General features: G+C 40.4%; 4 protein-coding genes across 9 annotated transcripts; 3 read left to right on the top strand and 1 right to left on the bottom strand.

The window, feature by feature from the left end:
- The first annotated feature begins 17,785 nt into the window (after window positions 1–17,785).
- LOC149921350 (gamma-tubulin complex component 4-like) lies at window positions 17,786–22,250 on the top strand. 4 transcript variants are annotated; one of them, XR_016477363.1, is made up of 17 exons: window positions 17,786–18,065; window positions 18,126–18,258; window positions 18,313–18,461; window positions 18,514–18,564; window positions 18,627–18,700; window positions 18,761–18,905; window positions 18,961–19,111; window positions 19,179–19,300; window positions 19,365–19,521; window positions 19,592–19,693; window positions 20,379–20,487; window positions 20,551–20,725; window positions 20,784–20,918; window positions 20,972–21,085; window positions 21,472–21,559; window positions 21,741–21,821; window positions 21,919–21,999. XR_016477363.1 is itself a non-coding variant. In XM_090163738.1 (15 exons), exons 1-15 carry the CDS (start codon window positions 17,991–17,993, stop codon window positions 22,057–22,059), a joined length of 1,827 nt encoding a protein of 608 aa, XP_090019864.1. In that variant the 5' UTR covers window positions 17,786–17,990; the 3' UTR covers window positions 22,060–22,250. The 4 variants fall into 4 exon arrangements, 2 of the variants coding, with proteins under 2 accessions (XP_090019864.1, XP_090019863.1); XR_016477362.1 differs by having other exon boundaries at window positions 21,472–21,821; XM_090163738.1 differs by lacking the exons at window positions 21,472–21,559; window positions 21,741–21,821 and having other exon boundaries at window positions 18,319–18,461; window positions 21,919–22,250.
- On the bottom strand, window positions 22,058–23,404 carry LOC149921349 (HCLS1-associated protein X-1-like). Of its 2 annotated transcripts, none has more exons than XM_090163739.1 (7): window positions 23,213–23,404; window positions 23,039–23,154; window positions 22,864–22,961; window positions 22,731–22,788; window positions 22,547–22,668; window positions 22,336–22,489; window positions 22,058–22,275 (listed from the first exon to the last, which is right to left on the bottom strand). In XM_090163739.1, exons 2-7 carry the CDS (start codon window positions 23,133–23,135, stop codon window positions 22,130–22,132), a joined length of 675 nt encoding a protein of 224 aa, XP_090019865.1. In that variant the 5' UTR covers window positions 23,136–23,154; window positions 23,213–23,404; the 3' UTR covers window positions 22,058–22,129. The 2 variants fall into 2 exon arrangements, with proteins under 2 accessions (XP_090019865.1, XP_090019866.1); XM_090163740.1 differs by having other exon boundaries at window positions 22,068–22,275; window positions 22,864–22,978; window positions 23,213–23,401.
- A 25,616-nt stretch (window positions 23,405–49,020) lies between these two features.
- On the top strand, window positions 49,021–50,717 carry LOC149921348 (ankyrin repeat and MYND domain-containing protein 2-like). The gene is made up of 2 exons (XM_090164127.1): window positions 49,021–49,173; window positions 49,247–50,717. The coding sequence occupies exons 1-2, from the start codon at window positions 49,097–49,099 to the stop codon at window positions 50,400–50,402; spliced, it is 1,233 nt and encodes a 410-aa protein (XP_090020253.1). The 5' UTR covers window positions 49,021–49,096; the 3' UTR covers window positions 50,403–50,717.
- Window positions 50,718–51,258: 541 nt separating this feature from the next.
- rl (Mitogen-activated protein kinase rl) lies at window positions 51,259–62,032 on the top strand. 2 transcript variants are annotated; one of them, XM_090164128.1, is made up of 13 exons: window positions 51,259–51,687; window positions 52,063–52,201; window positions 52,277–52,332; window positions 52,402–52,591; window positions 52,655–52,787; window positions 53,023–53,094; window positions 53,156–53,314; window positions 53,385–53,494; window positions 54,067–54,323; window positions 60,811–61,110; window positions 61,165–61,330; window positions 61,425–61,596; window positions 61,656–62,032. In XM_090164128.1, the coding sequence occupies exons 1-9, from the start codon at window positions 51,563–51,565 to the stop codon at window positions 54,232–54,234; spliced, it is 1,152 nt and encodes a 383-aa protein (XP_090020254.1). In that variant the 5' UTR covers window positions 51,259–51,562; the 3' UTR covers window positions 54,235–54,323; window positions 60,811–61,110; window positions 61,165–61,330; window positions 61,425–61,596; window positions 61,656–62,032. The 2 variants fall into 2 exon arrangements, with proteins under 2 accessions (XP_090020254.1, XP_090020255.1); XM_090164129.1 differs by lacking the exons at window positions 60,811–61,110; window positions 61,165–61,330; window positions 61,425–61,596; window positions 61,656–62,032 and adding an exon at window positions 54,536–55,761.
- Window positions 62,033–62,487: the final 455 nt, after the last annotated feature.

Here is a 62,487-nt window from a genome sequence, read left to right as displayed (position 1 = left end):
GGACCGTAGTCGAGTTTGGCTTATCGGTGTTGACATCTCGTCCGGCGTCACCAATGTGATAGACGTCGACCTCGTACTCGTAGTAGCACGATTGGTTTTGTTTTGTCTCATCAATGTTGTTCGATTGAGTATACCGCTTTGGTGGTGCCTGTTTTCGGTCTTTTTCCCTGTCAGGAGGGTTGAGGCACGCCTTCGCAATGTGACCTTTACGGTCACATTTATTGCATTTGGAGTCCTTGAATGGACATGCATGAGCTTTATGTTGATCGCTTTTGCATCGCAGACATCGACTGTAATCGGGAATGATTTTCCCATCCTCTTTTCCTCTGGAGTTGTTAGGGTGTGATGACCCATTACCAGATCTACTTGAGGCGTTGTTGTTACTTTGGCGATGTGGTTTTCTGCCGTTGGTTTGTGGACGTATGCGATTTATTTGTGCCTGTCGTTCTTCTTTATTCTTAATTTCGCCAAGACTACGTTTCGAGTTTTCCATCGCTAGGAGGATTGTCGTAGCCCTATCCAACGTCACTGCCGTTTTTTCATCCTCTTCAGCTATCAACTTCTGCTGCATTGCCGGGTCGTTGATTCCAAAGATGATTTTATCCACTATCATCTCGTCCCTGTTAGTGAATTTGCAGTTCATCGATAGAGCCTGGAAATCGGCTATGTATGCCTCCACCATAGATATAAGAAATGTATATAAAGGTCTAGATAAATTTCGGGGCGTCTAAGCCTAACATAAAATACGGAATTGACACCTAGCAGACACCGAGAAAGGCACGTGACCAAGAGCGCGAGCTCTCTTAGCATTTTAGTACTAAGTGCTTGACCTTTCCGCAGGCCGAAGTCTTTACACCATCTGTTGGTGACTTTTAGTATCATTTTTAAGCAGGAGACAATGGCTCTCGCGACGATAGCACGAGCTTTCTTACCGATAGATAGCGCCTTTTAGGGATAGCCTGCAGAAATTACGCGTTTCTGCTAGCTGTCACCTCCGTATTAACTCCCTTTGAAATATTTTATCTAGACCTTTATATACGTTTCCTATATCTATGGCCTCCACCGATTCCCCGTCGTTTCGGTTTCGGCGATAAAACCTGGCAGAGTCGGGCGACGCAACGTGGAGGTACCGGGTTAAAATGTGTGGATAGCGCCGTCACGAGTTTGGCGTACGTTTTTGAATCCATCGTCGCGGGACGCAAGCGATTACGTAATAACGTGTCCCCGGACTGAGCGCGGTTTGTAAGATTGCCTTCTTTTGGGCGGCAGCCGTGATATCGTTCGCCGTGAAATAGGCGTCGAGGCGTTCCGCGTACTGGTCCCACGATTCAGTTTTATTATCGAAGACATTTAAGTGTCCAAATAATGCCATTACCGATTGTTTCTGCGTCGACAGTGTGATCGCCGTAAAAATCATTCAAATGTTAATCACGTTTTGTTTATTTTTCTTCGTTTTCTTACGCGACTGTTAACTCGATAATATTAAGCGAATATTTCCGTATAATTGTTTATTTATTTACCCGATGGATGCGGATGTGTGTATCCGGATTCTTGTTCCATGTGGTTGCAGACAAAAGGTGATGTAGCCGCGTTAAACCTCGTCCGTGCCTTCTATATGCCGTTCGTTCGCTGGATATCTACTAAAAGCAGATTCAGATGTTCTCTGAATTTTGTTTTAGTGTTGACATCCCATCTCCGTCGCCATTTGTTATGTTCGTTAATAATAATGCTTTTATACGAAAGATACTATTTAATACTGGAACAATGTTTACATGGAAAATGATAAGGGGAAAGTTTAGATGCTAAGCTCCGGTTGGAGTCAGGAACAAGAATGCCGGAGGCCGGCCTGGTTGGAAGCTGGATAGCCCCAACTCATGGTTAGGTGGCGCCCTCTACAGTTAGTTAGGTTTGGAATATCTTATACAAAGTCATGTGGGTGTAACAAAAACTTAAATGGTCATTATGACCAGTAGACCCCCAGATTTGATTTAATTAACTGGTCATCGCCCAAACTAAACTGGTCTTTGACCGACGCCACTGCCTTATTTCCAACACTGGCTAGAACGCTGCCATAAGGGTGGAATCGAGCTATCCGCGCCATCTGACAAGCGAATTAAACATTCTCGCTATGGTTACGGTGGATATTTTTAAGGGTGACGAGCCACGGCGCATTTAAAGTGAAGTAAAAAGTTAAACCTAAAACATTTTATTTCTTTAAATTCTTTGTAACAGGGATATTTTCCGTCATTGTTTTTACCAAACCCTCTCACCACCCCTCTATAAATTAATTCAGGGTGCGCCACTGTTACCGAGTATAAATCGTTAGGTTAGTTGTAACAAAGATAATTTAAAGTCGTACCCTAGATTCGAATACTGAGAGCCTTCCTATTGACGGTATTGTTACGAAGCGTTTACTCTTTTCCGGCACGTAACCTCAGAAAAATCGGGCTCCATCGGTTGCGATCAGCCTTGGTGGTCAGGTGGTCAAAGACCAGTTAATTAATTGCTCAGACCAGTTTATTTATTCAAAATTTGGGGGGTCACTGGTCACCGTGTCCAATTTATTAATTCGAAATAATAACAAAAAACAGAAGGTGACCAGTTTAATAATTCCAAATAATGGGAGATGACCTATTAATCCAAGGTTTATATCAATTTCTATGTACAGCGACTGCGCTTACTACCGCCGCGGCCACACGTCGAGGTTTTATGTAGAGTCCATTCGCTCGCATCCCTCGAACGAGTTGAACTGTCTAACCCCCCTCTGGCCTCAAACCCTCAATCATGGACTCTAAATTAAATGCCTCAATCCTCTAGTCTCACTTTCCCCCGAGTACGCTAGGCTACCTGGCTACGCGGTAACGGACCGGGGACTCTGGAGTGACGGGGCCTAGAGAAAGAGAGATAATAGAGTGTTGTCGTCTTATACAATTTTGAAAACTTGTAACGTCACAGCTGTAGTGTTAATAGTGGCCGCCATGACAGTTACCGTTTTTTATCATAGGCAAATTACAACGGTGACGTCGCAGGATTTCAGACGACAACACTCTATACGGTAAATTACGAGGGTCTTCTAGGCTATGGTAGTAGTCTTAGGTGAGATAGTACTATATTGTACTATTCATGTGGTACAGCTAGCAGAAACGCGTAATTTCTGCATACTATCCTTATAAGACGCTATCTATCGGTAAGAAAGCTCGTGCTATCGTCTCCTGCTTAAAAATTATACTAATAGTCACCTCGGTTTACGTAAGATGCCCAACACTTCACAGAACGGGACGTCTTTGGGGCGGCTTGTTCACACGTTTTCTTTATTCACACTTTCTCTTTATTTACTCGTCTTCGGTTTGGCGGCCGGATTGCGGGTTTCTTCTTATATTCTTTTACTTCACAAGCTGACGGGGGCGTAGGTACTTCGGGTTTCGGTCTGAAATGTCCGGCTAGGCTAGGGAATCGGTCTCGGTCATCTGGTTTTCTTCTCTCGGAACGTCTAGATTTTGGGTGATCAACAGGTGACTCGAGGGTGTTGAGGGCATTACGCTTCCCGGATTCATTAGTGCTCGGCTTATACTCTTTCGGTCGGAATGTCCTGGATGTAGGTCATCTAGGCAGTTGGTGAGAGTTGTTTCGGTCATGAGGGCTGCTTTGAGGGTTAATTAATATCTAAGCGCGACTTCATCGCGCATTATTCTATCTTTATCTCGACATGGTCTTTCTCTCGAGTTCTGTCCAGTTCTCCTCAGTTCTTTCCAGAATCAGAATTCTCTCTTTTTGGGGCTCTGTCTCTTGGTTTTGTTCCAGGGATTCCAGGACGGAGTTGAAAATGAAAAGCAATTGGTGACCTCCCATTTTATTTGGGTCATTGGTGCACCCAAGACTCGTGTCCTGTCATGGGATGTATGACGTTGTCCGACCAGCGAAAGGTCCCTTGGGGTTGGTTCTTCTTGATTGCGGGGGTCTCAGTGTTTGTGGGGGAGAAGATGCCAGGAAATCACGAGGTTATATTTATTTTGTTGTCAAGCGAAAATGTCCAGGCACACTTTTGACCTATGACCTGGCCTTGGAAAATGTGCGCTTTTTGTTAGATTCGGGTTACCTGATAGTGGGCTAAACGCCCGCTAACATGACAAAGGTTCCATGGGATCGCTGTGAGTTGAGGGAATATTACTGTTTTAGTTCGGCAAAGTTTCTGAGAAAAAGGCGGGTGGGGTCAGTTCCGAGAGTATTGCAACACGGTAATAAACGAAGAAAAAGACACCAATTATCTCCAGATGCCAAGGGCTCTTAATTTTAACATTGTTGAAGGCAGGGACTTAGTTTATAATATATACTAAGTACCCTGTTTAATTAATTCTCTCAATTTTATATTTTATAGTGGGGGACAATGACATTTTTGGAAAGAGAACGTCCTGGGCTTCAAAACAAGCCCGCATTCATTCGTTTTTATTACTATCGATTTTTCGTGCAACCAACACTTCAAGTATATCATATTTAATCTATAAAAACGTGAAAAAATACCTTTTGGCGTAAAAATGTACTTCGTGTTTATCTTTTTTCTTTTTTCGAACAGTATCGTCCACTCTTAGCGATACTTGTGTTTTTCAAATAACCTTGGCCGACTCCCTTAGTGTGATTGGTTTACGGGGGCTAAAAACCCGGCTTTTTACCGATCTCCTAAAATCTACTATCCATGGTTGATACATGAAATGCAACAAATAATGCCAAGAAGATTTAGAAAAATAGTAAAGCATGGGGCAAAGGAATCCACAAATACAATTAAAATATAAACCAAATTACAAAACCTGGGGAAAAATTAAATGGAAAATTTATAAATTAGGCTTATATTTAAGGATATACTTTGGTCATTGGTAATTGAAGAGGTTTCATCATTTAGCAGCAAGCGAGATTGATGACCAAAGACAATGTACGTGGTACTGGTAAAAACTGGTTTTTTAAAACAACATATTTAACTAAGAATACAATATATACACAACATGATTAGAGCGAGATAGCATAGAGTGGTGATGAACTGAGTGAGAGCGAGGTATATATACATGATTTAAAAACTATGCGTTATCAGTAAAAAGGTTTCGTTAAAAACGCATAGGCAAAACCAGGCGGGAAACATTAAAAAGTCTACAATCGTTTTTTTCAACACTCGCCCTCGATCAAAGCGTGCGACTGGAGAAGACTCCTTCACGTTGTGTGTAGCCCTTTGCTACTAGCCGAGCCTTGTGCCTCGTGATCGTGCCATCTGCGTCATTCTTCGTACGAAACACCCAACGATTTCCAACCACCTTTCGACCATTGGAAAGATCAACCAGGTCGAAAACCCCGTGTTCTTTCATGGTGGCCAGTTCTTCGGACATTGCTTCCTTCCATTTGACGGAATCTGTACTGGAACATGCTTCTGCCGCTGTCTGTGGTAGGACGTCGCAGATCAAGAAAGCCTTGTTAGCCGGAGGACAGCTATAGCAAAGAACAGGTTTTTTCAACTTAGAACGACAGGACCATTCTTTTCAAAACAGCGGTCTGGTATTTCCACGGATTTGATGGTCTCGACTTGTGACAAGTCGGCGGCTGTGGCTGGCCTGCCTCTGGGTGCGTTTGCGGCTGTGGCTAGCCTCTCTCCATTTGCGGCAGCGGCTCTGGCTGGGCTGTCCCTGGTTGCTTCGGCATCGGTGTTTGAATAATCAGATACCTGCTCGCCCTAGTTATGAACATCTTTTGGAACAACTGGAATATGGACGGTGCATGTCTCGGGATTGAACCTCACGTCTCGAGATCGTAGGACGTCGTTGAGCTCAGGGACGTAAACTCGGTACCCATATGCATTTTCCTCGTAACCAACCATGAACCCAGAATAAGCTTTCTTGGACAACTTCTTCCATTTCTCCTTTGGGACGTGGACGTAGCATTCAGTCCCAAAAACCCGGAGATGCTTGACTGAAGGATTTTGCTTTCTAGTCCATAATTCATAGGGAGTCCTCCCAGGAATTCAAGTCGGAGCCGTGCGATTCAGGATATACGCTGCTGTATTAACTGCTTCGGCCCAAAGCTTCGGTGGTAAGTTTGGGTTTTAAAATGCAGCATAGCTCGGACAGACTCCATAATTGTCCGATTCTCTCTCAGCGACTCCATGATGCTTGAGACCAACTTCCTGTGACGACCAACGACGGAATTCTTCATGGATGTATTCCGTTCCATTGTCAGTGAACAGTTCCTGAACCGTATGTTCGCTGTTCCTGCACAGAGCAAGAAATTCCTTGAATCGATCAACGACCTCCGATTTCTTGGTCAAGAAATAGGCGACCCGCAATCCTGAGTACTCATCCTTGAAGAGGAAGTAGTAGTGTTTACCCTGCGTGGATGGTGTCGGTGAGGCACCCCAGAGGTCGGAATGAACTCGTTCGCCTGGTTTCGTTGCTTTCTCCACACGAGTGCCAAACGTAAGCCTTGTCATCTTCCCGTACATGCAGCCATTACAGAGCTTCTCGGACTCCGGATTGGAAACCTTGTATCCAAGTCTCTTCAACGTGGCCTCTACATGACGTTTGTCTTGGTGACCCAAGCGCTCGTGCCACGTCTGGAGATCTGCTTCATCGTTTCTTGGATCTGCTGCGAGATGGACTGAACCTTTCGGCTGTTCAACCAGGACATCGACTCTGAATAGATTATCTACTTTTCCGGGAAGGCGAAGCTTTCTCTTGTAATTGACATTCTCGTATAAACCGCATGAAGACGCTGTGGCTTCGAATTTCAGGTCTTTGTTACGGCTCATGGCGCTCTTTAAGGAAAAAACGTTGCAAGCAAACCCACTGATATGCCAGACATCATGGACAACCTCTTGATGCCACTTCTTCCCAATTCATCGTGATGTCGCTTTCGCCGTCTGCAGACATCACCGCTTTATTTCCGACCTGAAGTGACTCTGGTGTATCGAGCTTCCTGAACTGGATATACGTTGTGGCGTCATTCGTTACATGATGGGTTGCTCCGGAGTCGAAGTACCACACAGCTTCACTGGATGTGTGTGCAACCAGGCCGTTCGCGGCGAGAAGACCTCCGTTCTTCTTACAGTCGTCGATCCCGTAGCTGCTTTTACTTCCTCCGCTTCTACCATCTCTGGACGCTCTCCTCGGCTCAGGACAACTCTTTGATATATGTCCGAACTTGTTGCAGTTGTAGCATTTCATCCGATTTCTACGGGTTTCCTGTCGACTTCTCCAGGTCAATTTCGACGAATGAGTGTCGCTCCCAGAGTGACTTTCGTTCCATTTAGCTACCAACCCAGAACAGGCTTCTACGGCATTATCTTCCCGTAACGCTCGTCCATGAGCAAGCGCTCCAATTCAGCGACAGTCTTTTTTTCTTCAACTTACGTATCCCAAAGCATGCTGAACTCCCGATATTCGTCTTGCGGCAACGACTTGAAAATGCATGCAATAAGAAGGCAATCATCAAAAGACAAATCTTTCTCCCTCTTCGCTGTGGTCTGACCTTGGAGTTGCGGAGAGCTGCGAAATCGGTTTCGTCAGTGACCGTGAACTCGCGCGAGACGGAGGGGTTCAAACGCGACTAGCGCTAACTGCATTCGGAATTTCACATTTTATAGCATTGTTTTCGCGTCGTCTGGTTTGTTTTATTCCTCCAAACAAATACGAGTCATTTTGGAAAAAGGCGCAAAGAATTTAGAAATGTTTCAAAACAAATCAGACGACGCGAAAAAATGATATAAAATGAGAATAGGTGCAAAATTCCGTATGCAGTTGGTGCTAGTCGCGTTTGAACCCCTCCGTCTCGCACGAGTTCACGGTCACTGACGAAACCGATTTCGTAGCTCTCCACAGCTCCTGTATACTTGTTTTATTCCTCCAAGGTCTGACTATCAGCCCATAGAGACCTCATTTGAGCTAGATGGGTAGCCATGTCGACTTCCGTGGACTTCGTTGTTCGCAGCAGTTGCGCCAAAATTTTCCTTAGTCGGTTGGATGACTATTGCTTGAAAATTTCTAGTAGCTTCTCCAACATCTCTTGCGGTGTGCCGCATTTCATTATCATGCTTTGGACCATATTCAACAAAGCAGACCAGATGATAGTACGCGCAGTACTGAAAGCAATTCGATACTTGTTCATTTCAGCCGTGAAACTGGTCTCGTCAGATGCTGTAGCCACTGGAAGTACTGCAATCGGCACGGTCCATTCCCCAAGGACTACCTCATAGACCTCTCGTGCTGCGAGGACATCGACGACCTGCCTCTTCCAACTTCTCCAATTCTCGGGATCAGTCAATTTCTCCATGTCGTGGCGTACAAAACCTTCCATGACTCCAGGAACAGACTCAGCATATCGGAAACTGGAACCAGCAGACTTGTCTAGATCATCTTGGCGCAGTGGAAGCGTGCTGGGCCCATAACCTGATGAAGTTTCATCATTTAGCAGCTAGCGTGATTGGTAAAAACATATTTAACTAAGAATACAATATATACATAACATGATTAGAGCGAGATAGCGTAGAGTAGTGATTGACTGAGTGAATTAGGTATATATACATGGTTTAAAAAACTATGCGTTATCAGTAAAAAGGTTTCGTTAAAAATGCATATGCAAAACCAGGCGGGAATCATTAAAAAGTCTACAATTGCTTTTTTTCAACAGTAATGTTGCTTGAGCTGGTGCAGGAAGAAAGGATAAATATCGCCAACATGATTATTGCTTAACAACGAAAGGCCTAATAATCCTACGGAATCATGAAGGGTTAATTTATCCATCTGAGAGTGTTGTTAAAATTCTTCAAGTAAAGGAAAAATGCATAAGAAGCATTAAACTGGAAAATCAAGGGGCCTCAAATAAACACCTTACCTTAAAAATTGAGTTGCTGGTTCGAAGGTGCTTCAACTAGGATCATATTTGACCATAATGAAACACTTCTCCCAGATTTGAATGATCACATGTTTGAACAAGAGGTTGGTATTCCCCGTCGATAAAGTAATTAACTTTTAAACCGACTTAAGACGCAGTAAAATAGCGAAGAATATTAATGAGAAGGTGAAAAGGGAATGCATTAGGAAAATACTAAATTGATATTGTTCAAAGGCCAAAAGTTATTTTAATTCTAACAATTGGGAGTTATGTTAGAATAATACAATATTTACTTTTTATTATAATCAGAATATTAAACGTTATTTTGAGTTTCTTCCCAGTAAATTAAATATCTAAATACAAATTACTAAGATGTTCACGTATAAAAAAGTATATAAGCAGACGGGGGTCGGAATAAAGTTTTACAAGTTTTTGGTGTTTATAGCGGTGGGCCTTCACACCAGGCGCGCAATTTAAAAACAAACAAAACAAAAAAGAAAAACAATAAAAAGCCCGAAGAACACTATACAAATGGTAGAATTACACCAAAAACAAAGGAAACAAAATAAGGAAACCGATCAGAATGTCAATGCACCGCACGTCGCAGAATAGCACAGGTGGCAATAATAATCTCCATATGACCTCCATGTACTGCTTTAAGAACCCCCACGAGAGTGTTCGGAAGATTGCGCTTCTGGAGCGCTGAAACCAGCGCTGGGCGACGCCCAGTGTGATAGGGGCAGGTGAATAAGATGTGGTACGCATCATCGATAGTGAGGGCAAGCAGTCGTCACACTGAGGTTTAACCGGTGTAGGGTCGCGTTTGTGGGAAGGCGACCACAACCTAGTCGCGAGAGAAGGGTATCGTCCTTGCGCGAGAGTTTCAAGTTAAGTATAGCACTGGAGCCAGGAAAGGGTTTAGCCTCACGAAGAGGCCGCACTACCCTACTGCTCTGCCAGTCCGTACTCCACTCAGCTGAGAGAGCCTGACGACATGCACTCTTTATTTCTACAAGAGTAGACGGGAGGAGGAAGTCCACTCTAGAAGGACGCTGGAGCCCAGTGATCGAGGCGAGACGATCGGCCGTCTTGTTTCCGGAAACTCCCACGTGTGCTGGACACCAGATTAAAGAAACCGGATACGGGTACTTATCGCAAAGCTCCTGGATACAGATGGCCACCGGATCCATAGACCGACTTAGCAGTTGGGTGAGTGCACTTTTAGAGTCGGAACAGACAACTACCGGCGAACGCAGATGTGTGGACGCGTAGGAAAGAGCCATCTGGATGGCAAATAGCTTGACCCGATTAATAGGATGACCGGAGTCCACTAAATTAACCGCACCAACGTTGAGGGAGGGAATTGCGAAGGCAGCTCCCGCGACCTCTGAATCGGGGGAAGCCGAACCATCCGTGTAGAAAACCATCGCGTCCTTCGCGTGAGGTTCGAGAGTTGCGAAAAACAGTTGCCATAACTGCTCAGAGTTATTGTCATCCTTAGGACTGGTGAGCCAACGCGAGATGATGGTCGCCAATGGAGGGGTCCATGGTGGGGTCGCGCAGTGACGAGGTGTCGACTAGTAACGTGGAAAAGCCAATCAAGATTGCAGGCCTGAGCCAGCGCCAAGCTCTAAGTAGAAAAGGCAGCCTGTTCTTTGGGAAACGATGCTCCAAAATCTCCAAGGAAGCAAGGTCCAGGCGCCGGAGAGTGCGGTAGAAGTCCGAAGTGTCCGCCGCCCCACATGGAGCAAGGGTGATTAGATCCATATAGTATCTCCTGTTGCTTAAGGGCGGAATGGCCGCTTCGGCCCCCATTAAACTGATAGGAGAAGATGGTGGAGTCCCGAGGATGACTCGAAGGGCCGCATTTTGAATTTTATCTAGTTTCTTGAGGGCACAAGCGGGCGCCGACGCGTAAAGGGGACTAGAGTAATCCAGTCTGGAGCGTACGATGTGTATACAGAAGCCGCAAAACCTTACGACCTGCACCCCACTGGGTACCTGAAACCGCTCGCAGGAGGTTTAGTCTCTTCATCGAAGAGGAGGAAAGGTCCTCGATATGGGGAATCCAAGAGAGACGGTCATCGAAAAGACCACCTAGGTACCTGTAGCTGGATACCTTAGTGAGCGGCTGATGGCCCAGTGTAAGAGTGAGGGAAGCCGGAAAGTCGGTGTCGCGAAAGAAGGTCATAAAGTTGCACTTGAGAGGTTGAAAGTTTAGTCCCCAGTTTGCGCCGTAGTCGGTGATCCTGTCAAGAGCGACTTGCATAGTCCTGAAAAGATTCCCCCAATCAAAGCCGCTGATCCAGACGGCGATGTCATCCGCGTGCTCCCCGTGATCGACCGCCTTGGGGCAGAGTGGAGGAATCCCATCCAGCATGACACTGAACAGGATAGGGCTAATGGCGCAGACGATATTTGCACAATTATAGTTTTTGAGAAAAGATAGAAGGTGCCACCGCCGAATGATATAGTGTACAGTCTGTTGAGAATTGGTCCCGCGAAACCCCAATTTCTGAAACAGTAATTGTATCCGTAGTTATATATTCCCAACTCAATGGCATGTTCCAACTTCCAAGCATTTCCAAGCCAGGCTATTTATTTATCATCACAAGTTGTGCCCACAAAGCCGTAAAAGCATATTTAACATAATTACTCATAAGTATGCCACTGTACCTTTATTCCATACAAAAATCTTCACTAACGGTTTGTTTCACCACGAACCAGTAAAAAGGTGGACTGCGTTAGATTTTAACATTTTTATTCATCCTAGTAATTTTGGGAGTCACACTATTGGCTACTAACATATCTCTTTAAGTCAATGGAAAACCTCTAAATTGAGAAGGAATTTTTTGCGTCGGAATTTTAGTCAGCCCAATGTAGCTTTATTGAAATTTATAATCTCGCTCGGTTTGTCTTGATAAAGTTAAATAATGAGTAGTCTAGAAAAAGAAAAGGTTGGGGAAAATGACCCATACGATTCGGTTCAGTGATCGCTTTCCGAAAATGGAACAAGTCGTCGAAGTGGTATATTCCACAAGCGTTTTTAAAACCCATACCAAGCCTAGAAGAGTTAGGCCTAGGCTTAAAAGAATCTGCAAAGACTATAACCTTGAATAATTAATCCAAGCTATAACCTTGTAGATGCGCCAGAAAAGCTCAACCTGAATTTCAACTATTTTTTTAATAAACCTGCTTCTTTTATTTGACATAGCAAATTTATTTTAGAACCTGAGTCTCCGGAAACTTTATTAATTGCATTAACATAACTTGACGGTATATTGTAGTTCATTTTAGCTCCTAAGACTTGGTTGTTCAAAGTTCAAACCGGTTTGTTACTTTGTTTACTAAAGTAATGGACGTCGGTTTATCAGAAATAGAGCTAATTGAGCGACGGCATAATCAGCACTTGAGATTCGATGACGTCATATATTACATCAAATATGACGTCAAATATTACGTAGGGTACGGATGACGCAATATCTGTGAAACAAGCCGTTAGTGAAGTAATAGAGCTAGTGGCATACTTATGAGTAATTATGTTACATATGGTACATATGCAGGCTTCCAATCTTTTACAGGTGAAATGGTACAAAACACAATGTAGTACAATAGAAAATGGGGCAAGGACAGTAACAATTACAAAATCAGAGCAAGACGTAAAATAAGATAAGGGAGATAAAGATTAAATATCCGAATTAAAAACTTAAACTATCGACGATGCGTACCCTATCACACTGGGCGTCGCCCAGCGCTGGTTTCAGCGCTCCAGAAGCGCAATCTTCCGAACACTCTCGTGGGGGTTCTTAAAGCAGTACATGGAGGTCATATGGACATTATTATTGCCCCCTGTGTTATTCTGCGACGTGCGGTGCATTGACATTCTGATTGGTTTCCTTATTTTGTTTCCTTTGTTTTTGATGTAATTCTACCATTTGTACAGTGTTCTTCGGGCTTTTTATTGTTTTTCTTTTTTGTTTTGTTTGATTTTAAACTAGAGTCTTAAATTTAGAATAGTGTTTTTCAGTAACGATTTGCGTTGGGAGAGAGTTCTAATGATTAATTACACTATGGGAAAAATAATTATGTCTAAATGCAGTTTTTGCTCTTGGTTTAATCAAGAATGTATTTATTTATACTCAGGGAGAATGAATATGTCGAGACTATCGACGGACACGTTGAGTCCCTAACCCCATGGACTAATTAACATTAATTAGTTCATGCTAACCCCGTCACGATAAGGGGGGGAGGAAAAAAGGAGGCGGTCTTCAGTAGCCCCGCCAAGAATTTTCTGCACATAGGCCCAGCCTGATTTAGAGGCCCCATCTATAATGTTTATTTCAAAAATTTCCTGACTTTTAACGATTGTTTTTAAATTTTGACATGATTTCTAAAAGTTTCCCCTGCAATGGATTTTTTTATAGGCATTTTAATCAAGGAATGACACTCGTCGATTAGATTTTTCCGAGGGGCAGGTCACTTCAATTTTGGCTGCGTCTTAATCATAGTAAAATGATTAAATCAGGGTAATCGTGATTAAATCAGGGTGATCGTCATTAAATGAGGGTAATCAAGATTAAATCAGGGTGATCGTTATTAAATGAGGGTAATCAAGATTAAATCAGGGTAATCAAGATTAAAAAATCTAATCTAGATTTAATCAATCTGATGTGTTTGTTCTTGGTAATTAAACACTCTATTGAAGCTATAAGATTTATTTCCATGATGATGATGATTTTTACATATGAAGTTTTAAGTAAGAGTACCGAACATGTCGGCAGCCGGTAGACCACTGTTTAGGTGGTCATAAAACTAGAGCTCCCTCAGCTTCCCCACCCAGTGGCGCCCCCTGGCTATTATAGTTCATAACATCATCTCTTTTTTAAATAGACTGATTATAGTGTATTTTAACTACATTAACGATTAAACATTTCAGTTCATAAATTAAGTCTTTTAATTGATTTACGTCTTCGACTGGATCTTCGTACGTGTGGTCTGTGTCTACTCGACTGAGGCTCTTGTCTAATAAGTATCATTGATCGGGCTCCTTCTGATGATGTGGCTACACTAGGAATAGAGATGCTTGTGGTAGGCTGTTGCTCTGGTCTCGAGTCTTGTCGTGGTAATAAGATAGGATTGCGACTCGGTGATCGACTTGGTGATGATTTGCTACTCCAGCTTGGAGATTCATTGTCAGGACTCAGGATCGGTGGTTGCTGATGACTCTGGATCGGTGGTTGCTGATGACTCTGGATCGGTGGTTGTTGATGACTCTGGATCGGTGGTTGTTGATGACTCTGTATCAGTGGTTGTAATACTGATCTGTACCCTGCATCTGGATCTGGATTCATTTTACTGGCTCCAGTTGTTGATGTCTCAGACACGGTTGGTTTTAATAACTTCTCACTCCTTAGTCTCAATTGGTTCTGATGTTTTCTAATAATACCTCTCCCAATATCAATCCCATACATCATATTTCCGATAGATTTTTTACAGTTCCCTCTATCCAATTTTCTCCCTTACCATAGTTTTTTACAAAGACTTTTTGATTAGGATGAAACTTATAGGTAACATCACAAATTTTTACTAATGGTTTTATCGCTATTATTATTTACTTCTAGCATTTCAATTATAGGTTTATCGATGTTGATATTCTCATTACATCTCTCCTCTTTAAAGTTCGTTGGATGGACCATGTCAAGTTTGGTGCGGATTTCTCTTCCAAACATGATTTCCGCTGGAGATTTACCACTAACTTGCGGAGTGCGGCGATAGTTTATGAGAAATCTTGCTAGTCTTACGTCGAGAGATCCATTTGAGAATTTTTTTAAACCTTCGTCAATGACATCAATGGCAGAGTTAGAAGTACCATCTATTTTTTTTTAATGATGTCTTCACGGTACGCACCACTCTTTCAGCCTGACCATTTGAAGCAGGGTGATACGGTGCAATGGTCAAATGCTTGAAGCCGTTATTCTGCGTGAAGATTTGGAACTCGTTACTTGTGAAACAAGTGGCATTATCACTCACCAGGGTCTTCATAATTCCATAACGTGCCAAATTTTGTCGTAAGAATGTGATGACTACTGGTTGTTGAAGTGACTCCGATTTCCATCCATTTCGAGGTAGAGTCCACTGATATTAATAAATATTTCCCATTTACCGGTCCGGCAAAGTCTATATGGACACGAGTCTACGGTTGGATCTCCTCGGGCCACTTCAAGTATTCAGCCTTTGCCATGGTTGCATTTTGCTACAACTTGAACATGCTCTAATTCCGTTCTCCATGTTGGTGTTCAATTCTGGCCACCAAACTTTGCACCTGGCTAATCGATTTGTTTGCACCATTAACTGGTGTGAACTATGCAGTTCATCCAGAATAACTTCTTGGCAAGTTTTCGGTATGACCACCCGATCGGTAGCTAATAAGACTCCTTCATGAATAGTCAAGTCATATCTTCTCTTCCAGTATGGCTTGAAATGTTCTTCTAATTTTTTTGGCCACCCTTGTTGAACAAATTTGTAGATTTGCTTCAAAATATGGTCTTTTGCTGTTTCTTCAGCTACTTGTATCGAGTCGAGAGGTCCTTGATTGAGTTGGCTAATTGCTAAGACATACTCGGATGGTATTGGTGGTGTTATTGGTTTTGATAATAAAGGTAAACGACTTAGTCCATCGGCGTTAGAATGATTTATAAATTTCTTATATCTAATTTCATAGCTGTGCGCTCCTAATGTTAACCATTCTTATTTGCAATATACATCAATAGTTTACCTTCCGCTGTCGACCATTCTTTCCCCAGTCTCTTTGCAGATGACACAAAACTTATCAAAATTCTAAGTACAAACACATCTAACGCCGAGTTACAACAGGATCTCTCTAAAGTTAAATCTTGGCAAAAAATTCCGGTTAATCCTTCAACACCTCAAAATCCAATGTGTCTTGAAAACGACTGTTTGTAATAGCTTAGTTGTTTTGAAAAAGGAAATGCGCGACTTTTGACGGGTTGCGTTATCCTTTTGTGGGGTGCTGTGTTTTTTGCTTATCGGTGTAACGCAGTGTGTTGTAGCTTCTCACTGACACCACGGCAAACAGGTGTCAGGTGCACCTTTCTGTCTAGCATGTAGTATTTCAGTCGATTCAAAAGATCAAGTTTTTAAGGGAAAAATCTGGAATCGCGGTCATTCATTCTAACCCTCTTGAAATTGGCAAAGAAACCTGCTTTCTAAATAAGCATTTTTAAAAGGCCCAAATGTAAAAATCTTACGAACTGAAAGTTTATTTCGATTTTGAAAGCCCAATCATAGGCACCTTTTTGAAAATTTGGAGGCCCCCAAGTAGGCCTACACTTTTTCAACGTAGGCACGTGCCTACTTGTGCCTATTGCTGGCGGGGAGCCTGGCGGTCTTATTTTTTGCGTCCTCGCAGCAGCGTTAATCGCGTCGAAAAACGTAATTTTTAAGAACCAATGAGATTGCAGTATTATTTGATTTTATTGAAGCGGAGGAGCATACCGGGGGGCAGCCTTGGAAATAAGGATTTTTTTTAAACTGGTCCTATGACCAGTAACCCCCTAGCATATGAATTATTAAACTGGTCCTTATGACCAGTGACCCCCTAGCTTATGAATTATCAAGGAGGATAGGAAGGGAGGCGAAGTAGGAGGGATAAACGCGCCAGTATCCTTGTAAGAAGTTTAGCGCGCGCTCGGCGGGAAAATTTCGGAAAAATGGCGGAAAGATTGCGGCCGCTACGCTACGTGTTGCCGCCATTTTTCCGAAATTTTCGAGCCGAGCGCGCGCTAAACTTCTTACAAGGATGCTGGCGCGTTCATCCCTCCTACTTCGCCTCCCTTCCTATCCTCCTTGGAATTATTAAACTGGTGTTATATAAAATGTTCCAATGTCATTTATAAGCCTAAAAAAACACGTATTCAAAATAGTTAACTTTATTTTATGAGTACCACATGAATAGTACAATATAGTACTATCTCACCTAAGACTACTACCATAGTCTAGAAGACCCTCGTAATTTACCGTATAGAGTGTTGTCGTCTGAAATCCTGCGACGTCACCGTTGTAATTTGCCTATTGATAAAAAACGGTAACTGTCATGGCGGCCACTATTAACACTACAGCTGTGACGTTACAAGTTTTCAAAATTGTATAAGACGACAACACTCTATTATCTCTCTTTCTCTAGGCCCCGTAACTCCAGAGTCCCCGGTCCGTTACCGCGTAGCCAGGTAGCCTAGCGTACTCGGGGGAAAGTGAGACTAGAGGATTGAGGCATTTAATTTAGAGTCCATGATTGAGGGTTTGAGGCCAGAGGGGGGTTAGACATTTCAACTCGTTCGAGGGATGCGAGCGAATGGACTCTACATAAAACCTCGACGTGTGGCCGCGGCGGTAGTAAGCGGAGTCGCTATACATAGAAATTGATATAAACCTTGGATTAGTAGGTCATCTCCCATTATTTGGAATTATTAAACTGGTCACCTTCTGTTTTTTGTTATTATTTCGAATTAATAAACTGGACACGGTGACCAGTGACCCCCCAGATTTTGAATGAATAAACTGGTCTGAGCAATTAATTAAATGGTCTTTGACCACCTGACCACCGTTATTTCCAAGGCTGCCGGGGGGCCCAACGGGTGGAATTGGAGAAACGCCATAAATAATCTCGACATATTCATTCTCCCTGAGTATAAATAAATACATTCTTGGTTTAATTAATTTAAGGGGATTACTACGCGTCGTGGACCCCACATTTAAGGATTTAAGGAAAATAAATCATTAAAGGTACTATCGAGGCCAGCCTAGCCAGGTTGCTTCTTAATGTTGGTCACGGTGTCTAAGGCTCTAGCCGACACCATATCGTGTGACTCTCAAAAAAAAAGTTGCTTCTTAATCCATGTTCCATGTCATTCGTTAATTACTAAATTTTTCAATTTTAATATTAATTTACTTACAATTTTCATAATATCTGAAGCGTTCTGTTATTGTACTAAACTATTACTTCCAGTGTAATTTTCTATTGGAGATCATTTCAAATTTATTGGACTGATAAGACTTTGTTAATCAAAATTAGGGACGATAATTTGGCGGGAAATTCATGTTTTATTGAAATGCTTCACGAGTTACTTTTTGCATTGTATGGATGCCCTGGAAATATTTTTACGCAAACCGATAATGGAATTAAGGTGCTGTACTTTTAGAACATGCAGCAGGTCGTTTTTAATCCATGTGTAATTTTTTTATAGATTGCTAAAGGAATTAAATCATTTTCTGTAGCAGAAGTAGCCATTCTTGAAAAACTCTGTATCCTGGGAACAGAGTTTCGTTTGTTCCAAAATTTCTTACACGAGCATGATGGCTTACGCACAAATTCTAAAGGTAGTTTTATTTTGCAAATAGGAAAAAATAAACTATTTAAAGTAAATTCTTTAGGAATCGTTTGCGGAATGTATTTGAAGGCGTTTTGCAGTGGATTAGACTCTGTTTTAGATCAGTATCGAAAAGATCTGATGCTTCTTGAAAAGAATGTGTTGGACGACCCTCATATTTCCCTATTTCAAATCCAACATGTTTTAGAAAAAGTATATTTTTTTACAATTTTTATCTTTCAAATTAATGGTAATTTTATTTCAGTATTTTCTGTTGTTTCCGGCTTTGAGTGGTCTTATAAATGATATCCAAAAGGTATGTTAACCTTAAAGGCTTAGCTCGTGGAGCTTCATTTGAACAACTGTTTGTGTACTTAGAATCATGGCTGTAAAATTCTGAGTTTGGTATGTTGTCAATCCGGAGTGCCAATAGTTAGCGAATCTTATAACAAGTAATATTCAAAATCAGTATTTTATAGATGTATTTTTATAATTATTTTAATTTCTTTTAGAATATTACAAACTTGTCATAAACCCTTCTTAAAGCAATTAATAGCTTGGATGATATATGGAAGATTATTAGATCCTTATGAAGAATTTTTCATTCAAAAAATAAAACAACGGGAGATATCTGATTTTGAAAAAGCTACAACTGAAGTACGTTTTGTATAAGCATGGAATAAATCAATTTACTTAATTATAGAATTTTTAGAAATTTTCGCAAGGCCACAATATGGGAGATTTTGAAATAAAACTGGATTTGCTTCCATCGTACATTTCGATTGAGGTTGCAACTAAAATATTGTTTGTCGGCTCCTCAGTATGTCTTTTTGGCAACAACCAGCAAGAGCTGAAGACTACAAGTACAAAATAATGTAATATTTTTATTTAAGGGAAAAAAAATTAAGTGGATTTTTTTTTGGTTTTGAGGTTCAATGTTTGCAGAGAAGGAAGACTTCTTTTCTAAAACTATCTACAACTTACAAGAAGGAGAATTTTCAGTGATTGATTTTAAAACTACCGTTGATGAAATTAGAATCAGTGCTGCTGAAGTGAGTAAGAACTTTAAGAAGTGCAACGATACCATATTTATCTAATAGTTTCTTGTATTTTAAGCATTTATGGAAAATTGTTGTACAAGAAGGGAATCTACTATCTCATCTTTATAGTCTCAAAGATTTTTATCTTTTGGGTCGCGGAGAACTTTTCCTTACCTTTATCAATTACGCTGGACATTTCCTAGATGTACCTCCTTCAGAAACTACAGAATGGGGTAATAATTTAAAATGTCTTATGATCTTAAGATTATTAAGCCTTAATTTTTAAATATTGTTTAAATTTAGAAGTTAATCGATCATTTCGGTTGGCTGCTAATGCAGTTTTGTCAGAGGATGATAATGTCTCGGAAAAATTCTCCCTCACTGTTAAAGTTAACAATGAGAATGGTAAAAAAATTCATAATTTTGGGAAGATTCACCAGGCTTACATGTACAGATATTTAACGAATTGAGGGCGCAATGGTGCCATCAATAAAGAAACAAACTTTAGCATCCCAGTGTAGAAGGCCATTATGTTGGTTTAGCCTCTCCACTTTTTTCTTGGAGGATGGCGCTTAGCTACCTAAAATAATGCTAATATTTAAGGGTGTGCGAGTCCTGTTTTTTAAAATTCGAGTCGAGTCTCGAGTCTTAGAAACTTGGACTCGCGAGTCCTCGAGTCCAAATATTAAGGACTCGAGTCCTAAAGAATTAGGTTTAAAGCTTTCGAGTCCAATACGAGTCCGGAATGTTTTTAACGAGTCCAATTCGAGTCCTAATTTTTATCGAGTTCAATTAGTCCTAAGTGATCGTGGCCAATTCGTCTTAAATTTATTTGCCGCTGTTTAAATAATCTTGCCCAATAATAATGGACTCGCCAAGTAATATTGGACTCGCCAGGTAATTTTCAAATTATCTATTTACTCGAGTCCGCTTCGAGTAATTAAGTACCCTTTTCGTGGGAATCGGGTACCCGTGCGAGTAATGAAATTACGTATTCCGAGTCAGAGTACTCGGACTCGGACTTGATAATGAGTACTCGCACACCACTACTAATATTTATAGTTCAAATTTAATTATTTCTTGCTTTTAGCTCAGGTTTTTCGAAAGGATTCTCCTGCAAGTGGCTGGTCTAGTGTTGGACTAAGTTTTGATGTAAAATGGCCACTCCATACCATATTAAATCCAGGCATTCTCGAAAAGTAATTTCACCAATTTTCTAACTGCGGTTGTAGTTAACCAACTAACGCAAACATTCTTTTTAGGTACAATAAAATTTTCCGTTTTCTACTTTCAATTCGACAAGTTCAGAAAGAGTTGCATCAGTGTTGGATGCTGAAAATGAAAGCTAAAGATGGAGTCCACTATACCCAAAATGGACTCTGGCAATTATTAACAAATACTACCTTTCTAATTGATAATCTCCAATACTATTTGCAAGTTCGTATGCCTTTCACAATTTACTTAACTGAAGAAATTAACATAAAAATAACATTAGAACGATGTCTTGGAGAGTCAGTTTTCGCACCTAATTGACATTGTGAAAACCAAAAAGGATTTCGAAGTCATTATTCACGCCCATGAAACATTCCTTACATCTGTCATGTCACTATCATTCTTAACATGGATTCCGGTAGGAATTTTTTTGTTCCATTTTACATCCATAATTAGAACATTTTTATTCAGGTTTATCGGTCACTAGTTGACATTATGACATTTTGTCGTCAACTTTGCAAACATATTTGGGCCCAGCACGATGGAAAAGATCAAGAAACACGAAGTGTGGATGATTTTTCGAAGGTAATGCGACATTTTTTGTAAAAATATTCATAGAGCATAGTTGTGATGATAGACAAATATAATCTCTCAAAATTATGATTTCTTTATTAAGATAAGGTAGGCTGTGGGGGAATTTTATCTTTGAAATAATCAAACGCATGACTTGATAAAATCAGATGAAAAATATTGTCATTTTGAAAGGGGTCTATGAAATTTTAATTAATAAATGGGGATTTAAATAGCATTTTCCATTTGAATACTCTCCAGCGCTCCGATAAACATTTCATGTCCCATTTGTATGCTCAAATCAGCTACAATTAATTTTGAACATTCTTGGGTGCTGCCAGATTACTCGCAGGTTATAACAACCACGGTTTTCTCATTGCAAATATTTTTTAATGTCCCAGGGAATAAAGCTATCATCATCTAGCCTAATACTCAAGGCACAGGTTATAAATAATGCATAGGAGGGTGGTAGCAAGCCCTTCATTCCAGGTGAGCCAACAGCTACCTACACTCACTATTAACTTTAACCTCAACAAGTTTTTATGGAAGGGGAGGCCAAGATCCTCTAAGCAAATAGTGCATGCATTTTATTTTAAAATAAAAATAAGTGTAATCAAAATTACCAATGCAATAATCGGGATTAGGGAAACTCTAATTTTGGCAGCTTAAGTGTCTTTTTAGAGCATCCGTTGGGGCAAGATCAGGGTGCTTGAGCAGACAAATGGAAAATACATTTAATTGTTTAAATTATGTAAGGAAAGATTATTAGTCTATACTAATCAATCAAAAACTTAAAAACATTTAATTAGTTGAGTAAAGCATATTGATTATTGTTATATCTTATCTAGGAAATTAGACGTCTAACAACAGTACTCTTTAAAAATCTCTCGGTTGCTCACAGCAGTCAATGTCACGTGAATTTGGGCATGCTACTTTTAAAACTAGATTTCAATAAATATTTTGGCGTAATTGGTCATTTGGGAATATAATACTTTAATAAATATTATTTAAAAATCTAAAATGTATATCATTAACATAAGACTCGAATTTGAAATTTTTTTAATCTATTGATTTAGGAAATTTAAACCAATTTTTAAACAAACCAAAAAAAGAATTTGATCCATTAATTTCCGCATTGTTTTTAAACATTGGAATTATTGGTGTAAAATTTCCATCAAATCGTTTTTGGAAATCAGACATCGAATCTGTTACAAATAAAGATTTTCATTAATTTTAAACTATTTCCTACATGTTTTAACACTAACTTTCTTCAATGTTGATGTAGTTGTCAATTTTTTCTTTAAATCCATCTTTATCATGCAAAATCTTAGTTTCGATAGACTGGTCGCCCAAAATCTTCTTTACTGTAGTTTCAACTTTTCCTGAACTATCTTTAACCATTCTGTGTTCCTCTAGTTTCTATGTTATAACAATAATTAAGAACACTGCGTAATCAACTTTTAAAGGAATAATTACCCCATCAGCAGTTCTCACAGTACGAACTGTCACACTCTTAAAGAAACTTCGTGTAGATGGGGTCAAGTGTGGAGATTCATTAAAATTTAAAATTCCCAAATCTTTAACTTTGTCATCAATATCTAGATAAAACAAATTTATCAGTTAAAATATTGATGAGTTATGTTGACTATAATTTTTTTACCACTGTCCATTTGCAATTCTGGATGTTCTTTTAGAGGCATGTTCCAAAATCGCTCGAACTATGAAATAGGCTAATTTTTGATTTCTTATCAACCAATGTTTAGTGGCATGTTAAAATATAACTTTATTCGTACATTAGGAATAACTTTCCCATTTTCTGGTATTTTTAACATTTCATCTCTTGTATTTTCTTGAATTACTGGTTCAAAAAGTGAGTCTTTCATAAAAGCTCCTAAAATATTGAAAACACTTGGTTGACAATTTAGTGTGAGGATCAGGAAAGTACATATTATTTCCATAATTACGTACCAAGATCTAAGAAACCAAAAGATTTTTGGAATTCCTTAAATATGTCTTGAATATCACTAGTCATATCTGACAACATGTCATCGTCTTCCATTTTCATCAAACTGCGATTGCATCATCTAAAAAATTCAATAAGGTAGAATAAATAGAGATCCAAATCCGCCTTCTACGACCTACCGTTGCGCGGGACAGTTTAGGATAAGTGTCTAGGGGTATGCTCAAGGTTAGTAAATTTTAGGCTATAAAAGGTTGCCTCGATGCGCTGTGGTTGCTAAGGTTGGTAACTTCGTTGCTAACGAACATCGTGATGTCACGGAGATGAGATCCTATTGAAAATCAATGGGATCTCATCTGGGTGACGTCAGCAACAGACGAATTTTGGAGGAAATCCAAAAATTCTTTCAAACCATTTCTCGATCGAGACCCCGTTGGGGTGTGCTTACTAGTTTTTTTTTTTTTGAGAGTGATGTCGGCTAAAAGCCTTTGACACCAACACTACAAATAAAGAGGACAAACAGTCAAGACAACAAAAAACTCAAAACCGCTGCAGGGCACGCAAGAACCCCGACAACAGTCGAAAATACCCCGGCTGCGAACAGCCGGCCGGAAGAGCAGAAAAAGACAACAACGAGGGCAGAGTACCGCCAAAAGAGGCCGGTAAACCAACCCCCACCAAAGCGTGAAAAAACGCCGTCCGGGCCACCGCCGAACTGGGGCAAAATAAGACAAAGTGAGCCAAATCGCCTACAATCCGACATAACGGGCAAAGGGGAGAAGAACGCAAGCCAAAGCGATGTAACACCGCCGGTACTGGGAAACGATCAACCCGAGCCAAGGACAGCAGCCGTTCTTGGGACCGGGACAAATGACAGTCCCAGACCAAAGGGCGGGCCGGAAAAGCCTGCGAAGAGAAGAGAAAACGGCCGGACAGGGCAGTTTCCCAGTCACGCCGCCAAAGCCTGTTGAGCGCGGAAGAGCACCGACGCCGAATAGTCAGAGTATCCGGGGGCGGGACATAGAAAGGAACCACTGCTGTAGAGCAAGGGCATCCACCTGCTCATTGGGAACAATACCCACATGTGAGGGTGTCCACAATAGACGAAAACGAGCAGTAGGAGAAGAGAGTAACGTCCCACACAAGGTCTGGACCAACGGATCCAGAGACGAGCCGTCCGCTAAAACATATAAGGCGGAGAGAGAATCCGAACACAAAATCGTGGAAGAAATATCATGGGCGAGAAGCCAAGTTACCGCCTCACAGAGGGCACATAACTCGATGCGAGAAATAGCCAAATTGGAAGGACGCCGAAAACTCCGGCGAACCCCCAGACTTGGAATGACAAAGGCGAACCCGCCAAAAGGAGAAGACGGTACAAGCGAACCATCAGTAAAAACAAGACACCACTCGGAAGAAAGGGAATCAAGGTGACAGTAAAAAGCCGAAGCCAAAGAGTGAGCGGCATAATCGGATTTCGACCCAGGCAACCACCGAACAACCAGAATAAATGGAGACGGGGTAGCCACCGGCCAAGAGGGGCTGAGAGGCTGCGGGACGACACTATCAAACAAGTCAACCAAATCCCAGCTCTGCGCCAGATGAGTGACAGTACTCCGAAGAGAAAGGTAAGACAGATCTTGGCCACGAAACCAACCGTGAGCCAGATGGGAAGGCGAAGCCCGAAGACAATATAAAGCGTATTGCAAACACAGAGAGTCTCTGCGAAGAGATAAAGGAGGGACAAACGACTCGATTTCCAGAGACGAGATCGCCGTCGACCGAGGGGCACCCAAGATCAGGCGCAGCGCGGCATTTTAGATCACATCCAAACGCCGGAGAAAAAAAGCGCCGCCGTGCGGTAAGCCACCGCCGCATAGTCCAAGAGACTGCGAAGCAAAGCAGAATAAAATAGGCCCAAGGTAACCTGATCCGGACCCCAATGGGAACCCACAATAGTACGAAGAAGAGACAAACGCTGCAAACAGCGAACACGCAAATCGTCAATATAAGGACGCCATGTGAGGCGACTATCAAAGATGACACCCAAATAACGACACGTAGGCCGGAAAGGAAGGGCAGCACCCGAAATGCACAAAGGGCCCGCCTCAGAGAGATCACGCTTCCTCGAGAAGCACAGACAGATACATTTATCTGGCGACAGAGAAAATCCAAAGGCATGTAAATACGAAACCGCACAATTCAGAGCTTCCTGCATGTGACGCCGCGACAGCGACAAGGAAAATCCAGTCAGAAACAAAACGATATCATCCGCATAGATGGCAAGACGAGTACCATCAGGAAGAGCCGCCGGAAGATCGTCCAGGAGCAAACTAAAAATAAGAAGGCTAAGGACCGCCCCCTGAGGAACCCCACGAGAGACGGAATAGGCCGGGACCCTAGACGACCGATCAGACAAATAAGAAACGAAAAACCGAAGGTAGTGTTCGGAGAGATCCAACGACGAAAGCTTAAGCAAAAGAAGAGAATGCCGAACACTACCAAAGGCATCCTTGATATCCAGAAAGACGGCCTGACAAGCACCCTTAAGGGAGACAGCGTGACGAGCAGTATGAAAAAGATACATAACATTATCCATACCCCGGCGACCACGCCTGAAACCAGACTGATACGGCGTACGTTTATCATGAGCCTCTAAATACCAATCAAGACGAGCCTTAATAAGGTGTTCAAAGAGTTTGCCCAAGACCGATAGTAAGATAATCGGACGATAGGAAGACGGCAGGCTGGGATCCTTTCCCGGTTTAAGGAACGCTAGCACCACCCCCGATTTCCAACGAGAAGGCATATAGGCCTTACTCCAGCACAAGTTAAAAAAAGAAAGCAGGGCATCGTGTGCCTGCACGGGGAGGTTCCGAAGCAGCAACGACATTATCATATCCTCCCCCAAGGCCGTATTCTTCAGACGGCTAAGGGCAGCAGAAAGCTCCGAGGGGCTAAACAAACGTTCCGGGGGAGCACCCTCCGCAACCACAGGAGCCGGGCGAGGATCCACCGCCGAAGCAGTCTGAGAATAATGAGTAGCGAGAGTGGCCGCAGCCGAAGCCGCGGAGCTAACCCGGACACCATCATGGAGAAGGGGAGGGAGAGAAGGCCGAGACGCGGAGGCCCCCTTAAACCAACGAACCCTACTCCAAAGGACGGGAAGAGGGGAGGTACTGGAGATAGAAGAACAAAACGTACGCCAACTTCGACGCCGAGCCTCACGAACAAGGCACTTGGCGGAAGCCGTCAAGCGGCGAGCCAAAACGAAATCAGCGTCCCGGCGAGAGCGGAAGGCGCGCCGTCGAGCAGCCACAGCCAAGCGAAGGGCCCGCTTACACGTCGTCGACCACCAAGGAGGAGGACGAGGACGGCCAGACGGAGAAACACCCCCGCAACGAGGAATGGCTTGTTCCGCAATCCCAATCAGAGTACAAGTAAACCAATGAACCGCCTGTTCAGGCGGCAAAGTCAAAATCTGGGACCAGTCAACTGCGTGGAGGAGCGAACGATACGTGACCCAGTCCGCCCGGGTAAAGTCCCAACGCAAAGGCGTGGACAGCGGGAGAGCATCAACCTCGCCGAAAGCAGCACAGATAGGAAGATGGTCACTCCCCGAAGCGGGCAAGAGCGACCAAGACGAACGCGGGGCAAGATCACTACTGACAAACGTTAAATCAATGGCCGAATCTCGTTGACCATGGTAGCCAAGACGCGTCGAAGACCCGTCATTAAGGAGCACCATAGTATCCTGAGAAAAATACCAATCAATCAAAAGTTGACCCACCAAATCATCCTGAGAATCACCCCAGAAAGAGTTATGGGCGTTAAAGTCGCCAAAAACACAGTAAGTATCCGTCAAAAGAGGAGTCAGCGCCGCATAATCGGCGGCCGGAGCAGCAACCTGGGGATTATAGATATTGACGAAGGTACACCAACCAAACGAAAAGTGGACCCGAACTGCGACCACCTCCAAAGACTGAAGGACGGGGCAGGCCAAGCGATACTGGGGGAAAGAAGAGTTCACCAGTAGCGCCACACCACCATGGCTCCGCTGCGGACGATCCTGTCGATAAACGTGATAGACACCAAAGCTCAAGTTCGAGCAAGATGCACTGTGGAGACAAGTCTCTTGGAGACCCACCACAGTAGGCAAAGCTTCCAGGACAAGATTAGCCAATGCCCTAAAATGCGTCCCAACACCCGCCACATTCCACTGCAACAAAGAGAGAGAAGAGCGGACCATTATTAAGCATAAAGACCGTCGGCCGACCCACCAGGGGGAGAACCAATCGGAAACAGAACCGCATTTAGTTCTTTCCAAAGAAGCGTCCCCCACGGAGAGGGGCGCAAATGCTTATCAGCACAGGCAGCAACGTGCGAAGAATGCCAAGAACGATCAGCCGAAGAGGCGGTCCCCGCGAGAACAGCCCCAAAAAAGACAATAAGAGACGACATAAAAGCTGGAGGAATAGAGGCAGCTCCCGAAGAAGCCTCTGGAGAAACCTGTGCAGGGACCGAAGAAATAGAAGAAGGCACAAAGGGTTCAGAGGCGGGCGGAAGAACCGGAAATTCAGTAGCAGTGAGTGACGCAGCCGGCGGCCGGGACGAGGCCACCGAGGCATACGATGCAAGAGCCCGGGCCTCCGGGAACGAGACCCGGCGCTCAGACTGTATACGTTTGATGTCCATTTCTCGCAGAAAAACGGGACAGGAACGGGAGGTGCCGGAGTGACCACCATTACAGTGGACACAACGTAAGGGAGCCGTGCACTCAGCCAACTCATGCGAGCCCCCTCAGCGGGAGCAACGACAATGGCGCACGGAGTGGCCATAACGGAGACACTGGCGACATTGCAACGGGCGTTCCTCAAAAGGGAGAACCGCAAAACGCTGACTAAAAAGATAGACATAGTCGGGAATAAGCGGAGCTGAAGAAAATCCCAAAAGGACAAGCGTACTAGAAACACCAAGGCGGCGGATTTCCGGAGCGGAGCCGTTTTCCGCAGTTCGCAATTCAGAGAGCAAGTCATCCTGGGAATAGGACAGCGGAACACCGATAATCTTACGCCGAAATAACCGAGGAGAATCCTCGGAAGACACGACAAAGGCAAGATCACCAACCGTAGATGGAAGCGTTAAAATGGCCTGACGCTGAGTGGCATCAAAAGGAAGAACAGAAACACGGCCACCAGGAAGGACACGAATATCGGAAACCTTACCCACTTTGGCCGTGAGGAATGCGGCGCAGATATCTTGCGGAGTAATATCAGCAGAACTGGAAGAGTGAACCGACAAAATTACCCTGGAAACGGGAGAAGGCTCATCAACCTCAATATCGTCAGAAGAAAGGACGTCCGCTAAGAGCGGAGAACGATGCGAAAAAACAGTAGAATGCTTCTTCTTCGGCGGAGACGAAGTAGACGACTTACGGACTTTACTCTTCCCCATTGTGCGGGAGATCCTCCCCCGCCGGGGCGAAAGAAAAAGTGAAGCCAAAAAACAAATAAAAAGAAGACAGGAACACAAAATAGAACAAAAAAGAAATTAATAAAACGTACGAACAGTTATCTTCTCGCACCGGCCGCGACTCGGCGCAAAGGGCAAGAGAATAAGAGCGGCCTAAACCAACAGAAACACAAGCTATCCTATAAGGGAACACGGGAGACAAAAACGCAACGAACTATACACTCGGGCGTCTCGCCCGAAAAAACCAATGCTTACTAGTTAGAGGTAAAGAGAATAGACGCAAGCTGAGCGCACGCGGAGCAAGCGCGTGCAGGGGGCCGTGGTTGAGTTAAAGAGTTAGGCCTAGGAAATGAACTTAATCAAATCGTGTTGGCGCCATCTATTGTGTTATTGGAAAACTAAAACTTACTATATTTTGCAAAAGTGTCTGCTTATAGAAACAGATGGCGCCAACACTCTTCGATAGAGTTGAAACTTAAGCCTAATTCTCCTACTCGAATAAAAAGCGTCCCGCAAATCCCAGATTGGTTTGGATCTCTATTTATTCTACCTCATTTAAAAAATTATTATCCGGGTTTTTAAAATCTAGGCAAGGATTTTTTTTTTTTTTTGAGAGTCACACGATATAGTGTCGGCTAGAGCCTTAGACACCAACACAACAAAGAAACGCCACAGACTATTTTAGCGGCACCAACGTTAGAAGCGCTGAAGGGATCGCAAGAATCCCGACAGCTGGGGCCATAGAAATCTCATAGGTAACTAGAATGCTGCCGCCTACGGCCGAGCTTGTCGCCAGTTCGTTTTGAACCTTCAGCCAATGAGATGCCGTAGAGTGGTTCCGCCAAGGAGGATAATAATCCTCCTTGGTTTCCGCTACTATAGCGGGAGATAGGTGACGTCATTCTCTCCGGTGACATTAAATTCTTGGCAGAACCGCTCTTTGAGCTCTGATTGGCTGAGATCTGGCTTCGTCTGCCACGGCGTTTGGGCCATTTGCCAGTTGCACGGCAGCATTCTAGTTACCTATGAGATTTCTATGGCTGGGGCCTTATGGACGCTTCAATAAAAGATACTCGGTTTCTACTCCCCTCTCCAAATTCATCTGGGAAGGAGCTATTTCCGGTCGGTCGGTTAAACGGTTAGAATGGCTAGCCAAAAAGTCATATTTAAGCCAAAATTAGACGCGTTTTTGCCCTCATGAAAATTTTGCGTCAGATAAGAAACGCGTCGGCTCACGTGTATAAGGAACATACTAATGTTAATTTTCGATAATATATTTTACGGTAAAATATATAATGTTACCAAAACTAAGTATAAGAAGATAATGTATTTCTGCTCTTATGGTATAAATAATTAAAATTATATGTAATATTTTTATAACACCGGGCAAGTTTAAAGCTTCTCATGGAGGCAGAGTTAATTCATTTCGTATAAAATTATATTTTGGCAAAAGATGAAAACTGATTCCTTTAGAACTAAACATATTACTTTTGCAGTACGGTATGCAACAAGTGTTTCCTTTTAACCAGGTAACTTTTTTGGCATGTTAAGGCTTAGCAAAAAACCGATGTTACGTTCGAGAAAGTTTCCAGCTTTGTAATATTTCAACAAGCACTATATAAATAATAACTTATGAGTCCTGGCTGTCGGAAATATTACTTCTTGGCAATTTCTGGGAAGATGTTTTATTTAAAGGGCAACGCAAGTGACCATGCAGGGAGGTAAATTATCTTATAGATAAAAAGAACGACTGCGCATGCGCTATCTGCCATAGCCTTTCCCTCTGTAAAAAAAGCAGAACCATATTTGCCGATTTTATTTTGTATAAATGCGCCTCTCGCGGTTTTTACGCAAAATCCATGCATTCTTTAGTCGCTAAAATGGCCGAGGAAAGTGAAGTCTCCGTACTTACCGACAAATCGGATGCTAAACTTCTACAAAATAAATGTAATAAAAAAAGATAAATATTCCGTCGGGGTATAATGATAGGGAAATTGTTAGGGGAGACGGGATATAGGAGTGTGTGTGGTGTTGAATTTTCTTAATCCAATGTGAGGCTAGCGGCAGAGATTGACCGCGTCCAAGGCCTAATGTTTCAACTTCCATTATTAAAAATATTCAATTCACAAATAATTTTATTCCAAAACATTGTTAAATCGAAAATATCAAAGTCCAACTCTCGGAAACTAACCCAGTTCTTTTCTCCATAATAAATAAATTAAGCTAGGCCTAAATTCCTGGGTTCGTTGACTGCGAGCTAACTCAGCGAAGAAAATCGAAAAATTCGGGAATGAGAGCGAAATTGCGCCACGTGGCTACACCAAGGAGAATAAGGCTTTCGCGCTGTATAAAATCATCCTTGGAAAACCTACTTACGGCTTGTTGAAGAAAACATAGTTCCCCCCCCTGCATGACCACTTGCGTTGCCCTTTAAGCGCCTATTCTATCTCTTTCGTTATCGTTAAAAATGGCTCGTTACTCGTTAAATTTTGCGAAAAACGTTAAAATTATCGAAAACTGAATTTTAGCAATTCTATCTCATAACGGTAACGAAAATCCGTTAAGCTTATTCGTTAAAGATAACGGGAGCTATTTTGGCTCGTAAACGGTTACGGCTGTGCTCCCATTGGACGAAAGTATTTGGTGGTTTATCAAAGGTTGAAGTTCACTAGGTTTATTTAAATTTTACATCATTTTTGTGTGAAAATATAGAATATAATGGCGGTACGTACGTGGTGTCTTTAGGATGGAGTTTTTAAGGCAATTATTTAAAAATGAAATTAACAATGAAATTGGAAATAGAGATTTAAGGAGACAAATAGTTATAAGAGATGCTAATAATGCATGGGACTTAAGTGAATATACGTTCAAAAAGCTGTTCAGACTTCCAAGAATTTAGGTTTTAGAACTTTGCCAAACTTTGGAAAATCGTCTTTCTGGCTCTCAGAGTACTGTTGTTCCAGTTGATAGCAAAGTATGCGAAACAGGGGTGGATTAACCCTTTCGGCGCCTTTAGGCACAAAATAATTTTCCGCCCCTGTGCATTGTCTAACGGGTTGGTCAGCTAAGTAGGGGCAACCCACGTACTTCAACCGTGGGGCTTTATCACTGTTTTGGCGCCCATAGAAAAATGGCACCCTAGGCACGTGCCTACTCGGCCTAATGGTTAATACGCCCCTGATACGAAAACATGTTTAATATTATAAAGAATTTATTAATTTATTATTATTACCTAACTAGATATTGATTGCATTACGCTTTTACGCTGTGGGTTGCTATCAGGTTCCTATTGGGCAGGATAACTTAAAAAGAATGGGCTATGAAACAAATAAACACACTTGGTGATAAATTTCAAATAATGTGAAAAAAGGCACCTTTGTAACACCATATTTCATTGGCTTATCAATCGGAATTACGTCATCACTCGTTACCAAAATGAATTCGGAAATAACGAGAAAAATTTAGGGGGCTTATTCTATCTTTTTCGTAAAATAAAGACTCGTAAAATATAACGAGTTTCTTTTAACGAGCGCTTAACGAATTTTCGTTAAAAACGTTTTCTATCTCGCGTTTCGTTAAGCTCTCGTTAAATTTTTCTCGTTATTTCCGAATTCGTTTTGGTAACGAGTGATGACGTAGTTCCGATTGATAAGCCAATGAAATGTGGTGTTACAAAGGAGCCTTTTTTCACATTATTTGAAATTTATCACCACTTGTGTTCATTTGTTTCATAGCCCATTATTTTTAAGTTCTCAAATATTTTAATTACATTATGGCGAAGTCACGAGGTGGTCGTGTAACAAGTTTACAACAAGAAATATTCTTAGAATATATGGAGAATCATCCAGAATTTTTAAATGGTAAATTTAGTGACTCTTTTACTAAAATGAAATCGGATAAAATGTGGGAAGAACTCTCTATGAGCTTGAATAACGATGGAACTGGTCCTATAAAAGATGTTGATAAATGGAAAAAGGTATTTTCATCATGAATTGATGGTACTAAGTTTTAAAAAATTTGTTTGATTGTTAATAAATTTGTACTATAGACATGGCAAGACTGGAGATCATCTACTAAAGCAAAAGCAGCGAGAATAAAAGTCAGCATTGGTGGAACTGGTGGAGGGAAAAAAACAAAAGAAATATTAACAGAATTAGAGAAGAGATTGCTTCAAATTATAGGACCAATAGTTGTTGAAGGAAACTCAGAGGTACCTTTGCCATGCGCTAATTTTCCAATTATAATTCAACAATATGCATTAGCGAAAGATATCAATTCCTATAGTAATGATCAACCTAGTAAGGAGTTAGGAATACCAAAACCTGTAAGTCCTTTAAAAATGTTAATTAATACCCATATTAAATAAAATCTTGGCACCTTTTAGGTGAACCAAAATCCAATAGTAACTACATTAGGAAACACAGACTACGAAATCATTGACAACTCTACAACTGAACCTGTGGACCACAAAATCATTGACAACTCTACAATTGAACCTGCAGACCACGATTACTTCTGGTTGGAAAATAAAACGCCAATAAAAGTTAGTACAACAAGTGAACTTAACGATGCAAAGTCAAATTCCACCAAAAAGAAAACATGGAGAGACCTCCAAAATACTTCTACAGAATCAGATATTGAAAGTAAAATATTGTATAAATTATAGTTTCAAATACGATTGTAATATGATAACCTATTTACCAAGGAATGCCACGGAAAAAGAAGAAAAATGATGGAGGAGATTTTGAGTTGGCTGCAAAGAACATGCTTACTATAGACCAGGAACGAAATAAAATCAAAATGGCAACTTGTACCGCAATAGAAAATCAAGCAAAGGCAACAGAACGTTTAGCAATAGCCGTTGAAAATATTCTAAAGGCAGAAGAGAAAAAGGCAAATGCACTTGAAGCGTTAGCAAAATCTCATGATATATTAGCAAAAGCTGAAAGTGATAAAGCAGTAGCGTCCAAACAGCAATCCATTGCTGCAACTGGCACTACTCATCTTGTTGCTTCTTTTTTGAAAGTAGTTCAACCCCTTTTGATTAATTTTTTTAAAAAAGAAAAATGATTTTTTAAAATATAATTCCAATATGATTTTAAGTACAAATATGTAAACATGTTTACTACAAACGTTCCTAAGAAATAAAAAGTTCCTACAGCGTTAATCAGTGTTAATCAAATAATGTTCAAATCCTTCTACGATTTTCAAACACCCTTAATAGACGAAGCCTAGTATGTCTTCCAGGAGCACCCCAATTATCATCTTCGAGTACAGGAATAAAACCTCCATCTTCAACTTCATCTTCATCAGAGGATGAACTATCTGACTCATCCGAAGAAGAATCAAGTTCTACATTTTTCATAATGCATAAATTATGAAGCGTAGCACATGCATTAATTATAAAACCAGCCGGCGTAGGATGATAATGTAAGACCCTGTGTCCATGCAATGCTCTAAATCTCTGTTTCAGGACACCATTCACTCTTTCCACTACACATCTGGTTTTGCTGTGAAGAGTATTAAATCTCATTTCTGGTGAATCAGCAGCAGGGTTAGTGAAAGGAACCATCATAAATGGTGAAATCGGGTAGCCGCTGTCACCTTGAGTTTTGAAAAATTGTTTTATTCTAGCACAAGCAGGTAATTATCAAGTTTACCATGTTACCTAAAAGCCACGCACTTGTTCCTTTGGTTATATATTCATTTTCCAAAAAAAGTTTCACGGGATCCATTTTAAAAATATGTGAATCGTGTGTGGAACCAGGAAACCTGGCATTGATTGCTAATATTCGTAGTTTACTATCACAAACCTAGAGAAAAGATAAGATATGATTACCATAGTGATCGTACGGGGTGACATTTGACTCGGGGTCGGGGACAGAAAAAACCCCGAAAAACCGGGTCGGGTCGGGGTTTTTTGGAATTTTCACTTTTAAGCGATTTCTAATTACAAAAATGACGATAGTAGTCGCATCACTTCAGCGGCCGACTACTTAGAAGTAAAAATAAATTCATCAGTGTATAACATTGTTTCATAAGTGTGGCACTTTCTATTCTTCACATGTAAAAAATTTACTGACAAAACAGACTTCATTACGGGCTTCGTCGCCGTTTTGCGTCCGCTTGCTAACGCGCCACACGTAGCCTTTGACAGCTACTCGCTAGGGGATATTTTCTTGATGACGTCACTTGGATACTAGCTCTCAGTAAAATATTTTCCAAAGTGACGATCTTATGGAACAATATTATAAACTTCTGGTAAGACCAAAAACGAAATCACGGCGAACGAGAGACGTGTCTGACGCGACCTTTGTACCTTCTAAGTTCTGACGAGAGATTAGGCTGCTGGCTTGCCCCCTCCTTCTCCGTTTTGGTTGTAGGCTAAGCGCTCGCTCGGCCGTTTATTAATTTTTTCTTGGATTTGGAAAACCCGACTTTAAAAAAAAACCCGACCCAAAAATTTAAAGTTCTAAAACCAAAATTCTTGGAAGTCTGAACAGCTTTTTAAACTTATATTCACTTAAGTCCCATGCATTATTAGCATCTCTTATAACTCTTTGTCTCCTTAAATCTCTATTTCCAATTTCATTGTTATTTTCATTTTCAAATAATTGCCTTAAAAACTCCAACCTAAAGATACCACGTACCGCCATTATATTCTATATTTTCACACAAAAATGATGTATTTAAAGAAACCACCAAATACTTTCGTCCAATGGGAGCACAGTCGTAACCGTTTACGAGCCAAAATAGCTCTCGTTATCTTTAACGAATAAGCCTAACGAATTTTCGTTACCGTTAAGAGATAGAATTGCTAAAAATCAGATTTCGATAAACTTAACGATTTTCGTAAAATTTAACGAGTAACGAGCCATTTTTAACGATAACGAAAGAGATAGAATAAGGCCCCTGGCGGAAGTATCCCGGACGGGAGCTACCTTCCGGAAGAGCGGAGAACGATAGGAGAGAGGTCAGGGTTAGGGGTGTGCAAAATATTTGGTACAACCAAATTATTTGGACCAAATACCAAATCAAATAACCGGTTTGCCAAATCAAATAGTGTTTAAAACTATTTGTCAAATATTTTATTTCTTGACCAAATAATTTGATATTTGAAAATAGCTATAAAAAGTATTTGGTAATATCAAATAGTTTGGTATTTGGTCAAATAGTTCCAAAATCAAATAATTTGGTGTCTTCAAATAGAATTTGATGATTTCAAATATTAGATAAATTAGTCAAATAATCAATTAACTGCTAGAAGTTGTCTGGGTTTTCCCGGCAAAAATTTTAAAGCTCGTGCGCTTTGGCCATTGGCTGAACAATGGAAATATGAAAGCGAAACTAAAACACAAAGCAAGAAGCATTATGAGCTGGACCATTGTAAAAGAACTTGGTTCTTTACTACTAGTTAGTCTATTGTTTTAGTTAGATTTATTATTATTTAAATTTATTTATGTTAAACCGGCATTAATAAATGCTTTTATTTAAATAGTTTGAGACTTAAGTTAATTAGAAAAGTTCAAGATTAAGACTTGAACAACTTACACTAATGGTAAGAAACAATTTAGAGGTTTTCCATTGGCTTAAATAAATATGTTACTAGCCAATAGTGTTAATAAAAAGGTTAAAATCTAACGTAGTCCACCTTTTTACTGGTTCGTGGGGAAACAAACCGTTAGTGAAGATTTTTGAATGGAATAAAGGTACAGTGGCATACTTATGAGTAATTATGTTACATATGCTATTATTTTTATGGTTTTTTATAATAAGTAAATGTAATAAAAGTCCCATTCTTCGTTGCCTTTGCTTAAATACTATCTCCCATCGAATTTCCCTAGATTTGGCTAATTTTCAGTCTAATTTCCATTTTCCCTTTTCACCGTTTTTGGGGGTCTAAATTTCCCTAGATATGTTTTTGTTTTATTCCTGCTAAGCTCCACTACGGAGCCGCTCTGTTACAAAAGAGTGTATTTTGATACGGCAATAAATAACCTATAACCATAGAAATCGGATAACAAAGTAGAACGATTTTTGAAATTTTATCGAGTGGTCCGATTAGAACTTTTAAAGAACCCTGCCTTTGGCCCATGCTTTTCGTTTGGCTGGCAACGACAGTTACGCCATCGGCGCCTCACTGGTGAACTAACACTCTATTTCGCCTAGGATTAAATGGCCGACTTTAGCTCGACGCTAACGCGGTTATTTTTGACATCTTTAAGGCGACATGTTTAATTAAAGTTGAAGAATGGCTCAAAATTGCGTAATTAAATCGTGTAAGTGTAAATCATAGATATAAGAAATGTATATAAAGGTCTAGATAAATTTCAGAGCGTCTAAGCCTAACATAAAATACGGAATTGACACCTACCAGACACCGAGGAGCGCGAGGTCTCTTAGCATTTTAGTACTAAGTGCTTGACCTTTCCGCAGGCCGTAGTCTTTAGACACCATCTGTTGGTGACTTTTAGTATAATTTTTAAGCAGGAGACAATGGCTCTCGCGACGATAGCACGAGCTTTCTTACCGATAGATAGCGCCTTATAAGTATAGTCTGCAGAAATTACGCGCTTCTGCTAGCTGTCACCTCCGTATTCACTCCCTTTGGTGTAAATACACAAAAGAAAACATATCTTTTCACCATATTTTCAAATCGCTAAGAACGCACTAGAAAACGCGTTTCTTTCAAATCATAGAAAGCTAGTTTTTTTAAATAAAAAATTAAGAATGGTTCAAAATTGTGTAATTAAATATTTTAATAGTAATTACTCAAACAAAAACATATCTTTTCACAGGTTACTGTTAAAAATTGTTGTTTTACGCGCAATGGTTATCCGGGAAACCGATGCACAGTAATGGTTTATCGCAAATATCTACGTTAGTATTGTATGTACGACTATAAACCTTGAGGCCCGGCTATTTCCTACAAATACGAGCAAGTTGTCAGTATTTAAAGCCCGGTGTACCGGTAAGAAAAAGAACCACACCACCGGAGGCCAATCATCAGAATGCCCTACGCCAGCGTCCACAAGCCCGGACAGGTGACAAAACCAGCATGAGTAGCAGAACCCCACTACAGATGGTCGCACCCTCGACGCAAGCCGCTCAACCCAGCAGAAGGTGCAGCAATGGGACGACCAGCCCGACACTTCGCACACAGCAGTGGGATAGAGAACGGATGCTCTAGCAACTCCGGCCGACACCCCTCCTACGAAGGCAGAGAGCCAAGCCCATTGGAAAGAGCGCCTAAAGGGGAACGGTGGGCACACGGCAGCCCGCATAATACGGCACAGCTGGCACCGGAGATCCCGGTGGGAGCCCAAAAGGCCGGGAGATGGGTCCGCCGTGCCCTCATACGGAGGCCCGCCGCCCCACAGCAGGCTACCCAATCCGCCGAGGCGGCCAGTTTGCCCGGCCCTTCTCCGTTAGCCCGGGCCGAAGCCCAGTATCCAGCCCACACCTGACCGAAGTCGGAGGTCGGAGATAGGACCATTTGGACGGAGCTAACATCTCCCAGTGCGCCACCGCCCTTACGGGTCACAAGAGCCGGACACAGACTCCCCGGTAAAGCCACCAGTTATTGCACACTCCGACCAATTGAGGGCCTACAAATACGAGCAATCGCGGTGTCGTATTCGCGGTTTTAACGTTGTACCCGAATCGCGTCTTACAATTTTGCGCCTTCGTTGACTTCAAACGCGTCCGCCGCTCTACATGTAACCGCGTTTAAAATTTACCACCCAGCTAACTCTTGTTATTTATGCAATAAATCGCTTGAAAAGGAAGCTATTGTGAAGGTTGTGCGAGATAAAATGATGGGAAAGTCGGAATAACGGGTCACTTCAATTTAAGTTCATATTGACCACAAGACCAGTATCAATGGTTTGAAAAGAAAACACGACACCGATGCAGAGGCGTAGCGAGGGGAGGGCAGGCGGAGCATCCGCCAAGGGCGCCGTATTGGAGTTTTTAAACAAAAATGATAACTGTAAAGCCTACACTACACTAAACTGATGAAAGTAGTACCTAGTCATAGTATATTAATTAAAATAACAAACGTTTATTAATTAAAACATTAAGAGTGAATACTGTACAAGAAGGAATGACAGAATATAATGTGCCTATAAACGCTGTTGAGCGGATATATATAGATTAGGTTAAAAAATAGTAAACAAGATTAGCATTAATTAAAAAAGAATATCTTATTTACATTTAACATTTTAACCTGTTAAAAATACGAAACGGGAAAAAGCCGATAACGTTTCTTATCTTCAACACACGCCCTCGATGGTAACGTAGGTTGAGTTTTTGACGAAGATGAATGAAGACTTCTGCGGACAGAGACTTGGTGAATATGTCCGCTAGTTGTTCTTCACTTGGGACATACATGACGTTGATGATGCCCTCTTCAACCAGTTCACGAACATAGTATTGACGAATACTAATATGTTTCGTTCGGCGATGAAACTCTGGATTTTTTATGAGTTTGATGGCTCCTGCGTTGTCGACTCTTAGTGTCGGGACATTCTCGTCTACGACCCCCAGGAATGACTGAACCCGTTCAATCCAGACGACATCCTTCACTGCTTCGGTGGCAGCTACCAGCTCGGCCTCCGTGGTTGATAGGGCAACGGATTGTTGCTTCCTGCTCGCCCAAATGACTGGAGTTGTACCAATTAGGCATACGACTCCAGACGTTGAACGTCTCGTCTTTTCGCAGCCAGCACAGTCAGCGTCGCTGTTAGGGTTTGTCGTCATGGAGTCGCCTGCCTTGAATAGGAGACCAAGTGTTGTGGTCCCTCTGAGATATCGAAAGATTCTTTTAACCCAGTTCCAGTCAGCGACTGTGGGATTGGCCATGGCTTGTGATGCTCGATTGACAGCGTATTCTATGTCAGGTCGTGTTCCTGTGACTGCGTATCTGAGACTTCCAATGGCTGAGGCGTACATGGTAGTTGACTCGAAACTCGGTCGTGTCTGAACTGCCGGTGGGAGTTTTTACTGGTTTGCAGTCTTGCATGTTGAACCTCTCAAAGACTTTTTCGACATAGGCGCTCTGGTGTAGAAATATGAATCAGTCTTTCAACATATCGATTTTCAGGCCAAGGTAGGTTGATGCTCTTCCTGTGAGGATTTCGAATTCGTCACTGAAATTTAGGAGGAACTCGTCTACCGCTTTGATTGTACTTCCAGCGATCAGACCATCATCAACGTAGAGGATAAGGACCAAGACAAGTTGGCAAGCCAAAATATACCTCTCCTCGGAAGAATTGTCCCTAGTGGTATTAATTTCTCGAGATAACCCTTAAAGATATATCTCCGCAATTTAGAGTTATTTGTTAAAAATATTAACCCATTTCTATCCCGCCCGGTATAAAATTTTAATTATAATTAAAATAATTGAGACGAAACGACCAATTTTAATTTATTCAGAATATCATAAGTTAAGTAGTTACAACAGTAAGTTAGACGTACTATAACAATGCACAATTGAATTAAACCCTTTTACAGAACAAGTTTATCAGTTAAATATAATACGAAGCAAATTTTAATGAAATATCTACAGAGGCTTTTTGGAATTACTCGCTTACGAAATACTTGCCGCATCTTTAACGCTCATTTTATTTCAACACTCGCCCTTGATGAAGATACCGTAGATATCTGGTAGTGGACGACTCGTTCACTTCCTGTTGACGTTGTGACGCATACCACATGAAAAAGACCAATGCCGTCCAATTTCCAATATCATATAATGACTCGCACACCCAAGAAATCATTGACTGCGTTAGAAATCGTAGATATCCAAATATCCACACCAAATGTATTTACAAGAAGCAAAAACCTTACCATCAACAAAGCACAGAGAGCCACTTGACTAACCGCCAGCTTTTAAAGCAATTAACGTTAAATTATCTCCTTTGAATTAACAGAACTATATATAGGTCGTTAAGAAAGTGGACCACCCACAGGGTCTACCCTTTAACCCTCTAATCTCGGCTGACTGCGCTAAAACAAGATTTAACCTTTAAAAAATACCAGATTAGGCCTTCATAAATTCATTAATAAAAAAAGACTTTATTACCTATTATGCTTACGATGCCTGTCTTAATTTCAGTGAATCTAAGCAGCTATCGGTGGTTCTGTGGTAGAGCGCTCGACTGCCAAGCCGAATGGTCTGGGTTCGAAACCTGGGTGGCGCATTTGTTTTTAATCAATAGAGAAACGCTAAATTAGAATTTCTTCGATGCAATAATTTCAATTTCAATTCTATTTCAATTAAACCAAAATTTCGTACTCTATTAAATACGCTTCCGATAAAGCTGAAGGTCTAATTTTCAATAAGGCGTAACAAGTGTCGGTGGTTCTGTGGTAGAACGTCCGCCTGTCAATCAGGAGGTCTCGGGTTCAAATCCCGCCCGATGCGATCGCAAATTGATACTAAGACGAATACCGTGTACAACTGGTGGAAACCCTGCCATTGGACGTTGAGAGGTAGCATTACACTCAGCACTCGGTCCGTCCCAAAGTCATTAAGAAGAAGTTGGAGAGAAAACGCCCATATAAACACAACAGACTCAACATGCACAACCATCAGAACACAAACACAACAAATTCAACACTCACAACCTACGCATAAACATTACAAAAACGTAATACACCAAACCGTCACGACGGTGAGCGAAAAAACACCATCCAAACCAAACCGCATCCGTTAACGCTCACCGTCACACGGTGGTTTTGCCAACCCTTTGAGAAACTGCATACGCAGTGATTACACTTTGCGCCGAAAATGCGAACGTGTTCGCAGTCCTGACAGACAGACCCACCCACAGACCCACCCACAGACAGACACGGTCGTTGTATAACCCCTCCTAGGGGACTTTGTCCCCTCGGAGAGGTAAAAACGTCGTTGGTTGACAGGATATTTAAGCATCGATCTCCATCAGCGCTTTTGAATCCATGGTTACGTAGGAACTTGTCGATTCGCTCATTCCAGCATCGTTGAGATTGCTCGAGGCCGTAAAGACTTTTCCGTAACTTCCAGACTCGTCCGCTACCGTCGTCGGAACCTTCGGGTTGGCGCAGGTAGATTTCTTCGAATAGTTTTCCCATGAAGAAATGCGGTCTTTACGTCAAATTGTCTGTGAGAAAGATTTTTCTTGGCGACCAGACTGAGAAAAAATCGTAACGTCTCGAAGTGAGCAACTGGTGCGGAAGTCTCGTCGTAGTCGATACCTTCTCGTTGCGTGTAGCCTTTTGCTACGAGCCGGGCTTTATATTTGATGACAGTACCATCTTCATCAGTCTGCGTACGAAAAATCCAACGATTTCCAACGATTTTCCGACCAGGCGGAGGATCGACCATCTCGTAGACATCGTGTTTCTTCATTGCTAAAAGCTCATCTGACATTGCCTTCTGCCATTCTATGGATTCGCTGCTTGAACGTGCTTCTCTTGCAGTCTGTGGTAAAGTATCACAGATCAGGAAAGTTTTATTTCCTGGATGACAGGTATGGCATAGCTGAACTCTCTTGAGGGTTGAACGATCTCCGAGTACCGGACCACTCTTCTCAGAGCGGTTGTCTGACATTTCGTCAGAGACTGTTGCCTCATTGTGTCCGGTAGCCAAGTCTTCCGACGCTTCGACGGATTTGGTTGTCTCGTCGTTTGAGTAGTCGGCAGCTCTGGTTGGCATGCCCGATGGGACATTAGTGGCTCAGGTTGGTCCATCTTTTGATGAGTTGGTGGCTCTGGTAGGCTGGTTTTCACAAACGAAATCGTCGGTCAATTGCTCACCCTGGCTGGAGAACTCCCCAGAGACAGGAATCCAGGAATCAGGATCGCACTTCTCGGGATTGAATTTGACATCTCGAGATCTTAGTACATGGTCCAGCTCTGGAACATAAACTCGATATCCGTCTGCATTGTCTTCATAGCCAACCAGGAAACCTTTATACGCCTTCCGAGACAGCTTCTTCCGCTTCTCTTTTGGTATGTGGATAAAGCACTCAGTACCAAAGACACGCAGATGCTGGATCGATGGGTTTGTCTTTCCTGTCCACAATTCGAAAAGCGTCTTCCCAGCAATGCATGTAGGTGCTGTTCGGTTCATGATATAGACGGCCGTGTTCACTGCTTCAGCCCAGAGTTTCGGTGGTAAGTCATAGAGACAACTTCATAGAGACCGCAAGAATTTGCTGTGACCTTGAACTCCAGATTCTTGTTCCTTTTCATTGCGCTTTATAGCGAGAAAACATTACAGGCAAAGTCACGGATGTGCCATACATTGTGGACTACCTCTTGATAGAGTTTCTTTCCGATCCGGAACTGAACCCTTACGTCTCCTTCACCATCCGCTGTCATCTGCGTCTTGTTTCCAATCTGAAGAGTCGCTGGAGTAGCGAACTTGCGGAAATTTAGGAACTTTGAGGCGTCTTTCGTGATATGCTGTGTAGCACCCGAGTCAAAGTACCATGCTGCTTCAGATGATGAGCAAGCAACGAGACCGTTTGCTGCAATCAGACCCCCAATGCTGGTGCGATTGCTTTCGTCAACGCTCGGTCTTTCGATGAGTTTTTCTTTGTCCTCGACAGTCTTCTGCTATGTGACCAAACTTTCGGCACTCGGTGCATTTTGGCTTACGTCTCATGCCTTTCGTCTCGTTTGATGAGTGACCGTGATGACTTCCGGCATTGCGTTTCGCCATCAGACCAGAGGAATCTCTGAAAGCGTCACCTTCTCGAGTTGCACGGCCAATCAATAAACGTTCCAACTCTCCGACCGTCGTTTTTTTGTTGGCAGCGTGTCCCAGAGCATACCGAATTCTCGATACTCATCCTGAGGTAGAGACTCGAAGATGCAGGCAATGAGGATGCAGTCGTCGAATGTAACGTTCTTCTCTGTCTGTGCCGTTGACAAGATGTCTGTCCAGAGAGAACACATCTGGGCAATGTGGGTTGGACGGCTTCTGCTCGAAAATTTCAAGTAGTTTGTCCCACATCTCCTTTGGTACCTCGCAATTGGTGTATCATGTTTTGGACCTTCTTGGACAAGGCTGACCAGATGATACCCTGGACTGTACTGAATGTATTTTTTCTTGTTTAAGGTGTATTCACCAGTCAATATCTCGAAAACGTCTCGTACGGTGAGGATGCCGACAATTTGTCGTTTCCAACTCCTCCAATTCTCCGGACCAGACAGCTTTTCAACGTCTTGGTGAAGTAGACTATCCATGGTTGCTGTCGGGAACTGTTGATCAGGATACGGGTTACTGTGATGGTAACTGGGACCAGGATACCGGATTCAGCAGGCAGTAGACTTGTTCATCAGTGTTGCTGTGGCGCAGTGGGAGCGTGCTGGGCCCATAACCTATAGGAGTTTTTAAACAGCGATGATAACTGCAAAGCCTACACTACACTAAACTAAACTAAACTGATGAAACTAGTAACTAGTCATAGTATATTAATTAAAATAACAAACGTTTATTAAATAAAACATATTAAGAGTGAATACTGTACAAGAAGGAATGACAGAATATAATGTGCCTGTAAACGCTGTTGAGCGGATATATATATATATTAGGTTAAAAAATAGTAAACAAGTTTAGCAATAATTAAAAAGAATATCTTATTTACATTTAACATTTTAACCTGTTAAAAAATACGAAACGGGAAAAAGCCGATAACGTTTCTTATCTTCAACACGCCGACGGTCAGACGGGAGCCAAAGAGGCACCCAAAGTATAGGGCCGTCGGATAATGTGGGTATGGTGGGTAGAAGTACCCACCCGGGAAATTCCGGGTGGGTATTTTACCAACCCGGAATTGATGTCATCAAAGTCGGTACTATGGGGATAGAGCCACGGCCATTGTCACAGAATAGCTAGGTTTCCACAATTTTCCAGGGACTACGTATTTTTCCTATCCCCTCCTTGATTAAGTTAATTAATTCAGTATAAAAACTGCAGAAGTAAATTTGTAAAATAGGTTATTAAATATTAGTTTTTAATTCTAATGAGACAAGCGTGAATAGTAAAATGCAGTCTTCCCAAAAGGGCAAATCACAACTTAAGCATAGACTTTTGACAAGTCTTTTCATTTCCTTCGCATCCTTCCCCTTTCTATTTCTGCAAATACCTTGGTGGGATACCCACTGCTCGGCGAAGGCTACTGTCGTCACTGCGGCGCGGCGCAGAGCCCAACGCTCGGGACTCTCTGCGGACATGGTTCTTTATAAGCGGGAAAGGGCGATCTTCAAGAAACTGGTCAGGGAGACGAAGAAGACCAGCTGGCGGGCCTTCTGCGATCGGCTCCATGCTCATACGCCACTGCCGCAAATCTGGTCCCAGGTCAGATGGTTCAAGACTGGCTTACTCGCACCGAAGCTTCTCACGCTGCAGAAGGGGGCGGTTCTTTTCACAGACCAAAGGGAAGTTGCAGAGTACCTAGCGTCCAAAGCTGCAGAGAATATTCATCCTCCCCCAGAACTCTCGCCGGCTCAAGCGTACGTCCCAGAGACTTCTCTTGCACGTCCACCGGGTAGGTACAACGCGCCCTTCTCGGCGCCGGAACTCAACGGCGTCATCTCTTGCCTTCACAACACGGCCCCTCCTCAGGCTCTACAACCGTCTCTGGGCCGATGGCATCATGCCCTCGCGGTGGAAACATGCGATTCTTCATCCCATATTCAAGCCGGGCAAACCATGCAGAGACCTCACTTCCTACAGGGACATCTCCCTCCTTCCGAACCTTGGCAAAATTTACGAGCGGCTTGTTCTTGGCCGTCTTACCTGGTTTCTGCAGGTGAATCGCGTGCTTCCGCCGGAGCAATCCGGCTTCCGCAAAGGGCGCCGGGCAACCGATAACGCCCTCCGGCTTGTTACCGCTGCTCAAGGGACCCTGGCGACTAATCACCACTGTTTGGCAGTTTTCCTCGACTTAAAAGACGCCTTTGGAAGTGTCCACCATCAGGCGCTACTCTATAAGCTACAACGCCGGGGCCTTGAGGGAAACCTCCTCCGCTGGGTGGAGAGCTTTTTGGACGGCCGTACCTTCCGAGTCCGAGTTAATGGCAAACTCTCAAAGCCGTACTCATTTACCCGCGGCGTGCCGCAGGGCAGTGCAATCAGCCCAATCTTATTCTGCGTCATGCTCGACGACATTCCCGAGCTGTGTCCGAGGCCGGTTGACCAAGGGGAACATGCGGATGACATCAGCACGTGGATTTGCGGTCCAAACCTCAGCCACCTCTTCCCTGTGATGCAGCTTGCTCTCGATAATATCTCGAGCTATGGAATCACCTGGGGTCTAAATTTCCAACCACTGAAATGCCAATTCATGATTATCACCAAATCAAAGCAGATCCAGGCCGGCCTTCACCTCTCGCTCGGGCGCACTGCCCTCTCTCGGGTCTCGTCCTATCGGTATCTGATTGACGACAAGCTGTCCTGGTCCCCACACATCGAGGTCCTCGTCGCTTCTTCGCTGAAGCGGCTTAACCTTCTGAGAGCCGTCTCCGCGACTCGTTGGGGGGCGGGAAGGAAGGTCCTTCGCCTTCTCTACACGCATCTCCTTCGCTCTCGGCTGGACTACACTAGTTCTCTCTACGCCTCGGCCACAGCTACCACGCTCGGCAAACTCGACAAGGTTCAAAATGCCGCTCTGGGAAACCCCCCCCCCCCCCGAAGAAAATTTTCTGAAAGAAACATTGCCCTCGGCATCTACGTGACAAGGTCTATCAGGCGCAACCAAAATTAATATAAAATTCGATGAGGCCGCTGTAGTGCACTTTACCCGGCATGGCAACCAAAATGTTTAAAAATTGTCATTTCAATAAAATTTAAATTAAAAAAGTTAATTTTCCAAAAAATTTAAAAATTATGGCATGTTTTCCGTTGTGTTTTCGTTGGGGGCGGGCAGTGATGTTCCGGACGGTACAATTGTACTTTTTTAGTACGTTTTGAAATTTGAAGTACAAAAATACGTTTTGGATATTTTTCAACGTATTTAGTACGTTTTTATTATTTTCAATGCCAAAATACAATTTTTGGAATAAATGAATGGTTTTTATTACGTTATGAAAATTTTCGTATATAAATAAAAACGATTCTCGCGCAAAGAGTGGTCAACCATTGAAATACCCCAAATATTCCCCGTTTTTCACTCTTTCAAAGTTCGTTTCACAGTAGGTGGTTTACAAAAATTACACCTGAAATACAGGCAGACTGCCAGTGGCACTTGGCAGTGGCCAGGTGGTTGTTCAAAGCTTATCAAACGGGGGTCAGTTAATATCCGGTAGTAGAATGGGGAAACTCGGCCTTAGCCGGGGATTCGGGGAATAAAAGATCTTGCAAAAGAATGTGTTATCTCTTATTGAAGTGTCCCAACTTTCCCTCACTCTCCCGCCTTTTTCTATTGATTGTTAAGTTCTTCTAATCCTCCCCTATATAAGTAGCTAATAGCTATGTGATGAGGGGAGTGGAAGAGGAATGCAGTAGAAACTAAGTCAATACCTTTCCAAATGAGAGGGGTTCTGTCTACCACGAACAGCTGAAAATTTGTTGGTCAAGTTTACTATCTCTTTTCTAATTTCCGGGTATTCTGGTCTTTGTGAGGGGGGTGGGGTAAACTTTGGTCCTTTCGAGGATGTACTTATACGTAATTAACAAGTGAGATCAGTCAATTCTACTCTGACATTTTGACTCTGATATGCTTAATCTAGTAATCCAGTCCACCACACTTTAATTCAAACGCCAAAACTAAAAGCATCAAAGCTTTTGAGCTCATATGTTTTCAATTTTGTTGCTAGTTTCTCTTTAAATTCGCAGTTCAATGTTATTACGAAAGTTTAGCTACTTGAAAGTTCAATTATGGATCGACTTTTAATTTAAACTAAAACAAAAACAACCAAAGTGCTCTTATTGAATAAAACAGACGGTGACGATTGCGACGAACCAGGAGTATCCGGATACACTAAACCAAAGAGACAGATAATTGCCGATGTTTTCCAAGAAGAAATACTAGGTGATGCAGAATCGTCTGATTCTAATTCCTACTTTAGCCATAGCGCTAAACGGATCACGAACCTCATAAGCTATTAAGACCCTGCCAAACGCGTTGCCTCTCTTTAGGAGCTGTGGTTTCTAGAATGCTTGAACAATGGCCGGCTCTAATACTTTTTTTTCAATCGGCTGCCCTAGAGGACAAAGTAGCTTCGGCTGCAACAATTCTTAATGCATTGAGAAACCCAACGAACAAATTATACTACAGATTTTTAAATTACATTTTAGGTCACATTAACAAAATGAACCTTATTTTTCAAAGCGAATCTCCAAGGATCACAAAACTGCACACCGAGATTAAAGCTCACTATGTAACGATGCTGAGAAATTTTTTGATGAAACTTCCGTCAGTAACATTTGTCCAAAAAATAAATCGAAACGGCTATCTCCCACAAACGTCTATATCGGTACCAAAGCAGAAATAATGATTTCTGAAGTCAAAATTTGCCCAAATGATTTAACGATGTTTTATGAAAGAGTAACCGAGTTCTACGAGGAGCTGTGCTCCCAAATTAAATCCCGATTTTCCTTCGATGATCTTTTTTTAACGAAAATATCGTGTTTGGAACCATATATCGCCGTATCTGGGGAGGTAGCGAGTCTTGTCCCTTTAGCTACGCAATTTCCCAACTAAGTTTCCGCTAAAGAATTAGAAACTCTAAACGAAGAGTGGAGAATGCTGCCAAATTTTGATTGTTTACAAAATCTAGGAAATAGTGATGAATCACTAGAGGGATTTTGGAATAAAGTTGGCCAATTTAAAAATTCATTAGGAAATCAAATGTTCCCTACACTCGCTCGTTTTTCAAAAGCGCTCATTTCTTTGCCGCACTCAAGTGCTAACGTTGAGAGAGTGTTTTCACACTACAAACTAATTAAAAGCGATCAGAGAAATTTGTTATCATCAAAAACTTGTAATTCCCTCATTTTAACTAAAGAGCTTATTGGAAAAACCACAACAGATAGATCTTGTTTTAACTGGGAGCCGAGTCGTTGTTTGATTAAGAAAGCAATTCCCCCTGATCTTTAATTCGAACTTTATGTCTAAACAATTACATGATACCTGAAATTATGCCAAAAATTTGTATTCAATTATTCATTATTTCATTATCGTATTAAACATTTCTAAATTGCTATTGGAGTTATTCTTTTTAATTAAATTAAAATTCGCGCCTATTTTATAGATATTTCTGGCCATTTCGTTTGAATTTAAAAAAAAATTGGCGTCTTTTCCGTGTGAAAACTCTAGATGGCGCTCGCAGCGTCGACTAAAATACGTAAAGTACGTTAGCTCCTCAGAAAGTACGTTTTGTTTGGGGTAGAAAATACTTTCTTAAATCTAACCGGAACATCACTGGGGGCGGGGCTAAATAGAGGTGTGGGAATTCGTGGGAAATTTACTATCCAGGCTCCAGCAGTGGGAATTTCGGTTTTTGAATATAGGCAACACTGCATACATCTGCGCGCGCAAAATAGTGCAGTTCTCGAATTTTGTCTCAGATTAGTTAAAATTAATAAATTTTCGGAAATAATGGATAAACCCCTATCTTCAAAAGAGAAGGACCTTATTGATAAAGTACAAGCATCTGCAAACGCGGCAGAAATAATGTAAGTAATTTACATTTCCGAACTGAATGTTTTGTAAGCCTTTGCTTAAATGGTTTGGATGGCTCATTTTTAGTTCACTACTGAATGATCCAGAAGTGAGAATCGATTGTGTAGATGACCAAGGAATGACACCACTACAGCATGCTTCATACAAAGGAAATTATGACATGTGCAAGCTCTTTCTTGATCGAGGAGCGAATGTTAATGCAAATAATCACACTTCAAAATATTCTGCACTAATGTTTGGTAGTCTAGCTGGCAAACCTGATGTAGTCAACCTTCTTCTAGAGCACGGAGCTTCAATTTCAGAGCTTAACTCTGTAGGAAGAAATGCATCTCAGATGGCAGCATTTGTTGGAAATCACGAAGTGGTCACAGTTATCAACTATTTCATACCAAAAGAAGAAGTAGACTATTATACTAAAACCTATGGTCTTGAGACAGAACCGAAGATGCCCCCTCGTCTTTGCGATCCTTTATACAAGTTCCTACTACGAACCAACATCCATCCTGTTAATTTAACATTCTATTTGATGAAAAATATTGAGCTACTTGAAGAAGCTAAAAAAGTATCAAGAGTTTTGGAGCTGCTTAGTCATAAAGAAATAAAGAAACAAGATCCAAATGAACTTTTGGCTGTGAAACTTCATTACATGTCATTTTTAATTAAACTTTGTGACAAATATATAAAAGAAAATAAAATAAAGTTGAGAAATGAAGATGGTATGATAGTGGATGGCTCTCTCGAACCATTAATTAAAGTGTGGATTAAAGGGCGCGATACAGATGCATTTCCAGTAGTCCTTGAGCAACTCCTTCGACAGGCGATAAGAGAATTTCCCAACAGGGAATGTTCCATATTTCAGCAGCTTGTTCGTACATTAGCCCCTGTGGAAATTGGAAATGAGCCAAGTGCTATATCAATCTTAGTTCAAACTGTTAGCGGTCAGAAGGGTTGTCCAGACGGTGTCATCTGCAACACTTGCGGTGAACCCAAAGCCCAAAAGAAATGTTCTGCTTGCAAATCAGTTCAATATTGTAACCAGGCTTGTCAGAAACTTCACTGGTTTACTCACAAAAAGCATTGTAAGAGATTAGCAAAGGAGTATGAGCTGGAGTTGGAACAGGCAAGAAATATACAAAATGAAGAAAATGAAACTGACTCTAAGAATTTAGATGTTGAATTTGAAAATAAATTAAATCTACCTGATTCTACCCTGTTAAATTAAATATCTATGCACTTTGTCAGTACATTTACCTGCAAGGAAATGAAATTTATGAAAAGTTAACGTTCCTCTATATAGCTTAGAAAAATCTGTGTTCGTTTACAATAGAGTAGTACCACCCCGTAGCTTTGGCCATGGCCGCCATTTTGGTTGCAAATTTTTTATCTATAGGAAAGAGCATGGGTGAAGTGCTAGGACGTCTTAGTGCCATTACTCTATAGTATTTCATTTTAACCTTACTAGATGGCGGTACTCATTTTTGTTAGGGGCATGATAAATATTTTTATTTATAGAAAAAAAATCATGAAGTTGTAATAGTTTATTGGAATTGTGTATTAAAAATGTTTTAAAAGTCTTTTAGTTGGTTTCATTAATTTAAGTTTGTATTTCAACAAAACAATAAGCTATATAGAGTTGAAGAGTGTATTATTCTGGCCAGTAATGGAAATACTAACTAAAAATATTACTTATATTAACGTATTATGAATTAATATTAATATTTTAATTATATTATTTATATACAGAATTGAATTTTTTTAATGACTGAAACAAGACTATATAATCTCAGAAGATAATTATTTAGAAATTAAACTATGCGTCATTTCGTGTAAGCTTAGTCACTACCGGTGATAAAAAATTAACGATTATAATAAATTTTAATATACTTGTTTTTTCATATACAGTAAATAAGCCTATCAAAAGAGATTCCGGCGGGTTCCGGGAATGACGTAACCAACTTGAGTTCGGGCTGCTCGTAGTAGTATTATTAGTATTAAAATTCTACATCAGTGACTTTTGACATTTTAAAAGCCAAGGCTTACATTGTTTCAGTATTTTTCTCTACTAACCTTGCGCCACTGCCGAGCTCTGCTGCAGTTTTGAAACTAGAGACAGTGGTTTTTTAAGTCCCTTGATAACTGTTACACCCTTTAGAGTTACGACATGCTTAGTGTTAACGCGTGATAATTTAAATTAAAAATGTTTCAAACATAGTTTTATTTTCTATGGATTCAAGGAAGTAGTATTTTTTTTTTACCCCACCACCCTATTTTTGTATCGCGAGGCAGCAAGTTGTTTAGCTAGGCGGCAGCTCTCTTTCGCTTTTAAATCAATCGGCGAATCCCAGCCTTCGAAAAATTTCGCCATTCGCAGCGGCTGTAAGAATGGCTACTGGGGTTGAAAATGATCAACCACGATTTACCGAAGTTGTTCGGGGTCAAATTTTTGAAGTTGGACCAAGATATACGTCATTGTCTTACATAGGAGAAGGTGCATATGGAATGGTTGTGTAAGTTATTATATTATTTAGTTTAAGAAATTCTTCATTGTTCCCAAATATGCTATGTTCTTTCGTCTAAGCCTTGGTTGCTTTTTAAAGTGGTGCCTTAGACGAGCCCCGGGGGCCCAGCCTAACTAGGCCTATACACAGGTGTCATTTTTATGGCATGTTTAAGTGCCACTTTGCAAAACCAAAAATTACCATTTCAACCCTTTTATTTGCCACCGTATTTAAATTAAGTCTTACAAATGCTCTGTGATTAAACGCTGTTTTTGATGTATATTTTTTTACCATCATATGCATAGTGTTTTGAGCAACATTTAAGAAACATTGTTTTTATTATTTAAGTTAAGCTGGTTTTTGATAGAGTTCTGTTATTTCTAGTTCTGCAATAGACAATGACAATCCTGTGGAGAATGAAGCAAAAGTTGCCATAAAGAAAATCTCACCATTTGAGCATCAAACATATTGCCAGAGAACCCTCAGGGAAATTAAAATATTAACAAGGTTCAAACATGAAAACGTGAGTCGAATTTCTTAATCTAGTCAACTAGGTTTAAATAAAAAAAGGAAGCTTAAAGTATGGAATTTATTTCAGGTTATCGATATTAGGGATATTATCAGAGCTACCACCATTGAACAAATGAAGGATGTGTATCCTTTATAACATAATTTAAGGAGTACGAAATAAATATTTTATTTTCTTTAACAAATTTTATCTAGTTATATTGTTCAGTGTTTAATGGAAACTGACCTTTACAAACTTTTAAAAACTCAACAATTGAGTAACGACCATATTTGCTACTTCCTTTATCAAATTTTGCGAGGTTTAAAATATATTCATTCTGCAAATGTCTTGCATCGAGACCTCAAACCTAGTAATTTGTTGCTAAATACAACATGCGATTTAAAAGTAAGTTGCTGTTAGACCAGTATTTTCATTTAGACGTAACCAAATTTGTTTCCTCACCTGTAGATTTGCGATTTTGGATTAGCTAGAGTTGCTGATCCTGATCATGATCACACGGGTTTTCTAACCGAATATGTCGCAACTCGATGGTACAGAGCTCCAGAAATCATGTTGAATAGCAAAGGCTATACACAGTCCAGTATCCTTTTTGTAAGATTGCATTAACGCTTTACTTGAAACCATGAATCTCTTAAAATAAATCTCAAAAACTCTCTAAAATAAAACTCAGAAAACCCTCTACTCTAAATGTCCAAATTGGTCTACTCTAAATCTTAGAACCCCTATATGCAAAATCATATAAATCATCAACAACCTGTGGAATTCCTTTTAATTAAATCCAAAAATTTATTATTTCCTTAACAAACATATCAAAGTTGATATCTGGTCTGTCGGTTGTATACTAGCAGAAATGATTTCCAATCGGCCAATCTTTCCTGGAAAACATTGTATGTATCGAAAAGTAACATTTTGCTAAAATTTTATTTTGATGTTACGTATGCTTTTTAGATTTGGACCAGTTAAATCATATTCTTAGTATTCTGGGCTCTCCATCCCAAGAAGACTTAAATTGCATTATAAACGAAAAGGCTCGGAGCTATTTGCAATCTTTACCACACAAACCTAAAGTTCCCTGGACAAAACTATACCCCGGTGCTGATCCTAAAGGTACATAAAAGTACAATGTATAACCTACTTCAATTGTCACTGAACTATTTTTTTTTTTTTTCGTAAATAGCGCTAGACCTCTTGGATAAAATGTTAACATTCAATCCACATAAAAGAATTACAGTAGAACAGGCCTTAGCTCATCCGTATCTGGAACAGTATTACGACCCAGCTGATGAGGTAAAACATTTGATTCTTATTATTGCTGAACTTTAATGTGTTGGTATGGTATTATTTTTACTTTTTTCTGTGTAGCTGAAATAAGTTACTGAGCAACGGCTGTAAAGTGTTAACAAAAATAGAGGCTGTAAAGTACCAGACTTTTGATCCCACCTTGTCGTGTACTAGTTTACTACTAATAAAATCTCATGATTTTCCCCCTGTCCACTGAAGTTGCGTAATATGCAAATATCCCTTTAATATTTAAGCCTTTTTAACTAATGACGTAAGATAAATGTGAAATTTTTTTATAAACTAAATATTAGTTTTTAGATAACATCAAAGTTTAATTCCTTTTACAATTTTTGTTAGTATCAAAGTATAGTATATCCGTTTACCTACTTATTTCTTGGCAAAGGCTATTTTAGTTGAAACTTTAAGATCTAATCTATTGTTCACTAAAGTATTTAAAAAAAAATTGTTTATCACTCCTCTATGCTAATAATAAGCCTTGGCACTAATATCCATGAAGATAATTTTGAGCATGTCCCTTATCAGAGTCTTAAAGACTGATAAAATTGCTTTTTCAACAGCCTGTTGCGGAGGAGCCATTCCGTTTTGAAATGGAACTAGACGACTTGCCAAAGGAACGATTAAAAGAGCTGGTTTTCGAAGAAACTGTTCTATTTAAGAAAAACATGGATAAGGAACATGAACGCCAACGGCTATTACAACAGCAACAGCAACAAGTGGAGCAGTAGCACAGCAGTCTTACAAAAAAGCTGTGATATAACAAAAGTTCTTGTCTCCTGAGTTTTAAAACTCTACTTTCCTTTTAAACGAAAAAATGGTCAGTGTTTTATTCTATTTTATTTTGGTTATCTAGTTAAGGTAATTGTAAATGTCAATTCTTTGAGATATTTCTGCCTTGTACTAAGGCCTTTTTCTGGTAATCTAAAAATGAACTTTCAATTACTTTCCCTGTAAAACCTTCATAATATTTTTAAAACCAGGGTAATTACTAAGCAGTTGAAATAACAAAAATAAATCCATTAATTCCAGATCTCTAGTCATCCTTGCCACTAGAGTTGCAAACTAAGCCTTGTGTAACTGTTAGGATACTATTTGGGTTTTTGTTAATAAAATAGCTTCCAAATTAAAGGAAAATTTAGTGGATTTTTGAATAAGGGGATTAAATATTCTTGGAAACATTCAATAGATGGTGGTAAAAAGAAAAATGGAAAATTTTAAAGTAGCGAATGGGATTTAAACGAAAACTACACCATGAGACAAAAATTGGTTAATAAAGCTGTGACAGATTCAAATTGAATTTTGTGTATAATAATAAATGTGATATCATTTACAATTGAGAAAAATTTTGACTAAGCCCCTAAATTGTAGGCTTACCAGGAAATCAGCCAATAGTTTGAGGACCACAGGGCACTGGAAGGGCCTGACTTGCTCTCCCAATAAGCCCACAGTGATGGTGTCAGGACTCAATTTTTCTCTTTATTATTGATAGAGAAAATTCCAAATTGTAACTTGCTAGTTTTCAACAGCCTTTCTTACTAACATAAATTTTTCTCATGGCATTATTTTCCTCTAAACCCTAAGATGTATTTTCAAGGTCACGTGAATGATACTTGAATTTAATAATTCAAAGTGTTTTCCTTTAATGTTCTTTTTGTGTTCTCATGCTATGATTTTTATTCCTGGCTCATTTCAAGAGTCATCCGTGCGAAAGGAAAATAGCTCTGAATTTTCCATTTTTTAAATGCTCTCCAACTACGGGTTATTTCATGCAGCTTAACCCTCTTCCCAATTCTTCCAATAGTTGCGTAAAAAAATATTAAAAGTACCGTAACATTTGCGCCAGAATATTTCAAAGTAGCTAAGCTTTTTAAAAATAAACTTTTGCGCATGTATTGCACGAATGTTAAAATCAGGTTTAATATTTTACAGTGGTTGGTAACATTTTTTCTATTTCTGTCTTTCAAACAATCGCTAGCCATTTTGCTATAGTTAAAATGTCTGTGCGTATTAGTATTGTACTCTTTTAAAGGGATGGTAATTAACAGAAAAAAGGAGGGGTATAGATTTTTTCAATGTGTCTAACAGTTATAAAATGGGGGGGCATAAGAATTTGACAGTAGGTTATCCGCAGTAATATTAGTGTTTAAATGTAGTATTTTCTTTTGGATTCCAGTATATTTCAAATTATCTGGTACTATATTTCGCTAAACTTATAATTGTTAATTTTAGACTAAAATTTGATCCACCAATTTTTAACGTAGGTTTTAATTACTCAAATTGACAAATAGGTTACGCAAATCTGATTAAATGGATTAATTTATTGAGAATCTAATGTATTAGGTGTCTTATAGACTGTACAATGTTTTTAATTTTTTTGTTTTATTTGTAAATTGGTGCTTTTTGTTTCTTGTCTAATCGGTTTACAACATTACGTACAGAAAATAAGTCCCCGCTCTTTTTTGCTCATATTGATGTATCTTTTTAGAAATATTTTTGAAAAATGTGCTTAGATATTTTCAAATCAAGATTGTATTTCTTCGCATTTAAAATGTTCTCCTAGCTGTTTAATTAGGCTTGTCCAAAGGGATTCAAAGCTTGTTTTTCCCCAAAACACTTTTTTTTTTGTTTTTATTCTGGGGAAATACAGATCATTACGATCAAAATTTTGTAAAATATTGTTTTCTTGAACTACATTTTTTGATAACTACGAAAATATTTCTTTTATGTATTGAAAAAGCCACAAATTAGTTTTAACGCTATATAGTTAAAAGTAGTGACGGGATTAACAAAAATTAAATATATACAAATTGGAACAGTTTACGCAATAATCATAGTAATAATTACGCAAAAACCAATGATAGTGATTGGCGTAAGAAATAAAATTACCAAAACTTCTTAAGAAATAGATAATTAAAAAAATTTCCTGAAACAATAGATACGATACCGGAAATTTTTTCAGTGGCTCCTTCCATAAATTTTTGTTGCGCTTTGGTTACAAAGCAGAGATATTTTTATTCTACTTAATGTGAATAAATAATGTACATATGGTTGTATCAGATTTTACCATTATTCACATTGGTGTGTAAATATATTAACTGATTGTTGATTTTCTAGTGATTTGTGAAGTAAAAGATAGCTTATATTGAAATAGGCTTATACATTTGGTTTATAATTATCATTAAATTTTTGTTGTATCAATGATTTTTTTATTAGTCCCAAATTTATAATTTTTTTTATGGGGTATGTGTTGTGATGTTTCCATACTGAAACAACAAACTTCTTAATATTTAGGAAAAACTGAATAGTTCCTTTTATAAAAAAAAGGGGGCCTTCTTGTGGCTCTTACGTCACAGTTTCTAGGTGGTTTTTTTTTTCGCCTGTCCGAGGACAAAAAGTTTAACATATTTACCCTAAAACGTTTTATTAGCCTGTAACTGTTCTCAGTGTAAGATTTACCCTGTCCCGAATTTTGATCGCTTGTTCCAGAGTTCTAAGGTTACACTTTTTACTCCTCGAAAGGAGGTTTAGAGTAACGGGGTCTCGATCGAGAAACGGTTTGAAAGAATTTTTGGATTGCCTCCAAAATTCGTCTGTTGCTGACGTCACCCAGATGAGATCCCATTGATTTTCAATTGGATCTCATCTCCGTGACGTCACGATGTTCGTTAGCAACGAAGTTACCAACCTTAGCTCTTAGCAACCACGGCGTATCGAGGCAACCTTTTATAGCCTACAATTTACTAACCTTGGGTTTAGAAAAAGATAATTTAAACTCGTACCCTAGATTCGAATACTGAGAGCTTTCCCATTGACGGTTTTGTTACGAAGCGTTTACCCTTTTTTTACCTCAAAAAAATCGGGCTCCATCGGTTGTGGCACGGCCAACTGCGATCACGCGCGTGATCGAAGTTGGCCGTGGTTGCGGTAAGGCGCAAACCATGGAGTTCCGGCGGGAAGTGGGTAAACGCTATCGGCAACGCGCGAGAGAGTGATTTCGAATCTAGGGTACGAGTTTAAATTATCTTTTGCTTAGGATGAGTTACGGAGTAATCTAGCTTTGTCGTCTGCTTAAATTTTGATTCACGAAAACATGACGGGCTTTGAACATCTTCACATGTGGCAAGCTTTTAATAACGAAAATCCAATAGTTAAATGCTATTTAATGACTTAAAAAGTCACTTGATGACTTAGGTCTAAGGTGGTGCCTTAGGTATTAGCCTAGCTGATTATTATTATTAAATAACGGAGAAAAATGAGTATCATATTAGGTGGTTTTTTTCGCTTGTCCGGGAACAAAAAGTGTTAACTTTTTACCCTAAGACGTTTTATTCGCCTGTTCTCGGGGTAAGATTTACCCTGTCCTGAATTTTGTTCGCTTGTTCCAGAGCTCTAAAGTTACACTTTTTACTCCTCCTCGAAACAAAGATAATTTAAACTCGTACCCTAGATTCGAATACTGAGAGCTTTCCCATTGACAGTTTTGTTACGAAGCGTTTACCCTTTTCCGGCACGTGACCTCAGAAAAATCGGGCTCCATCGGTTGCGGTAAGGGGCAAACATAGAAATCTCATAGGTAACTAGAATGCTGCCGCCTACGGCCGAGCTTGTCGCCAGTTCGTTTTGAACCTTCAGCCAATGAGAGGCCGTAGAGTGGTTCCGCCAAGGAGGATAATAATCCTCCTTGGTTCCGCGTAAATATCGCGGGAGCTAGGAGACGTCATTCTCTCTGGTGATATTAAATTCCTGGCAGAACCACTCTTTGAGCTATGATTAGCTGAGATCTGGCTATCGTCTGCCACGGCGTTTGGTCCATTTGCCAGTTACACGGCAGCATTCTAGTTACCTATGAGATTTCTATGGGGGCAAACCATGTAGCGAATTTTTTCTGAGTTCCAGCGGGAAGTGGGTAAATGCTATCGGCAACGCGCGAGAGAGTGATTTCGAATCTAGGGTACGAGTTTAAATTATCTTTGCTCGAAAGGAGGTGTAGAGGGAGTAATCTAGCTATTTCGTTTCACGAAAACATGACGGGCAAGCTTTTTATAAATAACCTTTAACTACTCCCTTCTTACACCAACTCGTTTTTTCTTCAAGACAGAATTGGAGTAAAATACGTCATAGGCTACACTTTTTAACCTGCTAGCCAGAATTTGTCTGCTAAAAAGGCTACAGACAGCCATTTTGGAAAAACGTTTTTACTCCGGCTCAAACTATTCGCCACAACCACGGCCAACTTTGATCTCTCGCGCTACAGCGGCCATCTCATTCGTTGACGTTTCTGTGTTAACCTATGAGCAAAAGATGTGTATGACGTGAGCGCCCCTAGCGGATTATTATTTTTAGAATAGTTTTTACATTGAAGTCAATATAACAACCGAGCGTGGCGCCTAACTCCTACACGGTATAGTACAGTTTATAGGGGGAAAATCCTTGCTCGCGGAATTTCGACGAATGTGTTGGCCGCTGTAGCGCGAACAGCGCGTTATCAAAGTTGGCCGTGCCACCACAGAACCGGAGTAAAATTACGTCATAACCTTACTCTTCTTACCCTACTCCGAAGTGCCGGAACAAGCCAAAAGAAACCACCTACTATTAAATCTGTGTCTTGTGACCATAGATAAAATAACTTCGTATATAGATAGGAAACTTCAATGGGGCAAACTGACTCTCACGAGATTGCCCTGACATCTAGTGACTGCGCCAGTTGGCTGTGTTCTCAAGAGCGTAGAACGTATTGAGAAATTTTAGGTCGTAGTTTTGGGAATAAACGTATTTTGCAAGGTAAATGTCTTCAAATATACCAGAAATAGCGTTTAAAACAAACTTGAAATCTTTAATGAATGCTATTTCTTTATTGCTCTTTTTTTAAATTTGCTCTCACAATTGACGGCTTTTAAAATTCACTTTGCGCGTGAAAATACCTCTACATGTTATGGTAAAAAAAGCACGCAAAGAAGGCTGTGTGCCCAAGACATGTACCTGTAGTGTCGCGCGCTAAAACGTCATTTCAAAATGCGTCCATTGTCAGTTCAAGAAAAAGTACTTTAAATACATATAGCTCGCTTAATCCTTTGCAATTGGGTGAATTAAATTTTATGAATTATTATAGTTTTAATTAATTGCTGCTATTATAACAAAAGTTAGTTGTCTTTGCAATGAAAAAATACTGTGGTTTTCAAAACTGTAAAAGTGATTCAAGCTATTTTTCTCAGGTAATCCATATTTTCACGAAAAAAGTACCCTTTGAAGGCTTTAATGCTCCTTTTATTTGTTTAGATAAAATACTATACGTATGATCTCCAAAGTTAAATCTTTTAAACGACATTTTAAAAAACAATCGCGAAAAAAATTCTATTATCACAGGCTTAACAGCTGATACTCATCCGAGCTACTCCAAGGCGACACGTACGCGCCCCTACCAAAACCGCAAGGGCTTCTGGGTACCGTACAGCCGTATAGATGACGCGCTCTAATTTCCTCTCCATGTTTAGCTACTCCAAGGTTTACCCACTTCCCGCTGGAACTCAGATAAAAATTCGCTCCATGGTGTGCCCCTTACCGCAACCGATGGAGCCCGATTTTTCTGAGGTAACGTGCCGGAAAAGGGTAAACGCTTCGTAACAAAACCGTCAATGGGAAAGCTCTCAGTATTCGAATCTATGGTACAAGTTTAAATTATATTTGGTTACACCAAGGTTCTAGTAGTGCGAACTTCACCAAATAATATTTTTCGGGTGCCGCCACCAGATGTCGGCCAAAATTCTGGCGTCACTTCGACAACATGAAGTTTCCTATCTATATACGAAGTTATTTTATCTATGCTTGTGACATAAGAGCAAGACTTTTTTTTCTTTTTATTTTAAACGCGGCTTTGAAGGCTATTTTGCCCACCAATATTCAAACTTCGCGCATATTTAGAAAACGCTGATTGGATAATATCCTAAATAAAACGTTTTTCTTCCCTTTGGGCGTTTCTGTAATAGGCTTACGTAACATCCACCTTATATAATATTTTATCGTTCTAGATGTCGGCCACTATTCTTGCGTAACGTTCGACAACATGAAGTTTCCTATCTATATACGAAGTTATTTTATCTATGCTTGTGACATAAGAGCAAGACTTTTTTTTCTTTTTATTTTAAACGCGGCTTTGAAGGCTATTTTGCCCACCAATATTCAAACTTCGCGCATATTTAGAAAACGCTGATTGGATAATATCCTAAATAAAACGTTTTTCTTCCCTTTGGGCGTTTCTGTAATAGGCTTACGTAACATCCACCTTATATAATATTTTATCGTTCTAGGTCACTATTTTGATAACGTTTCAATTTATTATGAATCGCAATTTACGTGTTATCACAATATTCAAGCGTTTTCTTGGCTTAAGATATAGTTTAAATGGATATAATTTTCAACATTGTATCAGAACCAAGCTACCAAGTTTGTTTGAGCTCATCTGTCATAATTTTCTTTTTGAACAAAGTGGTATTTTCATACACCGTGCCTAAGAGGTATGCTAATAATTATTTATCAAACTGGAAATGGAAAAATATTTTAGCATCCTTGGTTCATTCCTTAATTACTGGTATTGGAGCCATATTATGGTTCGTACACATAATTACTTAATTTATTAAAATAGTGTACAATAATCATTTTAGTTTTATAGAACTTCCACAAATGGCTGAAGACATGATTAAATCATCCACTAAACACGCTCATTTTTTAGTTTCACTATCAACTGGCTATTTCATATACGATTTCTTTGATATGCTGTTGTTTAATCGCTCAAGAGGATCATACGAGTTAATGGTTCATCATTGTTTTGTAAATATTTTTAATTTACTTTTACATGTGTGAGGTACATAGAGAGAAATAATAATAGAGTAGATAAGAAATTAAGAATTTCATTATGCAACAGGTTATTTTGTGTTTTGGAATATCAGTTGTAACAAAACGTTATGTTGGTTATGCGTTGGCTGCGTTAGTTGTGGAAATAAATAACATATTCCTTCATTTACGTCAACTTTTATTAATGTTAAACTTTGCCAAGGATAATTATTGGTATCGACTAAATAGTTTCATAAATATTGGTAAGTTTAAAAAATGGCCCATTTATAAAAATTTAACTTTCAATTAAAATTTTGTACAGGAACGTTTATAGCCTTTAGAGTTGTAACACTGTCATGGATGACTAGGTGGCTTGTTTTACATCGTGATGACGTGCCGCTTGTAGAGTACACCTGTGGAGCTGTTGGCTTAGCCGTAATATTGGTGATGAGTATCGTTCTATTTTTTCGCCTTTTCTACAGTGATTTTCTATTTAAATCAAAATCAAGGGCTTCAAGAAAAGGAACTGATATTTTAAAAAAAAAACTCTAGTTTTTTAACTGAAAGTTTACCTTTCTAAGTTTTATAAATTTGCGCACAAAGTTTTGTACATAATATTTATATAATGTTATATAATTCTGCTAAAAAGTTATGTACCTGTAATTTTATATTGCTAATAAATTTAAGCATTTTCTGCCATTTTTTCCTTATTTAAAATACCCTTTTAAAATAACTATACTTATTATAATGGAAGTGTTTCGCTTCATAAAATATCTATCAAATTTCTAGTTAAATAAACGGCTCAAATGGAAATTTGATTAGCTATATTCTTAGAGCACTTATATGATGATTACGCAAAACTTTATTAATCTTCATAGTCTGTATATTTTTGAATAAATAAATCAGTATTTAATTTCTGATAGTTCAAAATAATTTTTTTAAAAGAGCTTTTGAAATAACCAAACTGTTAATTTTTGTTCCTGACCGAAAGCTATCATTGCGCCCTCTTTTGGTTGTCGTCGAAAACTATAACAATATAAACCAATTCGTTTCAAATTGTGACCAATTGGTCTCTCATTTGACTCAATTGGAATATGATGGCTCTAATTGGGCATCAATTGGAAATACAAAACCCAACTTGGAAAAATCATATA

Source organism: Leiobunum rupestre, chromosome 11 (genome assembly GCF_980474605.1).
Source record: "Leiobunum rupestre chromosome 11, qqLeiRupe1.1.hap1, whole genome shotgun sequence".
Lineage (NCBI taxonomy): Eukaryota > Metazoa > Arthropoda > Arachnida > Opiliones > Sclerosomatidae > Leiobunum > Leiobunum rupestre.
Note: the sequence above shows the minus strand (reverse complement) of the source record. Positions and strands in the feature narration are given on the sequence as shown.

Bases quoted from the DNA above. Each gene is read 5' to 3' on its own strand.
- rl (XM_090164128.1), top strand. From the start codon at position 51,563: ATGGCTACTGGGGTTGAAAATGATCAACCACGATTTACCGAAGTTGTT. The intron at 53,095-53,155 runs GTATGTATCGAA...TATGCTTTTTAG, and splicing joins AATCTTTCCTGGAAAACATT to ATTTGGACCAGTTAAATCAT. The intron at 53,495-54,066 runs GTAAAACATTTG...CTTTTTCAACAG, and splicing joins ATTACGACCCAGCTGATGAG to CCTGTTGCGGAGGAGCCATT.
- LOC149921348 (XM_090164127.1), top strand. From the start codon at position 49,097: ATGGATAAACCCCTATCTTCAAAAGAGAAGGACCTTATTGATAAAGTA. The intron at 49,174-49,246 runs GTAAGTAATTTA...GCTCATTTTTAG, and splicing joins GCAAACGCGGCAGAAATAAT to TTCACTACTGAATGATCCAG.
- LOC149921350 (XM_090163737.1), top strand. From the start codon at position 17,991: ATGCTTCACGAGTTACTTTTTGCATTGTATGGATGCCCTGGAAATATT. The intron at 19,301-19,364 runs GTGAGTAAGAAC...TTGTATTTTAAG, and splicing joins TTAGAATCAGTGCTGCTGAA to CATTTATGGAAAATTGTTGT. The intron at 19,694-20,378 runs GTAAAAAAATTC...TCTTGCTTTTAG, and splicing joins TAAAGTTAACAATGAGAATG to CTCAGGTTTTTCGAAAGGAT.
- LOC149921349 (XM_090163739.1), bottom strand. From the start codon at position 23,135: ATGAAAATGGAAGACGATGACATGTTGTCAGATATGACTAGTGATATT. The intron at 22,962-23,038 runs GTACGTAATTAT...TCAATATTTTAG, and splicing joins TTTTGGTTTCTTAGATCTTG to GAGCTTTTATGAAAGACTCA. The intron at 22,490-22,546 runs GTAATTATTCCT...GTTATAACATAG, and splicing joins CTGTGAGAACTGCTGATGGG to AAACTAGAGGAACACAGAAT.